Genomic DNA, 72,089 nt, shown 5'->3' with positions numbered 1-72,089 from the left:
CCAATACAGCCCATCCTGAGCAGTGATCACAGAATGAAAAAACCCTGAAAATGATCCCAGAGTGATTCTGAACAGTGAGAGAAAAAAAAATGAGCCAGCTCACCAGGCAGCTCCCACTTATGTTCTGAGCATGATGTTTATGGCATGGAATGCTCTCTTTGGCCAGTTTGGGTCAACTATACGGGCTATACTCTCCCAGCTTCCTGCACCTGCACATTAGTGAAACGTGAGAAGCTGGAAAAAGTCCTTGGTCTCTTCAGCAACAGCTTGTAACATCAGTGTATTATCAACATTGTTCATATAGCAAACCCCATAATAAATCAGAAACACTGCAGATTCTGAGAAGAAAATTAGCTCCATCCCAACTGAAAGCAGGACAACCCTCCCTCTGGATATTTAATGAAAGTCCTGTAATTCATAGTACAAAACTTAAAACTGTAATTTGGTTCATTAAATGATGAACTAGTTTCAGTAATTTCTTCAAGCAATACCTCTTCAGTCTAAGTAATCGTCATATTTCGGGGAGGAGAAATGGCAGTTTTATTATGCAGAAACACTACAGTTCTACTGATTAAAAAAAAATGTTGACTTAAAAAAGATGTCAGTACATTTTTAAAAGCGCGCAAAGTCTTCTGCTGGTTTTTTAGGTTTTTAAAATCAAAATAGCAGCCAAAATAACATCTTTTTTACTGGGACCTTGATATAAACTGGATTACTGAACTGATTTATGTTAGAAATAAGGCTGTAAAAACATTAAATAAAACTAAATAATTTGCATTTAACCAGATCAGTGTCATGGTGATGCTGTTTTTCTGACAGAAACAGCAAACCTCAGCACAAAAGCAGGAACCAACTAGAAACTGAAACTTCCTAAGAAGGCTTTCTTTCCAAAACCAGTGTTTTTGTGAAAGTAAAGCCTCTCACAGCAACTAGTTTGTGACAAATAAAATAAGATCCATTATTTGCTAAAACTGCTAAATAATGTCTGCTCAACACATGTAATCTACACACTGCCTTTCATTATGTAGGCTAAAACATTATCAGAAGTAATGATATCAGTGTGTCTGTTAAAATTCTGAACCTTGCACTGAAACATACTTCAGGGACCTCCTTGGCACATTTCCAAATTTAGTGAGTAAATTGCATAAATGGTATTTATTTTCCCACTCTTTCTTTTTTTAAAAAGCTTTTAAAGTTTATTTAAGTTTTTTTTAAGTAGTAACTTCTATGTTAAAAGCTAGAAAACAAAATATTTTCTTTCTAGTTTGTAGCCCTTTAAACTATGGAAATAAAATAATTTACCATGCTTCAGATTTATCTTCTGAGTGGAGCTGTACAAATGCACTGAATTTATTAAAGGTAGATTTATATATAATAATAAAAGTATAGGTAGACTTGTTTTCATCTATATTATATATATATATATATATATGTAGACTTGTATGTATATAATCCAAACTTGAAACTTATTTACGTTGCTCTGAAGTTATCTAAGTTTTCAAGAACTCTACCTTGGTTACTAGGAATTCTCTTCTCATTTCTTCCAGTTCATGAACTGGAGAAAAAAACCCTTTTAGATCTAAAAGCTCCATTCCAAAACAAAAAACCCAAAGCACTGTTATTTGTTGTGGGATGCTTCCTGTCTGTGCTACTAGATGAACACTGACGAGTGCTGAGGTTGGCACCCACCCAGCCACAGTGGTACCAGTACTGTTCTGCCCCCTCGGTGGCCCCACGACAGATCCCACTCCTCCCAGAGACCCCTCAGGGCTCTGCGGCATCACTTTGCACTAGGGCAAGGTGGTTTTTTTTAAACTTCTCTCCCAGAGCAAACCTAGTTGTGCAGTGAACATTGTTCAGGCTGCCAAGGGACATGTCATTGCTCACAAATGGCAGAAGGAGAAGAGCAATGCAGCTTTTCACCAAGCTTTACATGGGCAGGAGACAGAAGCAACAAAATGTTCCTGTCATGAACACCAGACAGACCAGACGATAGTATGGTGGTCTCTAGGTATGCCTGAGATCCAGGAGATTATTTCTGTAAAAAAATCAGACCACGTGTAAAACACTTAGTGTATGTAAGCACAATCAATCTAAACCTTGCTTCTTGCCAACTAGGACCATTGAGTTGCATATATAAGAGAGCTAAAATCCTCAGCACCACATGTTTCAGTTTATTTGTCCTATAAAGCTAGCTTTTGTGAATATCATGTTGCCTGCTGTGGCAGGGAAGGGAACAAAAGAAAAAAAAAAAAAGAAAACAAAAAGATTCGTATTGGTAAAGAACATGTTGCTTTATAAGCCCACAGAAAATCAAGATGAATACAGCTGGTCTTCACCTTCTTCACAGGAGCCTGTTACCAGTATTGCTCTTATTTCCTCCTGCTTTCAAAAGCATATTTGCTTTTGAAATGATAAATAAAGAGGTGAAATTTGATTGCAAGTTTACTCCACACCGTGTACTACACTTCATATCTGTGTTTCTACACATACACATATCAAGCTTTCACAGCAGAGCAGTATCTAGAGAATTTTAGTAGCTTGATCTGATTTTGTTTCATATGTGTGATTCAATTTTTTGTACAAGAACCAGCATAGTCACCTTTCCTTAAATACTTAATTACTTTTTGGCTACTGAGGCAGTTCTTAGCTCAGATTAAGATGCTATAAGAAGTATTTAATAGGACACAGCCAAAACAAAACCAAACAATTGTCTTAACAGGATAAGGAAGAAGAGTAATGTAGCTGATAGTAAACAATGGCAAATCCTTTCCACCAGTGAAGGACTACAAAGGATGTATTTTGTTTCTTTCTTTTAAATTCTTCAGTTCCCATTTAAACTCTTCCCTTCAGTCTTTCATTGTCTCAACTCCCCAACATAAGACACTAAACAGCTGACATTTCGAACTTGTTTATGCTGTGACTGTTCTTACTTGTTTATTAACATTTGCGATATTCTGTCCAGATGTCAGTGTTTTTTCTCCCTTTTATATGAACATTTAGGGACAGTTTGCACTCAGGCTTCTCTGCCTGCAGCACAGACATGATGCACCAGTACTGAAAACATGTAGTGATAGGATTTCCTGATATAAACACCACTTTACTTATTAGTAAGATGGAACAGACAAACACCCAAACAATCATTTCACAGAAGGCCGACATGACTTACTAAGAAATCAATTACAGAAATGTTGCTGACTCTCAAATGAAATGCTCTACAAAAAGCATGTTTTCCCCATTCAAATTGCAGAATATCTTCCTCAATTGAAAAATGCAGTTGATTACAAAACATCATACCCAAATCACAGTGCTATTCCTGTTGCTTCTCCACAGTTCTCTGGTATGTCACGCAAACAAAATATACAAGTTTTGCCATTATATAGACTCCTCAGCCTCCTTTCCTTTTCCCTCCAATATGTGCTGCCTCAAGGCAAGTAAGTTCTAGGTTTGTGCATTTCTTGTGCTGATACTACCAGTGTCAGCCAGGTTCGTGGATAAAACTTAGTCTTGCTAACCTGCTCTGAAAGGAGGAAACCTCATTAGGAGCTAGAAGCTGAAGATCAGTAAGATGTATTGGCTAAGTACTTGAGCGTGGATGGGCTCCGATTCATCTCTGCTAGCTTCAGCCATGTGGTAGTGCCACAAACACAGACCCATGACCCAGTCTTTCAGACTGATGGGAAAATGCAGTCACAGGCATTTTAAACATAGAATTGTTTGATGTGTATTTTATATGTCTGGTTGCAGGGAGTTACAATGACTTTATAATTTCTAATGGGAACTGAAACATCTCAAAATTATAAATTATTTACAGTATTTTTTGACCACACACTGCACAGGAACTGTGAATTTCTGGTTTTCTATTGCCTGAATACTCACTGTATGCCTGACCACAGGAGAAAAAGGCACATGGAGGTTCTAGGAACCACTGGTCCCATTTGGTTTGCAAAACCTTCTTTAAGAATTCAGTCTTAAAACAAACACTTTGAACACTCATTCGCAGTATCACCCATTACACAAATGGGTATAGGCTAAAGCTGGTGAAGCAAGTCACCTTCTTTAATCAGCTTGAGTTTTTGCTGGTAACTTCTTTATTATATTAGTATTAAAAACCTACTATATCCCATGCCAAAAAGGTAGCTGTAATCCAAATTCCATATTGATGCATACATTCCTTTAATGAAATATGTACTCTCATCTCCAAGAGCTTCTGTTGATTTCTATTATAACCTCTAGTTAAAAGAGAATGACAATTTTGAGTAAATTAGTATTTATCATTTAGACTTCTTATTCCATATTTCTGTAGGATAACTCAAGCGCTACTTACCAATAATACCACAGAGTGATCACAAGTCATTAATATGGGTCCTACAAGAACTAAATAGTATTATATGAGGAGTAATACTCAGAAGGAACATGTCACCAGGCACAATTCATAATAAAAAAGGCTTTTTTTTTTGCTATTTGGGTCTTTTTAGTGCTTTGGCAATCCCGTTCCTTCCAGATGCAGTTGATCTGGCAAAGGTAGTTCTTCTGCCAGCTGTCCCTCTATTGGATCAATTAAAAGATTCTTCCAATATGGTGGTTTATTTCCCCTGGAATTATTCTAGTAAGCTTTCAAATACTATCTCAGTCAGTGTCTTGTTATTTGTGTGCTGAGATACATGGACATTCATTTGTAACTATTAACTCAGCATTAGAATTAGTAAAAATCTTATGATATGAAAATACATAGACCACCGAGTACACTAGAAGCTGTTGCAGAGGATGTACAGTAGCTGCTTGAGATTTTCATTGTATAGAGGCCTCACCCACTGTGCCAAAACTCAATTGTTTCAACAATATAACAATTGTCCTCCCTTTATATTTCTTCTATTTACTTTCTCACTTAACTTGTTCTTCTCTTCCAGTTACCACCAATACTACCAGTACAGAGGAAAAAACATAGAAAAGGAAGGCCAAAGGAAAGGAGGGAAGGGAATTTCTAAGGCACACATATTTAACGTTAACTTTTTTATTAAGAAGTGGAGAAAACAGGTTAAAATGAAAATATTCTATAAAAGTTATTCCAAATTTTACCTTGAGCTGACATTTTTGACAGCCAGTTAAGCTTTATATGCAAGTATTAGTAGAATTTGCTGTTTCCCATGAAAGTAAATGTGTTCATCTCCTTTCCTTGAGAATGCCTCCCATAATTATCTTCCCATATGTTTTGGGTATAAAAATTTGGACATCAATGCCTCTTCATTGCAATCTCTAACAAGCCAGTATTAGGACCAAAGTCTGTTGTATTCAGTCTTACCTAGAGTTAGATACTGTCCATATCTTTCTGCAAACCATCCACTTCTCATAATAGGATAATTTACAGACTCAATTTTGGACAATGCCTTCCTAGACCAGGAGTATACTTAAGTACAAGAGTGGCATTCTGAAGCACTTCTCAGAGAATATCATCTTGACAAGAAATTGTCAAGGCATAACTCGAAAGTTGTCTTTATTTAAGCTTGTTGTGCTTATTTAAGCACAATGGTACTACAGAGTACAAAATACAGTAAATCAGTCCCTGGTTGTTAGTAATACAAGAACATAACCAAAGTAATTAGTATTCACTCTACATACATGTTTCCTATAAAAAATATTATCCTAAGAATGGAATATTTATTTTCCTGTTCAGTCAGTGGGAAGCAACAGTATATTAGGGTTTATTAAGACAAGTATTTAAAGGAAAAATGTTGCTTTTACTTTATGCTGATTTATTTACTCTACTAGCAAATCTACAGTACATGTCAAAACTAATATGATGTCTCTGCTAAATTTTGTATGTAGGGTTTTTATTACTTCTATTGCTATTAATAATAATAAGAGTAATAATTAATATAATAAATTTAAATTGCCAGCTTTTTTAAGAAAAGCTTATTTCCTTATTATTTTAAAGGAAGTATTTCCTTCATCTGAGGACAAGAATTTGTACTATAAGAATGAAGGAGAACACTTGACAAAAACTTAATAAAAATTAGGTCCCAGAAGATATTTTTTTTTTAACATAGATATTCTACATACTGACTAGTCACATCCTCAGTGTTGAAAAGAGCTGTAATGAAAAAGTCAGATATGGAGGACCTAAAACTTGCAATACACAAGTTATGTCACATTTAATTTAAAGAAAACTCCATAAGTATTTGGAATTCATGTCATGATTCTGTGTACTAGGCTGTGTTCAGGATAAGAAATATGAAATACACAGTTTAGGAGTCAAAGACAAAGCATATCACATGTCATGTTCTCCAGATATGTCTTTCTTCTGCCTGCAAATTACATGTCAATAGAAGAATTTTTGGTATTTGTCTAGAATTTATGTTTGTTGTGTGCAGCAGCTGCAATGTAGTAGACGCCCACTATCCCTACCTGGGTATAAGCACCCACTCCTTAATCATTGATCATAGAATGGTTTGGTTTGTAATAGACCTTTAAAGGTCTTCTATGTCCCCTGCCATGACCAGGGACAGCTTCCGCTAGACTAAGTCACTCAAAGCCCCGTCCAACCTGGCCTTGAACACTTCCAGGGATGGGGCTTCCACTTCTCTGGGCAACTTGTTCCAGTGCCTCACCACCTTTAAATTAAAGAATTTCTTCTTATGTCTAATCTAAACCTACTCTCTTCCAGTTTAAAGACATTATCCCTTTTCCTGTCACTACATACTCTTATCAAAAGTCTCTCCCTAGTTTTCTTGTAGGTCCCCTTTAGATACTGGAAGGCCCCTATAAGGTCTCCCTGGAGCCTTCTCTTCTCCAGGCTGAACAACCCCAGCTCTCTCAGCCTGTCCCCATAGGAGAGGTGCTCCACACTCCTAATCATCTTTGTGACCCTCTGTAGTATTTTTCAGAGGCCTTTATGTCATCAAAATGAAAAGGAAAATGCCAATTGTTCATCATTATTAGTTCTAAATAAAATCTAGGTTCAACAGGTAGATATTTTTCCATATATCAAGCTGCCACCAAGACTTTCACTGGCAAGCAATGCAAATAATAACAAGGATTATTGCTTGTTTGATAACATTGGAAACTGCTTTACAGATGACTGAAAAGGAATCTGACTTCCTAACATCTTTTGGACAGAGCAGAAATAATGATTCATAACTCTCAAATCAAATACTAAATGTGTTTTATGTCTTGGCACTGCAACATTGTCATCAGATTGTTACTTTCCATTCTGTTCATTAAGAGTTAGCACAACTCTTTGTATTATAAAAAAAAAGGACAAATTTGTATTGTGTTCCAATGTCATATGTTCAGCCCTGGCCTGATCGATGCAGCACAGTTTATTTTTTATCAGCTTTATAAACTTGTGTAACTTCTCTGCCAGGAGTTGACTGGTAGCAACAAAGGTCATTTCCAATTTAAGGGACTCTCTACAAAAATTACTAGATCAAAGCTCTCCACTTCACTTATCACAAATGGGTTTAACTTTCCTCATTGGAGAACGTAATTTTCTAATGCTCAAAATTCTAATTTCCCCTGCTCACTAACATGAATAAAATGGCCAACAAATAATATCTATATTTAAGGGAGAAGGGAAAACTTAATATGATAGATAAATGAGGTTACAATCACTCTTTCCTGATACATAGCTGAAACAATCTAAAGTATGTTCATCTAGGCATGCGGCTGTGAGACCAGCAGACTGCTTTCCCCATCCTACAGTGATCTGCAATTACATTTCATGATTTTATTTCTCAGTGGATGACAAGTCTGATTTAGGCTGAGGGGGCCAAGTGATGTGAAACGCTCTTGTTAGCTGTTCTCCTGTTGGTCTTGCTCCACTAGCCCTTCTAGCTAACACTCTCAGCTTTGTTCTGTTTTTTCCTTTATTTTGTCTCTTAGAGAAGTATAGTTCATGCTGACAACATGTCCCTTAACTCACAGGAAGGCTTTTAAATGTTTCTTCTGTCTTACGTACCTCACAAGAAAATAGATATTTTTATTTTCCTTTGGATTCTAACTTGCAAAGTATTGCCTTAAATTAGGATGACCTCTTACCCCAGGCACATTTACGCAGAGTTAGTTGATCTGGACTTCTGTACACTGTTAGAACTATGCTTCACTTTTTGATACTGCTTCACTTTTAGAAATGAAGCTCTAACTTAGAAAACAACACATGAAAAACAGTCATAGTTCAGGCATGTGAGTTTTGGGGTTTTTTCATGTGTCTCATCTTCAGCATAGGTCAATAGAACTCCTCTCCTTGCTCCTGCTCCCCTGCTTTTCAGAGCATTTCTGGAGAGTATTTGTAGGTGACTATTCACAGATGAAGCTTTTTTAAGGTTCTTTCTGGGAATACTGCAAAAGCAAATTTCAAAGGGCAGAAGAGTCCAAAAAGTAATATTGAAAAAAAGGCATGCAAAATTGGTGAAGTCACTAAAAAAGTGTCAATTTTCTCTGGCAGAAAGCTATTAATTTGTAAGCGATTACTTTCCTCACAGTTACTTAATTAACTTACTTCTCTTCTGGGATGCTGTAGACATCATAAAAAGAGAAAAATCCAATGAAATATCTCTTGCCTACATAAGATGGAAAATGTATGACTGTACGAAACACGACTGTGTTCTCATCTATCATAACATTTACTTCGAAAGGGGTGTAATATACTCTTTTTCCTACTTCTTATGGAGAAAAACAAACCTTTTTTGAACACAGAGAAAATAATACCCCTAGTCTTTGCAAATTTTAAAAGTTCATTAGCAAAAGAGAAAATAGATTGTTTTGCTTACTCATCACAAAGGTGGATCGGTCTAGGTAGATCAAGAATTTCAGCACAACCCTAGCGAAAGTGGCGTTGCTCAGCAGTTTGCCCATTACCAGCAGTACTGTGGGATAAATGTAGCAAATAAATCCAGAATGCTAATGCATAATGAAATTTATACCTAAAAGTATCTCCTATTCATCTCTTTGAAATGAAAACAATTATGTTTTTCTATCTTTATCCTTGAAGTTTTTATTTGTTCAGACTGTATGTTTCTGTAGGCAGGGGTTGTCTCTCAGTATGGATGCGTACAATAATTAGCATAATATGGATCAAGTTTATGTTTAAACTAATAGGTCTTAAAACAAAATAATAATTACTCCTTTATATAATCTTAGGAATAGATAATTCATGGTTTCTTGGGTAACATTTTTATACCATTCATAAAAATATACTCAGGAGAAGTCCTATACTTACACAGACCAAATCAGCAATTAAGATTTTCATGATGTTTTTTACTTTTTTTTTTCACTTTTAGCAAAATTAAGTTCTGTAAAAGCATGAGAACTCCTGGGTATTTGTTGATAAGATCAGACTGATTTATCAGTGTAATTATTGGTAGTTTGGGCTTAATTAGATACAGTGCATCATTTGACTTTCTGAAGAAGATATTGTGATTCCCTTTGCTGCATCATCAGAAAAATAGCAGAGAGATTTCTTTCACTTCTTTATTTCTTTTTAAGTCTCTGTGTTAAAGAAATGGGTCTTCCAAGCACCCTCACACACTCAAATCTTAAACTTTATCTCAAATAAGAATGGAGAAAAGACTAGAACTGATTCTTTTTTCCCTTTAACAGAGGATAATCTTTGTGGGAACCTGAAATTGCATAAGGTCTAAGGTTCATTTGCATTCCAGGTGTTTTCACCATTTTAAATACAAAGATTATATGTGGAATGAGTTAACATGACTGTTCAGAAGTAGTTCACTGTGACATCCAATAGATGAGCACAGTGTGAGAAATTTGTCTTTGATGCAACTGCTTTGACTTTACATTAATTACAACAAGGAGAAACATGACCCCAAAATGATTATTCACATGGATGTGCATTCATGGAGGGGAACAATGTTATCTGAATATTGCATACACTTGTTACTGTTAATGTTTTATTTGTATTCACTGTTGAAAGATTAAAATTCAGGAAGATTTTTTTAAAACAATCAGGTCTCAAAATAGAATGAATGTAATCATTTGTATTTTGCTGATAAAACCCATCTTTATTTCTTATACGTAAACCTATTATTCAGTAGCACTACAAGTTTATGCTCTTTTAACATTGCTCCCTCTTGTAATGATTGAGATGGCATATCTGAGTGCTAACACAAATATGGTGTTTCTCCAAGAAATTATCTGTGATGTGTTTTCGGGAATCAGAAATCTCTGATTTTAGAGCCACATAGACCAAAGATGGAGTTCAGTGTTGAAGGACACAAAGCCAAATATCCTCAGGATGTGGTAGGAAAATTTTCAAGGATAAAACTACAAAATTCAAAAAGAAGCTATTTTCAAGTGTATATGTTTGCAAAATAAATAGAAGTGCCTTTCCCCAGATAAAAATAGTAAAGAAAATTCCAAAACACAGTGTCTAAGTGCCCACGTTATCACACAATAACATGAAAAATGTCTGCTCATTAGAGTAATCCTAGCAAAGGCAAATAGAAGAGTGGGGTGAAAACCAAGTAAGCTAAGTCTTTTAATACTGGAAAACTTCAGCATTTCTGGAATCTGTGTAGAATCTGATCTCCTTATGCAGCCTGTAGAATTGTTAAAAGTCTAGACTACTGGTTTTTCAATTGTGCATCAGCTTGTATCAACTTTCATTAAAAATCATTTGCTCCTAGGGTAATTTGGTCCTAATAACATATGAATCACAGAAAACTGTTTTTTTCTGGATTTTTAAAAAGACTGAAATGTAGAATGGCACACCCAATTTAAGAGCTAGAAAAATGCACCATGTGATTGTTGTGAAATAACTAGTTGGCAGGCTTTTGTCAGTCTTTTTTATTTCAGTTAGTATTCTGGTTTTATTTAGCGGGGGGGGGGGGGCGGGGGGACACACTACGGTGGCAGCTTCTACAAGAAGCTGCTAGAAGTTGTTTCCCCTTTGTCCGGTGGACTCAGCCGAGCCTAGGGCGGACCCGCTACTGGCCAAGGCCGAGCCAATGGGTAGCAGAATGTTCCCTGATAACACCTCTGCCATAATGTATTCAAGAAGGGGAAAAACAGAGTAAAAAAAGAGAAGATGTGAAGAAGCAGAGCAGGAGGAGAGAGGGGCAGGCACGAGCCTCGTGGGCCTTGCAGGGCTCACTCTCTGGCCTCCCGCTGTGTGGCCCTCTGGGCCCAACTCAGCCCGGCCTGGCTGCAAGAAGTGGAGAGGAGATGAGATGTGAAGAGAACCTGAGAGGCGTCTGCCTGAGCCAGTTGTGAAGAATTTCTTGTGAGACGAATGGCTGCAGATGCCAAGGTCAGTGAAGAAGGAGGGGGAGGAGTAATGCTGCTCCCGGCAGAGATTCCCCTGCAGCCCGAGGTGCAGCCCATGGTGAGGCCGGCTGTGCCCCTGCAGCCCATGGAGGCCCATGCAGGACTAGAGATCCACCTGCAGCCCGTGGACCCCACGCCAGGGCAGGCGGATGCTTCCCCAAGTTGAGTCTGTTTTGCCTGTAACGGTAACTTTAAGGATCTCATCTCAAACCTCGAGCCTTTTTTCTTACATTATCTCTCCCTATTCTCTCAGGGGGTGGGGGGAGTGAGAGAGAGACTGCGTAGTCTGGTCCCAATCGGGGCTAAACTACAGCAGTTAGCAAACCATTTCCATTGTGAACTAAATAATTTTCTAAGATTTCTACTTTGTAGACTCTAAGAGGGACCTGCTACTGCCCAAAGCTGAGCCCATCAGCAACACTGGTGGTGCCTCCGTGGTACCGTATTTAAGAAAGAGTAAAAATGCTGTACAACAGCTGGGAGAGAGGAGTGAGAAAATGTGAGAGAAACAGCTCTGCAGACACCAAGGTCAGTGAAGAAGGAAGGGGAGAAGGTGCTCCAAGTGCCAGAGCACAGATTCCCCTGCAGCCTACGGAGAAGCACAGCGGCGCAGATTTCCACATTGCCACTCATGGAGAGCTCCACACCAGAGCAGGTGGATGTGCCCTGAAGGAAGGTACAGCCCATGCAGGAGCAGATTTTCTGGCAGAAATTGTGACCCATGAGGAGCCCACCTTGGAGCAGTCTGTTCCTGAGGGACTGCACCCTGTGGAAAGACCTGTGCTGGAGCAGTTCGTGAAGGACTGTATCCCATGCAAAGGACTCCATACTGGAACAGGGGAAGAGTGTGAGGAAGAAGGAGCAGCAGAGACAAAGTCTTAAGGACTGTCTGCAGCTCCCATTCCCTGTGCCCCTGTGCCACTTGGGTGGAAAAGGAGGAAGAGTTGGGAATGCAGTTCAGTCTAGGAAGAATGGAGAGGTGGTGAGAAGGTGTTTCTATTTTTGTTCTTATTTCTCACTATCCTTCTCTTTTACAATTAATTGACAATAAATTAAATTGATTACCCCAAGTCAAGTTTGTTTTTCCTGTGACAGTAGTTGGTGAGTGATCTCCCTGTCCTTACCTCAGCACAAGAGTTTTTCTTCATACTTTCTACCTCCTGTCCTGTTAATGGAAAGGCAGTGTCAGAGTGGCTTGGTGGGCACCTGGTAGCCAGCCAAGGTCAACCCACCACAGTAAATGAAATCTTTTGCAGTAAATGTTTTCATAATTTCAATAAGATACACAAATGTCTTCTATACTATGATCTTGATACACATTCATAGTTGATTGTTAACTTCCCAAATATTTACATGGTTCAGTTCAGGTATTTTAGCTTAACTTCAGAGATTTAATTTTGTACAAAGCTTTTATTTCAAGAACACAGCAGTATGTGTCCTAGATTAAATAATTAAGAAAAAATATCCATGGAATAGATGCATGGAGTCTATTCAAAAATGGTCAAGAAACTTCAGTTATTTACAGCTCTTCTCTTGCATACTCAAGTTCCAAAGACCCAGCTGCAAATTAGCTGCCTGATCATTGACTCTTATTTACACTCTATCACAGAGTGTAAATACTGTATTCAGTAGCATCGGCAGCTGCTTAAATTTCTGAGTTAAATAAAAAGAAGAAAATCCACACTCCTAAATGTTCCACACTTAGTGTTCCATGTGGAGAAAGCCAGCAAAGACATAAAAATCCTATTTTCCTCAACAGAAGTGTGACAGCCAGGAACAAGAGTTCAGTTTATACAGCTGTTTCATCACTCTGATTCTAATAAGGATTTACTTTTAAATATGCCTTTTTACCCCCTAACCACTCTCATACACTTAAAAGCATAGATACAGTTCTATTTCGTTCCTAGTTTAAATAGATATTCACTGCTTTGACAAGCTAACAAAATCTAGAGCATTATTTCTGGCACGTAAGCATGAAAAACCAATAATTAACATCATACAGCCAAATGCAAATACCATCAATGAGAACATAATAAACTAATTTAAAAAAAAATATATGCTTATAGGAATTAATATGGCGGTCTGTAAAAAATCAAAAATCTTGATAATGTATGATGAAAATATTTTTTGTGTTAGACATGATGAAGGGCAGACCACTCTTTGAAGCTGTTGACCTCTACTAAGACAGTAAAGAATACATCTCTGTGTATTAGTCAATATCACAGTCAAAAAGAAGACATATTAGACTTTTTGCCACAACTCAGTGATTTATTTAGAAAACTTTATTTATTTATAATGCCAAAGACATCCAGTTCAAAGAATTTTGCTGAATTACGGATTAAGTTTTTCATTGCCAGATAAATATCCAGCAGCAATGGTGAATAAGTCATCTTCCTGAAGGCTTGCACATCAGCTCTAAGCCTTAGAGTATATACTTTTTATCATAATGACAAGACTTGTGAATTCTATAGAAATTCAGCACATCCTCTGCTCTTAGGGACTAGATGTGTGCAGAATATATTTTTGAGTGTCACTTACTTTAAAGAAAAAATACTGGAATAGTAAGCTGCACTTCACATCTGCTTGCCTTCCCTCTCTGCAAAGCTCAGCTAACTCTGGTTATAGGCCCTTATTATGAGAGCAAATGAATGGTTTTTTTTCCTGGAAATCAGATAATTCAAGAGTGAATCAAAGACTAGTTACATCAGCCTGGCTTGAGTATGCTAGCTAGAGGACAAACAGCATTGAAAGCTGCCTTTTTTTTTCTTTCCCTATGTTGCTTATTGCCCTTTTTTTTTGCTGTTGGGTTTTTTTGTTTGTTTTTTTTTTATATTATTATTTTTATTTATTTTTCTTTTAGCTAGCTCACTAGCTTTCTTGAAGAAGGCTGTTATCAGGGGTTAGAAGTCTGGATTTGGATATAGTTAGTAGAATAACATAATCAGTAACAAAATTACATTGGTTTTAGCTCAAATTACAACTGCATTATGTATTAAAATTTAGTTTCAGGTATGTTCAGTCCAAAGCTGCAAAGAGCATCCCTGTGTCCCGCCCACAACCAGCATGGCTGCTCCTCAGCCGTTTGACTCTTACAGTTTGCTGTGGATATAGAATCTGGTGGATGGGAAGACATCTACATCATCTTCCTCATTCTGTCACTAGCTAATCTTTTGATGGGATCTTTAACTTTTCTCTACTTTATTTTCTTCATCTTTATAGGAATATTTTCTGCATAGCTTTTATTGTGTATTAAAAAGTGCCTATCCTTTGATTTGAATCTAAAATCTAAGAAAGCATCTCTCACACTGTGACATACTAATGCTGTTGCAATCAGTGGTATTACTTTGACTTAAAGCCTGATGAATATAAAAGAAGGTGAAGCTGTCAGGATAACCCCCGTGAACTCTACAGTGTCTTAGAAACATTGGTTTTTGGTTTTTTTTTTTGCAGATTCAAAGCATCCTGACTCTCATATGATGTACTGGCTATTTTTCTTTCTTGCTGGCAAGAAAATGGTTATTCAGGTACGACTGCCAGTAATGATGGGTAGGAATAATGACTCTGTGCATGGTGTGGAGAAACATTGCTATTATACTCAGGATGATTTAATCCATGGCCAATTCTGTATCTGTTTGTTGTATTTGAGATGCCACTGGATTCAGATTGTTAGATGACAGCCATTTTCTACTAAGAATGAAAAAACCCAAACACTCAGAACAAGTAACGTATACCCCACCAAATCTATAATTAATTTATTTTTTGAGATGCTTAAGCACCTTGCTGTGTCAGGATTTCACAATTATAAATTATTCTACAAGAAAGAAATGTGGTTGCATATTTTTGCCCTCGACAAGGAAAATCAAAGTCTTTTATCACACAGCACAGAAGGAAGAAAACTTTCCACAGAATTTTATCTCTATAGCAACAATTTCTTAGGAAATTAAAATATTAATGATCCTTAGTTAAATTGTTCATAAAGCATTTAAATAGCAAATTTTATAATTTTTGCTTCAAACACTTAGGTTGTACTAAAGAAAAAGATGGACAAGGTAATTCACGGTGACATTAAATTGTCAGCTGTGTTTGTGTATTGCATTCATTTATTAAAATAGTCATCTAACTTTGTGTAAGAATAGTCATCTTCATTTATCGAAGATTTTCTTCTTCTGAAAAATCAATGTAAAGTCAAACACATATCTTTGTCTTCCTGAAATGTGAGAAAGAATTGGCTATTGAATTATCACTCCCTAGGATTCACTGGATTTACGGTCATTCATCATTTAAATGGTCTCTGTTTGCTTACAAGTTGGCTGACTTTAATAAGAAAAGAGATAGAGGTGCACTCCAAACAATCTTGATATTTAAGGCATTGTCTTAAATCTGGTAGCTGTGAATAAAAGTCACTTCAGTCTAAGAAGGGAACTAAAACCACTTACCAGTCATGTTTTCCTCTCTTACATGATTAAAAAGGCAGAACTACTTACTGTGATAGGATTTTTTAAAGTTACAACCTTCAGGTAAATATCTTTGGAGATTTTTAAAGGTGAAAAATCTTTATTTTTTCTAAATAGCTACATCTAAATGGCCATATACCTATTAGTGCTCATATCTGAGTATTCCTGTTAGATCAATATCTACTTGGGCACAGGCACTGGTTTCTCCCTCTGCTCTTGTCTCAGAAGTCCAGGGAGACTGTAGTTCCCCTACAGAGGCATCTCAGTGCCCAGCCAGAAGCACATTGGAAAACTGCACATCAAAACCCAAGGTTCTGAGTAAGCTTGTATGCTTACACAGATATGGACATTTTGAATTACATTTTTTTTACTTCACTATGTATAGCTTACTTAAAGCACATTCTGGTTTTTACTGTCTCTCCCTCGATTTGAGCCCAGGAATCATGGTGAACAGAGATGGTATAAGACACAAAAAACTGTCTTGTAACAGAGACAGTTCAGAAAAAGACAGGACTTAAAGAGGATCCAAGGTGGATAGTAATTAATTTCATTCATTACTGAAATTCAAGATGAGGGGAAAAAAAAAACACAGAATTTTTTTTTCTTTTTAAAAAACAGTTCTTAGTAAATAGTTTTCATTTTGTGGAACACTTCAGCTGCACTTAGAAACATATTTTGGCCAATGAGATGCTGAGCTTGATGATGTTACAGCAGGACCTCTCTCAATCATCTACCACAGGTCTTGGGAATCTGGGGAGGTCCCTGCTGACTGGAAGCTAGCCAACATTATTCCAATTTACAAGGAGACCATGAGAAAAGGCCCAGAAAACTACAGACCTGTTAGTCTAACCTCAGTACCTGGAAAAACTATGGGGAAGATCATCCTGGGTGCTACTGAAAGGCATTTAAGGCATTACTTAAAGGCATTTAAAGGCCAATGCCGTCATCAGGCACAGTCAACATGGGTTCAACAAAGGGAAAGTCCTGTTTAGATGATCTAATAACCTTCTAGGATAAGGTCACCCACCTACTGGATGAAGGGAAGGTAGTGAGTGTCAGCTTTCTGGATTTTAGTAAGGCTTTTGATATTGTCACTCTCAGTATCCTTCTGGACGAGTTGTTCAGCAGCTAGATGAGCGGCTATGTGGTGCGCTGGGTGATGAACTGGCTGAATTGCAAGGCTCAGAGGGTTGCAGTGAATGGAGCTACACCTGGCTGGTAGCCAGCCACCAGCAGTGTTCCTCAGGGTTGCATTCTGGGCCAGTTCTGTTCAACGTTTCATCAATAATATAGAAGCAGGAGTTGAATGCACCATGAGTAAGTTTGCTGATGATACTAAACTGGGAGGTACTATTGATTCTCTCGAGGTTCAAGAGGCCTTGCAGAGGGGTCTAGATAGACTGGAGCATTGGGCAGTGATTAATGGGATGAAATTTAACAAGTCCAATCCCAGATTCTGCACGTGGGACAGAGTAATGCCAGACATAAGTATAAACTGGGAGAAGAGTGGCTGGAAAGCAGCCCTGCAGAGAGGGATCTGGGGGTCCTGGTTGGCACTAAGCTCAACAGGAGTCAGCAGTGTGCCCTGGCAGCCAACAGGGCGAACTGCATCAAACACAGCACAGCCAGCCTGTCAAAAGAGGGGATTATCTCACTGTATTTAGCGTTGGTGCAGCCTCACCTTGAGTACTGTTTGCAGTCCTGGGCCCCACAATTTCAAAAAGGATGTTGAGGTCCTTGAATGCATCTAGAGGAGGGCAACAAAGCTGATGGAAGGGCTGTAAGGCATGTCCTGTGAGGAACAGTTAAGGACTCTGGGTTTGTCTAGTTTGGAGAAAAGGAGGCTGAGCGGTGACCTCATTGCTCTCCATGGCTTCCTGAGGAGGGGAAGTGGAGAGGGAGGTGCTGATCTCTTCTCCCTGGAATCCAGTGACAAGATGCATGGAAATGATTCAAAGCTGCACCAGGGAGGGTTACAGTGGTCTTTAGGAATAATTTCTTTACTGAGAGGGCGGTCAAACACTGGAACAGGCTTCCTAGAGAGGTGGTCAATGCCCCATGCCTGTCAGAGTTTAAGAGGTGTTTCAACAATGTCCTTAATAACAGGCTTTAACTTCTAGTCAGCCCTGAATTGATCAAGGAGTTGGACTAGATGATCATTGTAGGTCCCTTCCAACTGAAAATATTCTAATATTCTACTATATCCTAATATTCTAACGAGGATTGTCTCAGAAACTGTAAACTGGAAGGAACTTAGCATTTTGCAGGAATAAACAGGAATATAAGATTAAATACAAGTTTAATTTCACTTGGTTTTTTTCAAGGAAATTTCAAGGAAAAGTCTTGATTGCATCTGCTGAATCTCATTTGTATTTCACCCTGTTTCCATAGTCCTAATGAACAAATTGTGAGAAGACTGAGTAGTTTTTCCCCTCAGAAAATCAATTCATTGATTAATGGGAAAAGGAAAAGAAGCAGTGGGAAACAAGCAAATAGGGGCTGACTTCAGATCATATGAGCATCATATAAACCTGACACAGGCAGATTCACTGGGATAGAATGGGGCAAAGAGCTAAAATCCTGCCTGAGGGCACTACCACATATGACACAGCAGAAGACTGTGGTTAACATGCATCTATTGCATGGCAAAATGCATGGCTCTACTGGTGCCTTTTTGTATAACTAAAAGAGAATTGCCACAGATAGTTTTCAACAGGATTTGGCTGAGAAAGAAAATTAGAAAAAATAATTTTGATAAGCTCAATGTATTTCTACGTTTTGTATTTCAAAGTAATTTTTTTTTCAAGTGTATTTAATCTAAGAAGTTAATAAAGGCCCTAACTTCACTTGACATGATATATTTATATGGATTTTTACCTTCAGTATTACAAGTTTTGAATGCCATGTGAAGGGACAACCTAGACCCCTGGGTCAAGTACAGGTTAGGAAGTGTAGTGAGCTGCAGGTAGGGTAAATGCCAACAGGCACACAAATCTGGTGTCGCTAAATCCACCTGACTTGCTTTTCAAGATCAAAGATAAAAATAAACCAGCTATTGCTCAAGTAATTGCTGGCATGTCAGGAGTGCGTGCAGTATTATAACAGGTGTTTTCCCTTCCTGTACTTGATATGTGCATCCTCAGGAGCTGATGAGAGGCTTGCTGCACATTCCTCATATGCTTTCTCCTTCACAGGCTTTCACCAGCATCACCTAAGTGGAAAAGTGGAGCTAAAGGGACAGAAGCTTCTCCTCTGCTTAGGGGCAAGTTTTGTCACATTGAGAAATCCCTGCCTTGCTAATTTCTGTTTTCAGGAATCAGGAATGGGAACCCGACACTGTAATCCCAGGTCCGTATGCATTCACTGACAACTAGAGATTCATTACCTAGCTCAACAGACAAAGAGATCCATTTCCCATCTAACACTAGGAACGAAATATCAAGCAACTAGAAAAAAGGCAGCAGGCTCTTACCATTGCTCAAGCTTTGGGGCATAGTTCAGGGACCTTGTGAGAGCACTCCAGTCACTTCCACAAAAATAACACATATTCCCAGCTGCTGAGTCCTGGTTCTCCTGAGATTCAGTGCTGGCAGGTTGGAGCATCAGTAGGCTTGTATGATAGCCTTAATTACATTTTTGGATGCAGAGTTGGCATGAAGAACAAGTCTGATGATACACTTCAGTTTAGGCTACACATTATCATTAGTATAGTAAAGAGACACCACTGCCAGTCTTTAGTAGGATACTGGGAACAACTTTTGTATTGATCCACTTTGTCAATATTCATTAAAACCAGAGGCATTAAAAGGGCACCATCAGCATATGGGCCCATATGCTTTGTTCTGTGACAGAGAGCTTAACCATTCAGCTGCTGCATGCTCTGGTACTCATCTCCATTAAATAAACAGTATTTCTAGCTTTATCATCAAGCAGTAACATCACTAATACAAAAAGGCTGCTGGCTAAAATTCCCTGTGCCAGTAACTGGATTGGTGCATATAAGATGTCAAAGTTTTCTAGTTCCAGTATGAATATATTTAGAGGCTATACAGGCAAAGGATGCTGACTGTTCCCTCTTTCAATTTTAGTATGATATGCCAATCTCTTTGAAAATCAAAAAAATAAGCAATCTGCCATAGCATGCATTGTTAAAATAGTAATAACATAATTATATCCTTAGGACATATATACAGACTGAAAATGTAATGAAGTGTGTCTGGTTTCTCTTGTAAGAAAACGGGTAGAGGGGTGAGTCTGATTAAAATGTACCACATTTTAACTCTGCCCTCTTTGTTAGGTTATTTATTGAAAAAGACATTTTTATTGTTGGAAAGAAATAATACAGAGACGGGCAATTTAGCAAGCTGCACAATTATTTCAACTGAACTACAATATGTGATTAGGGAGTGCTCACTCGTAATTAGATAATCTATGACATGCCAACAAGTCAGAAGTCTTCCAGAGTCTAGATAATTTTAATCATCACAGAAGGAATCTTGCATCTAGTACTGCAACTAACAGCACCAATTAACTTCTAGGGAAACATGATGTGGGGAAAAGTCAGATAGAGCACCTAACTGTTGTGCTGACCTGGCTTTCCTTCTCTGTCTCCATGATTACCTCAGGCTGTTTGTTGCTGATGAGAGCATGGAAGTCCTTGAACTCCACAGTGTTGTCTCTTATCAGATTTAATACTGCTTATACCATTGTCACAGCTTTAGGCTGTAGTTTAGGGAAAAAAAAAAAGTTAAAATATCTAGCTATAAACAAACTTCCTGAAAGGGAAATTCATAGAGTCTTGATAAAATCTTTTCATCTTGGTTTTGCAGTATAGATTTATCTTCTACTTATAACATCAAAGAGATAAATGAACAAAAAAGAACACTGTAGGGTCTGTAGGGTCACTAGCTTTCAGTTTTATTCATAAGTCGCTTCTGATTCCCACTGAACACAGTTGTCATATTTCAACTAATTTTTGTTAATTATGTATTTCTTACATATTGCCAGATCTGTTTTTTGTCTCACATCCATGATATGTGATATGGCTATTTCCACACCAGCTGCTATCTGAGAGCAGATTTAAAATATGAGACAAAGGAGAATGAGTCATCAGCTATATACTGAAGCTGTTATGAAAATACTAGTTTTAAAAGTAGCTAATTAGTCAGAAACAAAATATTTAGCTGGTGAAAGCCAAGAAACACTTTTAAAATTAGAAAATAATGTGAAAGAAAAGCAAAGCCAAGAGATTTGAAGAAAAGAATAGATAAAGACATAGACAAGATATCATCATTGTATCAAAGACATTAATAATAATGCTTCTTCTATACTCTCTCAAAAGATTTTATTAATGAAAATAAGACAGAACCCCATGGAAATATAAAAAAAAAGGAACATAAATTGCCTCTTCTAATGAAATAACAAGTTTTATGCATACCACTAGGTATTATGCGAAGCAGCTTTTTTTTACAATTCTGATTGTAAAATATAAAAATAAAAATCAAAAAGAGTATACAGGGAAAGATTTATCAGACTGGTAAAAAAGGAGGTAATCCGTTTTTCTGTATTTCAGTCACAGTGTCAATAGGGATCAACTCCTTGTCTACCTTGTGAGGGTCCTGCTTACCATGCTCTGATGCATCCTCCAAATGGAGCGTCGCTCCCACGTGCTTCCTGGCTTTCAGTCACTGCTTCAGTGTGTTCAAAAATGTGAAATAAATAATGCTTGAAAACACTGAAAGGTAAATATTTATACAAAAATAAATTTAAATTAAAAATATTTTAAAATGTGATAGAAAGCGAAACTGTCAAAAAGAAATAGCAAGTATCTCATTGCATAAAATTATGTAGCATGGTGAATTGGATGTTCAACTTGCAGCAAGCAAGTGAATTCAAATCTCCTGAACCAGCAGACAACACTGAGCACAGATCTATCTCAGATCATTTTCCAAAGCTGCCAGGCAAGCAAGGCCATTTTCTGGAACAGTTTTGTTTAAAATCAAACTGTGTCTGTGCATAATGTTTCGATCTGCATGAGTTATTATATTCAAGCAAAATATTGCTTCACTGAAACATTTCTGACTGTCTCTGTTGGATATTTTACATAAACTGCCCACCTCACACGTATCTATTGTAAATTTTGGTAAATATTTCTTTATGAAGTTTTTTGTTTTGTTTTGCTTTCTACCTGTATATTACTGAGTATGTAATACTCTTATGGATCTTACCTCCAATGAATTTACTATTTAATGAGTTCGCATATCTTTGCTAATGTGTATTTACAGCACTTTTATTTTAAGTTTTGTGTTAGTCAGGAATGTGGGAAATAAATCCCGTCTTCTGTGCTATACTTCACATTAATGTGCATGCTCTTTTATTGATTTATCTCTGTATAGGATATTCCTTTTGCTGTACAACCAACACATCAGCTATTTTTAAAAAATGTTTATACATTCATATGACATTGTCATAACCTTTTGACTGTCTGTCAGTCTTGCTTATGACAAAGAAATTCTGCAAATACAGTAGATTTTGTACAGAAATGGTACTTGTAGATAGATTAAACTCCTGACAGATTTAGTGAGTTTTTATTAAGTTAAAAGAAAAGTAGGAGTTACTCGAAGAATCATAGAATGGTTTGAGTTGGAAGACGTCTTAAAGATCATCTAGTTCCAACCTCCCTGTCATGGGCAAGGAAAACTTCCACTAGACCAGGTTGTTCAAAGCCCTGTCCAACCTGACCTTGAATACGTCCGGGGATGGGGGCATCCACAACTTCTCTGGGCAACCTGTTCCAGTGTCTCACCACCCTCAAAGTAAAGAATTTCTTCCTTACGTGTAATCTAAACTTACTCTCTTGCAGTTTAAAGACATCACCACTTGTCCTATCACTACATGCTTTTGTCAAAAGCCCCTCTCCTGTTTTCTTGTAGGCCCCCTATAGATACTGGAACGCCGCTATAATGTCTCCCTGGAGCCTTCTCTTCTCCAGGCTGAACAACCCCAACTCTCTCAGCCTGTCCCGATAGGAGAGGTGCTCCAGCCCTCTGATCATCTTCATGGCCTTCCTCTGGACCCTCTCCAACTGGTCCATGTCCTTCTTATGTTGGGGGCTCCAGAACTGGACACAGTACTCCAGGTGGGGTCTCACCAGGGCAGAGTAGAGGGGGAGAATCACCTCCCTCAACCTGCTGGCCACGGTCCTCTTGATGCAGCCCAGGATGCAGTTGGCTTTCTGGGCTGCAAGTGCACATTGCCGGCTCATGTTGAGCTTCTTTTCCACCAGCACTCCCAAGTTCTTCTCCTCAGGGCTGCTCTCAATCCATTCCACGCCCAGCCTGTATTTGTGCCTGGGATTGCCATGACCCAGGTGCAGGACCTTGCACTTGGCCTGGTTGAACTTCATGAGGTTGGCACGGGCCCACCTCTCCAGCCTGTCAAGGTCCCTCTGGATGGCAAGAAGCTCCTAATATATGTAGTCATGATTTGTTTTTGTAACAACCACAATCTAGGTTAACATGTTCTAAAAGCTTTAAGCCTAATAAAACATGTTAATATTTTCATTCACCAGCAAAACTCTTGCTGAACTTTGGGATGTACAAGTCATGAAGTTATGTCCTGTCTTCCACCAGGCAAAGTGTAATTTAGAATTATGTGGCTGTTGGTTCTTTTACTATAAAAAAAAAGCTAATATCTTTTGCTGATCATCTCAGCAATTTCATTTGTACCCCTTGATTTTAATGTATCCTCTTGTGTAAGTTTCACTACAATAATATTTGACAAACATACATGTTAAAGGCTATTTTTTTTCTTCCACTAGCCCTGTCAGTTAGGGAGGTTGTAACATTCCCATTTGATGTCTGTTGATATACGAGAAGTCATGCCCTTCCTAGATGGTGGGCTCAACCAACTCATGTTAAGTGCTGAGGTGTCCTACAAGAACAGAGAGGTTGATCTTTGCAAATAGCTGTTCGGTAATCTAACCTCTTCAGCAGCGCTGGCTCACAGAAGAGCCTAGTCGAAGTCCAGCTCTCACATGTGGAAGAGTTCTGTCTCTCATATCTGGAAGAGTTTAGGCATTTGACTGTAGGCTGCTCTTTCCAAGCCTGTGTGAGCCACTGACATCAACAAAGCAGCCAGGTCTACAGAAATCTGTTTTTCTAGTCTTACCCATTGCACTTATGCAGTTAGTTCTCATTCCTCTGGCCATGCTTAGTGGTTTTCATGTTATATCAATAGCATAAGGATTTTTTGTACTTACTTTAACTCAGGTACATATATGAACTATTAAAAAGTATAAGTACTTGTTTAAATATGCTGGGTTCATGCTTGAAACTTGCAGTAACAGCTGGAGTAAAATTAGGCAAAAAATACAATTAAAGGAAGACAAAATTAGGCAAAAATACAATTAAAGGAAGACAAGGTAAATTTTCATATTTAAATGTTCAGTTGTATAAAATGAAAAAATTGTAAGATAATTTTTTTCTGTCTTCTTGTTTTATGTCTTTCATAGCCTACTATGTTTGAATTCATGTCCTATTCTTTCAAAGAAAGGCTCCTCTCAAGCAACTTTAGTGCTCCTCTTAGGCACATTTAGTTGGCTAGCATGGACACAACCTTAGCGTATCTAGTGTAGGTAGGTTGGGAATGCCCCACATGTTACAGTCACCTCTCAGCAGCTCTGTAGCAATGTCAGTGAAATCTGGCCTGTGTTCAAAATTGATAATCTGAGAGGTGAACCACACTTTTCTGTAAGCAAAAGTGTTATGTTTATTTTGAACACGTACATTGATTTCTGCTCAGTGCCAGGCATCTGTAGGGACACATCAATTTTTCTTGGGCTCTTAAAATGCAAACAACAGCAGTACCTGAAAGGGAATTTCTTATTGGCTATCTTGCTTTTCCCTCTTTTAAATGAGCCATAGTCTCAAGCTTACATAGACACACCTATTGCAGTGATATGCCAAAGTTGCGTCTCTTAAAAAATAAAAAAAAAAAAAAAGCCAAGTGTGAATTAGAACTAATAGAGCTTTATGTTTCAAGCAGTGACATTTCAATGAAGAAGAAATACCCGTGTTTTATAATTTTTCTTAATCTTTTTGACCTGTGCCATTGTAAAGAAAAGGCACGCCATAACAGAATGAGCACAAAAGGTGGGGTATGGGTTACAAAGAAATACATCCTGCCTAAGTTTTGCAAGGATTTAATCACATCAAGGAATCCTGTGATACATAGCAGTAGAGATTGTAAGTTTCACAAGTATTTTACTTTGAAAGTAGAATCCAGGTACATAGCTTCACATTCTTCCCTGAAGAAATCACCCAGAGTCAGTGAGAGCACAAGAGAAAGTCCTCATCCACACTTCTTTGCATCTGATCTTTTTGTGAATTCTGCCTCACCTCATCACAAAATAAGTCCCTATGCCTTTGCTTTTAGAAAAAAAAAGCAGCACTTAACTCTCACTTGGGCTGGGGACTGTTTTAAGTAGTTTCTTCTCTGAAATGGAGGGGTCACATTTTCACATAAATAAAAAAACAAACTCAGAATGCTGCTTGCCAGCCTTGCTTACACACGCTCATTTTCAGGCTGTCTGTGCTCTGACATACCACATTTCTAGCTCCCTTTCTTCTCTTTCTTCCAAACTCTCAGCTTTTTGCTATTGAAAAAATGAGGAAGCCTGCTTGCTCCAGGACTCTCCATTCAAAGGGACTGACTTCTTTCAGCTTCACCTGTGTGCTCAAGTGCATCTTAATATTGGAATCCTCAACAGAAGTTAATGTCTGTGAGGCATTTTCTTCTCAGTGAGATGGTAAAAAAAAATTGGTAAGTCAAACATTAACCACTTCTCCTCAAACCACAGCTAGAGAAATGTGAAGTGCTGCTGAAGGGTGTTAAAGAGCACTGAGAAACATTTTGTTTGCATAAATTTCATCAGTCCCCAAAGACTTGTAAAATAGTTTTTGAAGCAGTTGTTCTTCTAAAAAGATATAAACCATAATAGACTGACCCTTTATACCGCAACTTCTTCATGTGATAGTTGGGCATAGAGCCAAGGTTTATAAGGACATTAAAGAAAAATTAATTCTACATCGTAAGAATGTTTTAATAATATTTTTTTTCATTTAACTGATAAATATTTTGTTATGTTTATCTCAGGAAAACAGTAATTAAATCTAAAGGAAAAATCACAATGTGTTTTACAAGAAACCAATTAATGAGAGTTCTTAAATGAAAAATAAGGTAGAAAACATAATTTATGACATTTTTTTCTTCTATTTTGTCCAAATGTTTTGGTTGTATAGAAACTGGCCTAAATAAAAGAAAAAAAATCACGTACAAGTATCCAGGGCTATTCTCAGATGTAATTCTATTAACATGTTTCATTATTTTGGTCCATTTAGTCTGGTTATGTTTCCAGTGGCATTTAAAAGGCAATCCTCAAATTCTCAAAGACATATCATACATTTCAAAACAACCAAATCTGCTTATCCTAAAAGTACAGAGTATCACTGATGGTCTCAAAAAAGCTGGGATTCCTGTTATTTCTATAAGATATAACTGTGTTTTTCTTTGCTGTAGGAAAATTGTAGTCATGAGTTTACTATCAAAATCCCCATAGCACTAGGATATCAAAATTATCAGAGGTAACATGGGATCAACTTAGTTGTGAACACAAAACTCAGAGAAAACAGTAGATCCTGAAAATAGTAGATGAAAATATATTTCTATAAGTATTTTCCCGAATTGCCCCATGCTTAAAAGAGTGAATACAAATGTAAAAATTCAGCACTGCTAATAGAATTTTCTTCTCTCTGTAAAGTGAAATTAAAGCATCTCAGAGAGAGAGAAGCCAAGCCACAAGGACCATACTCCAGGAAATGTAGATCTCGTTGTAAAATGTTAAAGAAAAAAATCAATTCACAAGTGCATGTGTCTTTGCTGATAAACTAGCTGGAAATTCCTCAAGCAGGTCCCTGAATTCTGTAGGACTTTGACTCTCTGTAACCTCAGGCTCTAAAAACTTTTATTCACTTAAGAATCCTCCTTGAGCTGCTCTGGACTTGTAAGAGATTAGAATTTGCTTCTAGGCAAGACAGCAAATAGAGATTTAATAAAGTGCTTTAAATTAATTTTAAGATGGCAGAAGTGTCACCTGGTGAATACCTAGACACAGCATACAGAAGTATTATTTTCAAAATTATTTTACTGCCTAAAAGTTTCATGCTTTCATTTCTCCACCAGGTTATGCAAGGTAGGGTAAGATATAAATCTCTGGGATTATATTAGCAATGACATGATGAGGAAACTGGACAACTGCCTAGAGTACTTGTAAGAAGGGTACAGTCCTTAGTCAGGAAGAGGGTAGGAGCCAAACATATTTTTAAATGGTTTGTACGTATTCCTCAAGCTGACTTCAGACTAAATTGTTTACTTGTTGCAGCACAGATAAAGAACAAAACTCAGAGGAAGCCACACTGCTTTCAGTTCTGGTCAATCTATATAACTAGCTCAGGGACATGGTGAAGCATGGTAATCTACAGCACTTCAGAAATAAATATATGTTCAAGGAATGGGGCAGCTGTTAGCTGCTGTGCTTCCCTGACCTAGGTCTGCATATCATCAGTGGAAATTACAGCACTAAGCAATGAACCTGGTGTGGAGTGGAGGGAGAACTCATAGAATCATGGAATCATGGAATACTTTGAGTTAGAAAGGACCTCTAAAGGTCATCTAGTGCAGCCACCTTGCAAGGAGCAGGGAGGTGATCATCCCCCTGTATTCGGCACTGGTGAGGCCGCACCTTGAGTATTGTGTTCAGTTTTGGGCCCCTCACTACAAGAAAGACATTGAAGCCCTGGAACGTGTCCAGAGAAGGGCAACAAAGCTGGTGAGGGGTCTGGAGCACAAGTCTTATGAGGAGCGGCCGAGAGAGTTGGGATTGTTTAGTCTGAAGAAGAGGAGGCTCAGGGGAGACCTCATTGCACTCTATAGCTTCCTGAAGGCAGGTTGTGATGAGCAGGGGTTTGGCCTCTTCTTCCAGGCAACAAGCAGGACCCGAGGAAATGGCCACAAGTTGTACCAGAGGAGGTTTAGATTGGACTTGAGGAAAAACTTTTTCTCTCAGAGAGTGGTAAGGCACTGGAACGGCCTGCCCATGGAGGTGGTGGAGTCTCCGTCCCTGGCAGTGTTCAAGAGGCGGCTTGATGAGAAGCTACAGGATATGGTTTAGTAGCTGTGGCAGCAATGGTAGTGGGAAGACGGTTGGACTAGATGATCTTATAGGTCCCATCCAACCATGTGATTCTATGATTCTATGATTCTATGATCTCCAACCAGATCAGGTTGCTCAGAGCCTCATCCAACCTGGCCTTGAATGTTTCCAGGGATGAAGCATCCACCACCTCTCTGTGCAACCTGATCCAGAGTTTCACCACCCTCACTGTAAAAAAAAAAATGTATTCCTTATACCTAATCTAAATCTACCCTCCTTTAATTTAAAACCATTACCCCTTGTCCTATCACAAGAGTCCCTGGTAAAAAGTTTGTCCCCATCTTTCTTATAAGCCCCCTTTAAATAAGAAAGATTACAATAAGGTCTCCCTGGAGCCTTCTCTTTTCCAGGCTGAACAGCCCCAGCTCTCCCAGCCTGTCCTAATAGCAGAGGTGCTCCAGCCCTCTGATCCTCTTCATGGCCCTCCTCTGGACTTGCTCCAACAGGTCCACGTCCTTCTTACGCTGGGAGCTCCGGAGCTGGATGCAGTACTCCAGGTAAGTCACCCAACTTTATCGTGCTGCCAGAGGAAAGGAGAAGAGATACTAATCTAACTTGCTTGTTTCAAAACTCTGAGACTGTGGAGGTTGCACGTTTCTGTCACTTAAAATGAAGGGTCAATTTTGCTCTTTAGAGTTCTTCTGCTTTCAATATGAGAAACTTTAAAAGAGAAAACAAATTACGCCATTACTTTTCCATTTTTAATGAGTTGTTGCCCTCTCTTATAAAATCAATATTAATTCATGAATTCTCTATTTGTCAGTAAACATTACTGAGGCGGGCATTTTAGGGTGATAGACATGGTTACAAAGTTATATACTGATGTTTTATTAATGTCTGTCAATCCAAACAAATCTCAACTTTACATCAATGAGCCTTAAGACACAGAAAAGCATGTAAGCACCACTATGTAGACTACCTTTGCTTCTGAAGAGTTTGGAAACAGCACTAAAAATTTGCATGCAGAATACCATAATGTTGCACATTGCTACTCAGGGATGAGAAGGTTGTTTATGCTAAGCACCAAAATGTCTTCTTTTTAATGTGGATTCTTCCAGTGATGCAGTTTGTTGTTTTGTTTTGTTTTGTTTTGTTTCCCAGAAGTGCAATGAAGTCACTCCTAGAAAAGTGCAGTGTAGGAGAAAGTGCTGGATGTACAGGTTAGGTTGGTTCCCTGACTTCCTACACTTTGGTGCTGACTGTCTTGCTTTGCTAGTGTCTAAGTACAAAACCAACAGCTCTGACTGTGAGTATGAAGTGCCTCAGCCATGTCTTAGCTGACATGTCTGTGTCCAATCCTGAAGGCCTTTTGTCAAATGGAAGAAGAGCTGCCTGTAGATTACCTGTCCTTTGAGCCAAGGTCCTCTCACAACTGAGCACCCAGAGGCTGGAAAACACTTGCAGAAATGATGAATCTATGAAGTAGCAGTGGACTGAAGGAGAGACAAGCAAAGAGCAGGCAGATCCAGAAAAAATATCAACTCAAAAGGATGTTGTACTAAATTTTGTCTGCAGATTCTGAGAAGTAAAAACAAGGTCCCTCATAGTACACCACAGATCTATTCCCAGCTTAGCTGCACGAGAAAATCCAGGATAATCTTCATGGAGAAATGATATCACTCAACAGGAAATGTTTTGCCAGGAAAATAGAGAAGAATACAGATGGTAGCAGTATCCGTAATAGTGCACATATTGTACAACCACATTAAAGACTCAGTCTGTATGTCTGTACTTGTTCATCATGCAAAACTTGGCTGGATACATTCCTAATTGAATCAAGATCAACTGCAGCATGAGACTTGGCTTTGAAATGTGGTCACTAGTCAGGATAACCAGTTTTGACATGAGTGAACCAAGGGACAAATGCCCAAGCACAAAACCAGGTCAGGATTGTAGAACAGGTCACACAAGTTCTACCAAGTTTCAGCAACAGTGAATGCTTTTGATATGGAAGTTACTGTTTTGGGTTTACCTCTGAATTAAATGAATTGACAGTTTATATGGTTTTGACCTATTGCTTCAGTTTCCTTTCTAATTCAGGAAGATGTCCACATCATTTCGCTCTTCATTTCCATTCTGACCAGTTTTGGTCCTGGGGATAAGCCATGTGACCCTCCCTAATAGTCATGTAAGAATTACTGTGAGGGTGCATTTTCAGGTGACATATATGGAGATATTTTGCTTGAACACAGTTTCACTTCTGTTGATAGCATTCTTGAAGGAGCCAACTGGAGCTAGAGGGAAGAAAAAAACAAAAAATGGAACTGGTATAAGCCTTGTAAGATACCTGACAGAAAAGTTGATGGGTTTGGAGTCTTTAAATTTATATAATCTCTGACAGCTGAAATAAAAAGCTTAACAGAAGGAAAAAAAAATCTTTTGTGGCTTAGTATCTACAGTGGAGATAAGAGAGATTAATACAGATATTTTTAAAAAAAGTGTTCAAGTGTTTATCTCAAACACACACATTCCACTGGTTCAACTAAATCAAGTAGCTCTGTTTCTCTATTTGGCTGCAAGAGTTTCCCAAACTTCCTACATCTTCTTTTTGTTTGCCGTTTTGTTTGAAGATCATGAACATATTGTACTGGACAGGATTAAAAACTGCACAACAAATTCAAAGTTATAAAGATAATTTGTTATCTTTTCCTCCTTATATGATGCTTATGTCACTGAATTTTCAGAAAAAAAAAAAAAAAGAAGAAAGCTTGGAAGATTAATTGGCAGTAGAACTAGCATAATAGCAAAGCAGATAGTGGAACATCAGGTCAGTGATTTTTGTTTCCTCTGAAAGCATGACCTTCACTGTCATTCTAGTTCTCACAAATGTTGGTGCTCTACAGAACAGATGATGAATAAGGATTTGTTTAGTTTGTGAAATTGATTTCGTTTCAGGTTATGATTACATCACAAATTTCCTAAAACTTAATTTTTTAATTAAAAAAAAATCAGTTTAATAACAATTTTTACTAAGCCTATAGTTGTTGTAGGCTGTGGTTATAAATGGTGAAATACTGATCAAAAGACTCCAAGGCAATTAAAGTTCTCTGTATCTTGTCTTGCAAAGCCTGCACTATATGTGAAGAATAGCATAACAAAATAAATTAAATCTTCCTGGGAAGCCTGATTTTTTTTGTCTTACGCTCAGATTGTTCACAGTCTTAGGAGTTTAGAGCTCTTATCTAGTAAACCAACAGCAAAATGACGGTATCAGGTTCAAAGAAATGAGATGTAATCTGAGTAAAATTACTCATAATCCAGTTCAATCACTTGGGAAAAGAAAATATCTACTACGTTTTTAATTAGCAAGATGACAACTATATAACTCCAAACTTTCCATGTTAGAATTGCATCCATCTTTCTTCTCAGGAAGTTTTGCTGAAGGTAGCACTACTAGGAGTCTTCTGTTACAGTGTCCACACCTGAACAATGCCCACCCCAGAGGCAGACATTCTCTAAGTAAGCAGGAGGCATTATTCCCCAGGAACATGTACATGTTGCAACAAAGGAAGACCAGCAGATCTACCTTTTATTTTTTCATGTAAAGAACAAGAAACCATTAATCACTTATAATAAAATATAGGCAAAAATACTTAGCAGACAAGCTGCAAACATAGTAGGAATAACAGAAGGATGGGAAGTCCACAGTGTATGTAAATCTGCTGCATTAAGCCTCAATTTCGTAAATATCCAGTGTCGTTTCTTGACGTCTAATGCTTACACTGGTATTCTATGTGAGTGAGCTCTACATTACTTTAATCACAGTAATTCATTGTTGAGAGAACTCACCAGAATCTGCCAAAAAAAAAAAAATATATATATATTTCCATTCATTTATTTCAGCTGTCTACATTAGCCTTTGCCTGTAATTTTTTTTTGTATGAAATTTTCCAAAAACTTTAAACATTCCTAACTAGTACTACTTTGTCCTTCCTCTTAAAAGTAAGCAAACAAAAAAGATTCTGAACCACAGGTTATTAAATCAGAAGTGCCTTTATTGATAATTTGTTATTTATTGATAATTTGTTCTGCTTTCATAGAAAATACAGAGTGAGGAACTGCATCTGATAATTTCTGAAGCAAATTCATAGCTTCTGTGTAAGACATAGCTTCCTATTTAGAAGTCATTCAATCTAAATTTAAAGATCCCACTATGTCTCTGGGTGATTCAGGGGCTGATTGCTGCAGTGATATACATTTTTTTTTTAAAATATGTCCTTGGATAAAATAGATCCAGCTCCTGAAGGTAGACTTTTACTTCCTGGAAAATGGATTTATTCTATGTATAAAACTCAGTAAACCTAGCACTAGCAGCTACTATCTTGAGGACTCAACCAGTATTTGCTTGTTTGTATCTTCACTGGTGCTAGGGGACAAGAATTCCATATTGGTCATAGGTTGCTAATGATTTGAACTTGAAGTTCCTCTAAATATCTGAGGATTTAATACTTGTATCTGCTCTAGATTAATCTTTAGTTTTCAATTCTTCCATACATTAAACAGATATTTTTACCATTACAGTCTTTCTTTTACATTCAGCTTGTCTCTTGCCTTGTAAAGATTTTGTCCTAGACATAAGAAACAATTGCTTTACTGGGAAAAGGAAAATTCATGTGCTTGCTGTGGAGGGAGAAATTCTTTCTAACAGATGCTTAAATATTGGCTAAAAGGTTAGTAATTAACCTATAAGCAAAGTGGCAAGAGTTGGTTAATGGTAAGATGAACTAGAACTAAAAACTGGTGATGTTGACCTCGTCACTAGCCTGAGTGGGTATATCGTTCTGTAGCCTGAAAAGAAGTGCCATGCAGCTAAGTAAGGCTGAATTTAGCTGATAAATTTGACCATCTATTAAAAATATAGCAAATTAAACTCTAACTTTATAAGGCCAAGAGTAAAACTTTTACTGATTTCATTGTGGCAAGGACTTTATCCAATGAGCTTGTTAGCTTTGTGTTTTTAACTTCCACGGTTAGTTTGTGTTTCATTTATTTATTTATTTATTTTCTTGTAGGCAGGCATACTTCTGCAATGGAATGTTTCTTTGAAATTTAAGATTTTCCTGATAGACTTAAGGAGCTATATGTAATTAAAGATTGGTAGAAATAGCATATATCTGTGCAGGAAGTGTTTAACACTGAACTGCTCTTTATTTTTATCTAGATTCTCTAACCATGGTGAAAAAAAAATGCAATTGCCCAGGTAAAACCAATCAACATGACAAGGTGGATTAAAAATATGAAGAAAGTGAAAAAAAAAAAGTAAATATAATAATTAAATCAAATAGGACATTCATAACTAACATACTCCAGAAATATTTTTGAAAGTTGGAGAGGACATGCAGTATAAGAGAACATAAACTATGTCAGATCTCCAAGCGAAACTTTTGCAGGAGAACAATTAAAACACTTCTTGATAATGTACCTGCGAGTTAGTCAGTCTGTCAATCAGTTTTGTGAGGGTAAGAAAATGAAAGCTGACCTAAAACAAGAACAAAATGAGCTACCTTTGAATTTTGAGGCAAATCAATGCAGAGGAAAATGGAAATGGAGCGCAGGAGAAAAAGAAACTGAGAGTTTCATCTACTTTCTAGAGAAGTACGTTAAAATAATGGGAAAATAAGCCAGATAGGTCTCTTAAAGAACATTTAACTGTTTCTCCTAGTTCTGTCTAGGATAGAGTTAACTTTCACCTGAGCTGGGAGGAGAACTGGAGCTGGTGACCCCTGTGGCTAGGGGACACAGCTGGGAGAATCATAGAATGCCTAGGGTTGGAAGGGACCTTCAAAGGTCACCTAGTTCAACCCCCCTGCAAGAAGCAGGGACATCCCCAACTAGATCATGTTGCTCAGAACCTCATTCAGCCTGGCCTTGAATGTTTCCAGGGATGGGTCATCCACCACCTCTCTGGGCAACCTGTTGCAGTGTTCTACAACTTTCATTGTAAAAAATTTTCTCCTAATATCTAACCTAAATCTACCTCCCTCTATTTTAAAACCATTACCACTCGTCCTATCACAACAGGCCCTACTGAACAGTCTCTCCCCGTCTCTTTTAGCCAACAGCTTGGGTAAGTTTACCCAAATTAGCCAAAAGGTTATTCCATACCATGTGATATCATGCCCAGTATGTAAGTGGGGAGGGTGCTGAAGGGAGCCTCCTGCTACTCAGGAAGAAGCTGGGCATCAGAATCTGCTGTGAGCTATTGTACCATAAATTACATGCTTCAGTATTTTCTGTTATTGGGTTTTGTTTGTTTGTTTTCCATCTGTGTTTTGTTGTCTTCTGTTACTCTCTTAACCTTTTTTTTTCTCAACCCATGAGTTTTACCTTATTTTCTTTACCAATTCTCTTCCCTGTCCCAGTGGAGGGTGGGGAGAGTGAGCGAGCAACTGCATAGCTTCGTCCTGAGTGGGGCTGAACTATGACACTGTTGCAGTGTATCTTCAACTCTACTATGTCATTCTCAACAAGCAAATAAAAGACTAATTACTGATGTTAAAATTTGTTTTACTCCCAAAAGCAGTGATGAACCAACCATACCATTACAGAATCACATTCTAATCTCTAAACTACCTCTTTAATTTAATCCTATTATTCCCTGTTTGATTCACAGTGAACAGGGAGCAGAGAAGTTTCTTCCTTAACACTTTGCTATGGCCTTTCATGCATTTAAAAACTGTTAGCATGTTCAGCTCTGAGTCTTCTTTTCTCTTAACAGTGCTACTTCCATGATCTTTCACCACAAGTAATTTTTTTCTAGCCTTCTGATCATTTCTGCTGCTTTCCAGCAGATTGCATCCTGATTTAGAAGTTCCCATAAAACTGAACAATGAAGTATATGTGCTTGTGCTTGGTTGTGAATTAATTCTGTGATAAAACTAGGATTTTTCCATCCCGTTCTTTCCCCATGCAACAAGTAATTGCTCCCTATTGATCTGTTCAGTTTTCAATATGCAAATCAGTGAAGCCACTATGAAACTTAAGCTACTGTAAAAACAAATTCCAAAACAACACTAGAGGTTATATTTTCTAGCTTATTCCAGCAGGTTCTGGCTGTACCTCTAATGTATCTGCAAGATTTGCAAAAGAGCTTCACCCACCACAGTTAAATCATAGCACCTATCAGAGCCAGGCAATCCTCTCAGAATTCTATATCAGCAAGCTCATTTTAGTATGCAAGAAAAGAAGAAAAAAATCCCATTCCACTTGTCCACAAGGACTTTCTTTCAGCATCACTAAGGATAGGATTTAAAAATAACAAGAGTATGATTCATCTGACCAAATGCACACACTCAAAGTAAAGATGTTTATAGGTAAGCTAGTCAGTGTAGGGTACCTTTAGTAAACCTTATGAATAAATGATTAATCTTCTTTCTATCCAGAAGCAGACTCAATTTAGGAGATTCAGAGTTAATTTAGAAGTATTTATTGGGATGACATTAAATATTTTCCAGAAGAGTCTGTATCATTTCTCTGATTATAAAGGCAGCTGAAAGTTACTTGCTGAAAAGTACATCTCCCTATTTAGCCAGATAAATCCTAGCCTCAGTGTCCATACATATACATGTTTCTGAATCTCTTATCTGGTCTCCCGAATTTCAATTTCCTTTGTTTTTTCACTCTCCAGCTGTTATAATTAACACAAACAAACAAACAAACAAGTAAAATGTCTCTCTCATAAAAAGGAGAGAGACATTTGATGGAAGTGTAAACTTGGCTCCCATCTATTTTTCTTCTGAAAATAATGAAATAAAAGTATTTTTCTAAGATTCTTTGCAGCAATGATAATATTTAACTATAATTCAAAATGCCAGCATTATTAATGCTTTATCTTCCCTATAAAAAAGATGTAAGAACACTCACATAATCCACAGTTTATTTTAATTCCTTGTTTTGATGATTTGCATAGGCAAACTGTGGAAGAGATCTTTAATTACTACTCCTTATTAAATATAATCTGTTTTAAATATATCGCTTTTTACTCAAATATATCAATGCTTAGACATACTTACAGGACTCTGTGAAATATTGAAGGCAGTCATTAAGAACAAGACCTGTCTGTATTTTTTACCAGGGTAGCTTGCTAAGCCAAAACGTCCAAATTGTATGTTAATGGCTTTGATATATTTTCAGTCATCCTTGCTGATTTTTCAGGATGAGGGAAACAATATTTTTCTTACTTAGGAACAAATCTTATCATAGCTATGTTAATTTTTCTGCTAGCAGGAGCCTCACAGTGACTACTGACTAGAAAGTCTTGCTAAGGGAATGCGTTCAAACAGTGATGTTCTCATCAAGCTGATGACAACTGCGGTTCTCGCTGTAACTGGTACCTATGTCTCTTGATTGTCTTCATATGATATTCGTAAAATGTGTTACATTTGCCCTTCCTTCCTGCCTACATTTACCTATATATATATGGGTTATATACCTTCTGATACTAAGGTTATACTTCTGCTAGTAAAATAAATAAAGACAGGATACAATCCCAAACACTGTCACACCATCATCTGTGCTCTTTGAGTTGTTATTACCATCCATGGCATATTTTTGACACCTGCAAACTAGCAATCTCCTTAGTATTAGAAAATGCCTAGTTTGTAAGTAAGATGGATTCAGAATTCCAAATAGAAGAGGGAGGATAAAATAATTTACTAGTGTGGATAAAATTTGTATTGTATCAGATGGTCTTGGTCCAGAGGACAGTTACCTGTTCATTTTATGTAGTCTCAGAAATGTAACTGGAAATGTCATCCTTTTCAAAAGGGAGTATTTCTAGGACACTTTCCTTTAAAGAACTGCATTCTGTGTGTGTGTTTAGAATAGTTTAGGGGTTTTCACAAGAACTAGAGGAGAAACAGTTTTACCAGCTGAAAGAAAAAAAAAAATCCATATTACTATTCCCAGATCAAATTTACAATGCACAACTGAAATAAATTTAGAAGAGTCAAACATGAAGGAAAGAAAATCAGAAAAGTTTTCATGTGGCGAACATGAAGTTGTTACTTTCTTGTTGTTTCCTGAGCTTTCACTACTGAAAATATTAATGGTAATGAAGTTGGAAAGACTCTTCAATAGATCCCTGGGCATGTGTATTAGGGATGTACCAAACAGAGACTAATATGCCATATCTCTGCCGCATGCTGCTGTTGCCAGGAAAAACAAGCCGTAGGTCTTCAGTGACTTTGTCTGATGGAAGAAGGGCTGAAGGCAGGTGAGCAGCAGGGTGCAGAAACTGTCCCTAGGGCCCAAATATGTCAACAACTCTCTAATTCTTTTTTTTTTTTTTTTCCAGAAAACAAACAAACCCCACCTCAGCCCTCAACTGAGATCAGGTGTGATAATGTGTTTCTGGGTGGCTCAAGTGAAAAAAAGTTGATCAGGGTCAACAATTTAGTGGCTCTTTTCATACTGACACTGGGGTCCCCACATACACAAATTGTGAGTGGATCTGCTGGCTGGTAGAGTATAGCTCATCATTCAGCACATTAATAGGTATGTTGTGATTAATAGGTATGTTGTGCTTATATCGTCCAAATCAGACATATCTTTAAACATACTATGAACCCTCGTGTGGTGACTGTAGTTAGATGTAAGTATGAAACAATGTACTAATGCCTGCCATATAATAAATCAACTAAAACCTGATCACAGCAAAATAAAATTTGAAAGGAAAGGACATGACATAGACTTACTATCACCTCTCATAGCGTTAGCACAATGTATCATTTAGCTACTGGAAATGTCAACCGTACTGCCCTTTCTCCTATTCCATCCAAGCATATATTGACATCTCAGTAACAGATGTTGAGAGAATCAACAGTGTAAGAGCAGCCGATGAGATATTTTTTCCAGTTTCTTTTTAGTAAATGTTATTTAATGCATTTTTCACATATCTATGAAAAACACTTTCTGTTTATACTAAGTTCGTCATAGCCTTGTTTGTAGAAAAAGACATAAGATCTAGGAGGAGTGTGACTATATGCAGTGGACCAGATTGCAAAGGAACAGACATATCTACAAACAGAATTAAAATCTAGCAAATTAAATAAAAAATCACAACTCTGATTATAAATGAAGCAAGCAATACTAGTTTATATATTTCACAGAAGACCTTAACAACAAGCATGTTGTTACTACATCACAAATATGCTACACATTACTTCCACAGAAATGTTTTATACACTCATCACCTGCAAGACAGCCGTCCATAACCAGAACTTCTAAGCATATAAGTAAGAAATCTCAGGGAAGAAAGACATTCAGTGTATTTTAAAAAGTCATTACCATGAAATTTGTTTACCTAACTAGCATATACTCTTAGGTCTGCTTATTTGCTCATGCTATCCCTACCATTTCAAAATTATAGATTCAGAGTAAGTCTACAGCAAACAGAGTACTTGCATTATTATAAAGATAATGAACAATCATAATACAAAATAGATGACCCTAAAACAAGACCTGAAATAATAAATCTTCTTTTAGCTAAAATTCGTTGAATTAGGGGAGCTTGGAATAATCTTTACAAAGTTAATATGGGAACTGATGCATGGAAATAATTCTCTCATTTGCTTGACATTGTTAGTTTAACTCACAGGGAAAGAAATGCAAGTTTTAGCAGTCTCAGGATAATCTTGATTTCATATAAAGCCATGTCAGCCAGTAATGTGACTCCAGAGGCACTGAAATTTTTTTTATATATATTAGAAGCCCATTCTGTTGATTTCTTATGAAAACAAATTTCGCAAAAATAGCTGAAGCTGATTTGAAAACTCATATAGAGAGTGTACTGTGTTTAAGACAACTAAGAAAGTTAGTGAATGAAAGTTCCTTTTCTTCGTATTTTTTGATGAAGAGTCCTGAAATGTCTAAAGAGCAACATTCCTTCCTTTTTGTTTTTTTTTCTGCTTTAGTGAGCTCATTTAATGAAACAAGGAAGCAATACATTGTCTCTGATGTGAGTATGCCTCCACAGTGCCATTGATTTTTACATATCTTTGTTAACTGCCTCTGGAGAGACTCTATGTTTTTGCCATGTTATATTCCAACAGATGAGATCTGGTAACAGAGAATTCAGATATCCAGGAAATTTTGAGAGCAACTTCTGTAAGGTTTATCCCAAACTTCCATAGGTCAGAAGTACTTTTAAACCTGTTGGTAGTGTTCCAGATTTCACATGTTGTCCAAGTTGTTAGATGTCCTTTTTCAGTTTTTGGTTCATTTGTTTGAAACTGAAAGAGATCAACATCAAATGCAGTGAAAATTCTCTGCATTTCAAAACTCTACTGAATTCAAGTGTGGTTTTGTACTGAAAAGAGCTTTATGATATATGGATGTATGCCAGGGCATGTAACTAGGAACTATTCTTCTATTTGCAGAACTGAGGGTTGTAGAAAATTTTCATTACCATCATTATTATATTCTGGAAAACCATTTAGGTTGGCTGGATGCCTGCAGAGGGACTCAAGGTCAGCTCAGAAACCTTGATAATTCACAGAAGAGAAGCTGGAAGAAGCTCTAGTAGGAAATACCCTCACTTCAACCTCCACAAACCAAATAGCTTCTATAAACTTCATGAGACATTTTAGAGGCAAATGCTGTCCTCCATTGCATCCACAGGTGCTAGCAAATGATGATTCAAGAAACATATTCATATCATAACAAGACAGGACTGAAACAGAAATCCTGCCTTGTCATTATAGTCCTTGCTCACATTGCTCACATCAGTAGCAGTTTCCTCGTACTCCTTTCCTACCTGTCCTTTCCCACCACACTCCCCACATCAGAATGATGTTCTGAGCCTTACTAGCTTTCAACTTAAATTTTTCTGTGGCTAGCAATGTATACTAGTTTTTTATTTAGCTTATGGGTTTTTTTTTTAGCCTTTGAATTTTTCCACTTGAAAGTATTTATGAACAGTAAGCATTTGATTTCTTGTTGTCATTTTCCTAACTAAACAAGTCAAACCCTTGTAGCTGGTTCTTAGTATGAGAAAAGTCTGTTCCTCAGTGTGTTGGGTTTGTGTAGCTGGGGGGTTACGCTGGCAGCTCCTGCAAGAAGCTGCTGGAAGTTTCCCCTCTGTCTGGTGGACCTGACTGGCTCTAGGGCGGACCTGCCGCTGGCCAGGGCCAAGCCAACTGGCAACAGTGATAATGCCTCTGTGATAACATATTTAAGAGCAGGAAAATAAAAGAGAAGCACAGGCAGAAATGGGAAGGTGTGAGCGTTTCGGGCTTTGTGGCCCTTGTGGCCGATATGGGGGTTGAACCATACGGTGATTGAACCATCCTCTGCTATCAGGGCCTCCCGCTGTGGTCTCTCACCGGTTGGCTGATTAGGCCTGGCCTGGCCCGGCCCAGCCAAGAGGAAAGAGAGGATAAGAGCCATCTTAATAGCCATGGTTTTCTCCTTGTGTAACAACCCGATGCGAAAAAATCCAATATAAAAAACTAGGTAAAATAAAGTTTTAAAATAATAATATTAAAATTACTTGCATTTGAGATGCTGTAGCCTTATTAATGCACTATTCAAAACAGATTTGCTGTTTTAAATAAAAATTATTCACATATTTGTGTTCACAATTCAACATTATGTATGATACTCTTGTGAGATAAAAAAGAACAACTTCCCTTTTTCTTTTTTTTTTTTTTTGGCTGATGGTATATTTCTACATAATTTTCCTAAAGGAAATGCACTGCAAAATGTACCCATAGGTAATTTTATTTCTTTAGGCACATTTGCAAATTTGCAAAGTTATGCAATATTGGTAAAATAGAATTGTTTAGTCCTTAGAAATTTTCTGCTGGCCAGATCAGAAGTTCTGGTATAGCAGTTCAGGACTGTAGGAAGCAGACATCAGACAGATACCTTCGTAAAAATATTGGAAGATATTAATGTAAAATGTAAGACATTTTATTTTGTATAGGAAAGTGGAAGCTCCATTCAATGACTTGGCACAATAAACATCAATTTGTTATTACTTTATGTCCTGGTTCTGGCCAGGATAGAGTTAATATTTACCTGAGCTGGGTGGAGAACTGAAGCTGGTAGCCCCTATGGCTGGGATAGTTAACTAATTAGCTAACAGCTGGGGTTAATTTACCCAAATTAGCCAAAGGGCTATTCCATCCCATCTGACATCATGCTCAGTATATAAGTGAGGAGGGTGCTGAAGGGAGGCTCTCCTAGTTGGAAGAGACTGGATGTAGAGATCTGTTGTGAGCTATTATACTGTATTTGTGTTCCATCACTCTATTGTTTTCTTGTCATTACTGTTAAATTTACTTTTTGTTTAATCTCAACCTGCGTGTTTGGTTTTTTTTTTGTTTGTCAAATCTCCTCCTATTCTCTCGGAGAGTGGGGGGAGTGAGAGAGAGACTGCGTAGTCTGGTCCCCGTTGGGGCTGAACTACGACAGTTATTTTGGCGCCCAACGTGGGGCACGAAGGGTTGAGATAATAACAGATCTGACTTTCTTTATTGCTTGAAACAAATTTGTTTATACGTGCTTGTTGTATTGGTTGTCAGTTATTGGTCATGATGTTGCAGTGGTTGGTTATGTTGTTGTATTGTCTACGCTCCTATATGTACTATGTGTTCCCAGTGGTGGTGTTTATCACCTCAGGGAAAATGATGAGAATTATCCTTCTGTTATACTATGCCATATACATCTATGACATGGTGACATCAATGGCCTTAGAGATAAATTGGTATTCCTATGTGGACAGCTTCCCGAATTCTTTCACTTCCAGGGTAGTTAAGCCACTTTTTGAGAACTTTAAAGATCTGGGGGATATTCAAGCCACTATGATGTTGTTGTTATGTATTTTGAATGTGTGCCAAGTCTTGTCTAGAGCTGCAAACCCACTTTTTGGGAATCTCCTCCCGAGATTTACCCTAAGGCAAGATACTAATACGTGGCATGGTGTGAGGGAGAACAAACTGACCTGCAATGTAGGTACTCAAACCCCAGCAACAGGCACTGCAGCTGAATCAGAGGGTGAACCTGTGCTAGTTTCAGTTGCCCCTGTATCCAAGAAGACTTGGAAGCGGAAGTCAGCTCGTTTAGTGAGGGAAGAAGAAGCCCCTTTTAGGACGGAGCAGGAGGAAGAAGAGGAAGGTTTATTTGCTACATGCCTAGGAAGAACTCGGCAGGCAGGCTCTTCCTCAGGGGAAGAACTCCTAAAGGAGACAGTGAGCACCAGATTTCTATCCCTGAGCGAGCTGCGAGACATGCGAAAAGATTTTAGCCGTCATCCTGGGGAGCACATTATCAGCTGGCTGCTGCGGTGCTGGGATAATGGGGCCAATAGCTTGGAATTAGAAGGCAGAGAAGCTAGGCAACTGGGATCCATTTCTAGAGAAGCAAGCATTGACAAAGCAGTTGGAAAAGGGACACAAGCCCTCAGCCTCTGGAGGCGACTCCTGTCAGGTGTGAAGGAGAGGTATCCTTTCAAGGAGGATATAATGTGTCATCCAGGCAAGTGGGCTACCATGGAGAAGGGTATCCAGTACCTGAGGGAATTAGCTGTGCTGGAGATTATTTATGATGACCTGGACAATGATCAGTTACCTAAGGATCCAGATGAAGTCAGGTGCACACGACAAATGTGGCGGAAGTTTGTTCGAAGTGCACCATCATCATATGCCAACTCATTGGCAGTTATGACCTGGAAAGATGGAGAGGAAGAAACAGTGGATGAACTGGCTGGCCGACTCCGGCAGTACGAGGAAAGCCTGTCTTCCTCCCTAAGGGCCTGTGTCTCGGCTGTGGAGAAACTATCCCAGGAGTTCCAGCAATTCAAAGCAGATATGTCCCATTCCCCACCGGTACGGGCCAATATTTCAGCTATTAGGAGTAAACGTTTCCCTGCTCAAGAGAGATGGTTTACGCGGCGAGGTACCCTGTGGTTTACCTTGCGTGACCAAGGAGAGGACATGAGGGAGTGGGATGGGAAGCCTACCTCTGCCCTAGAGGCGCGGGTACGTGAGTTGCGTGGAAAAACCATTGCAAATAGAAGTTCTCCCCGGAAAATTGTTGCACCAGTCTCCAATAGGGAGCGTAGAAGGAATAGCTTTAGCTCTGACCCTCTTGAAGGGACCTCTCATGCATATTTAAAAGAAATGAATAATGAATACTGTGGCCAGGATTAGAGAGGCCCTGCCTCCAGCCAGGTGGAGGAGAGGGATAACAGAGTTTATTGGACTGTGTGGATCCGATGGCCTGGCACGTCAGACCCACAAGAGTACAAAGCTCTAGTGGATACTGGTGCACAATGTACCTTGATGCCATCAAGATATAATGGGGCAGAACCCATTTGTATTTCTGGAGTGACAGGAGGATCCCAACAGCTATCTGTATTGGAGGCTGAAGTGAGCCTGACAGGGAATGAGTGGCAAAAGCACCCCATAGTGACTGGCCCAGATGCTCCATGCATTCTTGGTATAGATTACCTCAGAAGGGGATATTTCAAGGACCCAAAAGGGTATCGGTGGGCTTTTGGTGTAGGTGCTTTAGAGATGGAGGAAATTATACAGTTGTCCACCTTGCCTGGTCTGTCAGAGGATCCTTCTGTTGTGGGGTTGCTGAAGGTTGAAGAACAACAGGTGCCAATTGCTACCACAACTGTGCACCGGCGGCAGTATCGCACCAACCGAGACTCCCTGATCCCCATCCATAAGCTGATTCATCAGCTGGAGAGCCAGGGAGTGATCAGCAAGTCCCACTCACCTTTTAACAGTCCCATATGGCCAGTGAGAAAATCAAGTGGAGAGTGGAGGTTAACAGTGGACTATCGTGGCCTGAATGAGGTAACACCACCACTCAGTGCTGCTGTGCCAGACATGTTAGAACTTCAGTATGAACTGGAATCCAAGGCAGCCAAGTGGTATGCCACCATTGATATTGCCAACGCGTTCTTTTCAATCCCATTGGCACCAGAATGCAGGCCGCAGTTTGCTTTCACTTGGAGGGGCGTCCAGTACACTTGGAATCGACTGCCCCAGGGGTGGAAACACAGCCCCACCATCTGCCATGGGCTGATCCAGACTGCACTGGAAAAGGGTGGCGCTCCAGAGCACCTGCAGTACATTGATGACATCATCGTATGGGGCAACACAGCAGCAGAAGCTTTTCAAAAAGGGGAGAAAATAATTAAAATCCTCCTGAAAGCTGGGCTTGCCATAAAACGATGTAAGGTGAAAGGACCTGCAAGAGAGATACAGTTTTTGGGGATAAAATGGCAAGATGGGCGTCGTCAGATTCCAATAGATATAGTCAACAAAATAACAGCTATGGCTGCACCGACTGACAAAAAGGAAACGCAAGCTTTCCTGGGCGTTGTGGGTTTCTGGAGGATGCATATTCCAAATTATAGTATGATTGTAAGCCCTCTGTATAAAGTCACCCGAAAGAAGAATGATTTTAAATGGGGCCCTGAACAACAGCAGGCTTTTGAACAAATTAAACAAGAAATTGTTCACGCGGTGGCTCTCGGGCCAGTCCGGACAGGGCAAGAGGTAAGAAATGTGCTCTACTCCGCAGCTGGGGAGAATGGCCCTACCTGGAGTCTCTGGCAGAAAGCACCATGGGAAACTCGTGGTCGACCCCTTGGCTTTTGGAGCCGGGGATATAAAGGATCTGAGGCCTGCTATACTCCAACCGAAAAAGAAATCCTGTCGGCATACGAAGGAGTTCGAGCTGCTTCAGAAGTGATTGGTACTGAAGCACAGCTCATCCTGGCACCCCGACTGCCAGTGCTGGGCTGGATGTTCAAAGGAAGGGTCCCCTCTGCGCATCATGCAACGGATGCTACATGGAGCAAGTGGGTTGCACTACTTACACAGCGGGCCCGAATAGGAAACCCCAATCGCCCAGGCATATTAGAAGTAATTACAGACTGGCCAGAAGGCAAAGATTTTGGAAAGCCACCAGAGGAAGAGGTAACGCGTGCTGAAGAGGCCCCACCATATAACAACCTCCCAGAAAATGAGAAGCGGTATGCCCTATTTACTGATGGGTCCTGTCGTATTGTAGGAAAACATCGGAAGTGGAAAGCTGCTGTGTGGAGTCCTACACGACGAGTTGCAGAAGCCACTGAAGGCCAAGGTGAATCGAGTCAGTTTGCGGAGGTGAAGGCCATCCAGCTGGCTTTAGACATTGCTGAACGGGAAAAATGGCCTGTGCTCTATCTCTACACTGACTCATGGATGGTGGCAAACGCTCTGTGGGGATGGTTAAAGCAATGGAAGCAGAGCAACTGGCAGCGTCGGGGCAAACCTATCTGGGCTGCCACTCTGTGGCAAGATATTGCTGCCCGGTTAGAGCATCTGGTTGTAAAAGTACGTCACGTAGATGCCCACGTACCCAAGAGTCGGGCCACTGAAGAACATCAAAACAACCAGCAAGTGGATCAAGCTGCTAAAATTGAAGTGGCTCAGGTGGATCTGGACTGGCAGCATAAGGGTGAACTATTTTTAGCTCGGTGGGCCCATGATACCTCAGGCCATCAGGGGAGAGATGCAACATACAAATGGGCTCGTGATCGAGGGGTGGATTTAACCATGGACACTATTGCACAGGTTATCCTTGAATGTGAAATATGTGCTGCAATCAAACAAGCCAAGCGGTTAAAGCCTCTGTGGTATGGAGGACGATGGCTGAAGTATAAATATGGAGAGGCCTGGCAAATTGATTACATTACACTCCCACAAACTCGCCAAGGCAAGCGCTATGTACTTACAATGGTGGAAGCAACCACTGGATGGCTGGAAACATATCCTGTACCCCATGCCACTGCCCGAAACACCATCCTGGGCCTTGAGAAACAAGTCTTATGGCGACATGGCACTCCAGAAAGAATTGAATCAGACAATGGTACCCACTTCCGAAACAATCTCATAGATACCTGGGCCAGAGAGCATGGCATCGAGTGGGTATACCACATCCCCTATCACGCACCAGCCTCTGGAAAAATTGAAAGGTATAATGGGCTGCTGAAAACAACTCTGAAAGCAATGGGTGGTGGAACCTTCAAAAATTGGGATAAACATTTAGCAAAAGCCACTTGGCTAGTCAACACTCGGGGGTCCACCAATCGAGCTGGCCCTGCCCAATCTGAACTTCTACATACTGTAGAAGGGGATAAAGTCCCTGTGGTGCATGTAAGGAATATACTGGGGAAGACAGTCTGGGTCATTTCTCCCTTGGGCAAAGGCAAACCCATGCATGGGATTGCTTTTGCTCAAGGACCTGGGTGTACTTGGTGGGTAATGCAGGAGGATGGGAAAGTCCGATGTGTACCTCAAGGAGATCTAATTTTAGGTGAAAAGAGCCAATAATTTGAAGTGCTTGATGTCGGTTACTATACAGTACTGTATGTCATTATCTAGCTATTATGTGTCCCTCCTTGCTTCTTCCTGCTCCACGCCCTGAGATACTTATGTTGTGTCAAAAGTATTATAGTAAAATCGTTTATACCAACAAAGAATGAACTTTAATAAAATAGGAAAAATTGCAGCAGTGATGCAACCAGAACTGGCTCTTGCTACTAGCACCTGCCAACAGATCTTCAGTCTCCGGACTATGAACTTGCTAAGTCACTTGCACCAGACAGACTACCTGAGGAAACACTGTGTCATCTGTCCTATGCTGAGAGCCTGTTATGACAGATGGAGCCCAAAGTTATGGACTGGATAAACTCAACAGACCTTTTGAAAGGATGGACCATGGACTAAGAGAGTTACATCTGTGTGTCTGCATACAAGTAGATAAAAGGAAGAAAAATTTGATGATTAATTGGAAAGTGTAGAATCTGGGCATGATGTAGATGGTATGGAATAAGGGGTGGATAATGTCCTGGTTCTGGCCAGGATAGAGTTAATATTTACCTGAGCTGGGTGGAGAACTGAAGCTGGTAGCCCCTATGGCTGGGATAGTTAACTAATTAGCTAACAGCTGGGGTTAATTTACCCAAATTAGCCAAAGGGCTATTCCATCCCATCTGACATCATGCTCAGTATATAAGTGAGGAGGGTGCTGAAGGGAGGCTCTCCTAGTTGGAAGAGACTGGATGTAGAGATCTGTTGTGAGCTATTATACTGTATTTGTGTTCCATCACTCTATTGTTTTCTTGTCATTACTGTTAAATTTACTTTTTGTTTAATCTCAACCCGCGTGTTTGGTTTTTTTTTTGTTTGTCAAATCTCCTCCTATTCTCTCGGAGAGTGGGGGGAGTGAGAGAGAGACTGCGTAGTCTGGTCCCCGTTGGGGCTGAACTACGACACTTTATTACGACAATCCATAAGATTTGGCATGAAATCTGGTAACAAATTCATTTTGCTCTATGGATAAATAAAGTTGAGATTTTGCAGTAAATCTTATGGCAGCTCTGTAACTTGGCATTTACTGCACATCCTTGCCTTGATTTAGCATTTCTACCCGCATAATATTTCTTTTTCCAAATACTTGCCTATCTCCCATTTTAAAACAACTTATATTACTGGCTTCTTTTATTGCTTTTGGTAGTTCATTGCACATATAATATTGTCATAGTTGCAACACTGTATTTAAGGTTCTGTCAGGATTTTTATGCTACAGTCCTGTTTTACTTGTTTTATACTGTAGTACACAGTTGAAGGATTAAACTGAAAATAGAGATGAACAAAAATGTATGGATTGTACAACACATTTCTAAGCTCATAAAAAGGACCCTGCACTTGAAAAACTGAGCTTTATTAATCAAAATAGAATAGTCACTTAACCTAGGAAGAATGTGACCTTTGCCTGAAAAATCTTTGCCCCTTTGTTTTGTTGACATTTTGTATAGTGTCAGCAAACTCAGATAGGCCTAATATTGAGGTATACGTATTGCAAGTTAGAGTCTAGGATTGGTTTAACAGTAAAAAAAATAATTTTGTGAGTTGTTCAATATAAAAATGGCATCATTTAAACATTAGTGTTGTAAAACCATAAAGAAAAAAAACGGAATATTTTTGCATATTTTTTTGTGATGACATGTTAATATAAAGAATCAAGAAAAAATTGCATACAACAGAATTAGTTTAACTAGATTTCTTCACAGCTGAATCAAAATCTAAGATGTCAATAGAAAGGGTTTTGTTTCCAGAGGTAATATAAACAATTAAATCACAACATTCTTATCTGGACTACTGGATAATCATTAGGAAGATACTGCTACAAAACAAGAGAAAAAAGGTACCACTGTCACATGATTTGAAAACAATTTCAAAAGAATCTTCTCTTTCACTGTTTACTAGTTTGTTAAGTGGAATGAACTGTATTTTTTTATCACCTTGGCATCAGTAGCATGCATGAAACAGTAATACAAATAACAACTGAATTACATTATTTAATTAGGAATAAAAAATGTATGTCAATATGGGGAGAGGGAAACATCAAAAGACATTTTTCCACAAAGATACATAGTAAATATGCTCATAAGCACATTATTAATAACAGGTTGTCTTATTTTTAAAAAATCATTTATTATCAATATAAATTGAAATAGTGTTAATACAACCTTTCTTTTCACTTTCTCCAACCTCTGCCTTTTGTTCCCTTTTTTTAACTCCAGAATAAAAGTCTAATTTCTATAACTTTTGACTAAATGAGATTGCTGTGTGCTTGTATCATTTTATTTGCTAGTGATTTTTCCATTGTTCTTTCACTTCTGCAGACATCCTTTGCCAAACCATTTTCTGTAATACGTCTCATTGCAAAATAATTTCTCATTTTAATTTAAAGTGAAAATATTTTTTCAAAGCAATTTTCCACGGCACATTATGAAGCATCTTATCTCTACTCCCATTTCCCCTTTATGTTGGTCTTTTATAACTATACAAAAAAAATTTCCTTACTTCAGTACTCTTTGTCTTCACTAGGCTTCTAGATTATTTTAAAGCAAAGAGGTACTAGTTAATAAATTATAAATGCTAGTTAGTAATGATAAATGCTCGTGCTTCCAAAGTTACCCTGATATTTACTTGTAGAGATTTTAGGCATTACAGGCAGAACCAAATTAAGAATATGATCTCAAGACCAGTGATCAAAACATTCTTAATGTCACCAATACATAAACTTTGCTTTGTTTTGAGCTTACTGAGTGAAAACTATAATACGGTAAGTCTGCAAGACAGTACAGAATAATACTAAAAATGTAGACATTTGATAGATTCCGCATGGTTTTGGACCTTTTTTTTTTTTTGTTTCTTCTTTTGTTTCTTCTTCTGCTTGACAGATCTTGATTTTATGAAATAGCAGCATTTGTCTAGGAAGATGCATATGGAATGAGCAACTGTAATAAGAAGACAAATAAAAGCTTAACTAAACCCCAGCTTTCTATAAGAGGTTCTCAAACTGTATGGTAGACTTTCAAAGAGAGGAAAGAGACACCAGGGAAGAGAAGCAGAAGTCCCACTGGATTTATCTTAGAATATTTTCTTCTGCACTCTGCCCTTTCCTCCTTTCCCCTCAAGAGGTTTCATGCCTCTGTGGCAGCCATGTGAAGAGTACAGCTTGTGCTACAAGCTGAATTTGGTAGTCAGCAGAAAATACAGAAAAACTTGAGTCCAAGTCTGAAGATGCAAGGAATATAAACTTATATATAAATATGTAATTTATAATTATATATTATATAAAATATGAAAATAGCAGGCAATTTTACACACAGGGACTGAGGGAGCTGGTGTATAACAGACTGAGGCAAGTGGAGACTAGAGGTATGTGCACTTATCAGAGAAGTAAAGTGGGAATGGAAAAAAAAACCCACAAATCTGTAGCTTTTTGCAGTGACAGAAGAGAAGGGCTGATGCAAAAATGTCAATCATCACAGCTCTAATTTGTATCAGTATAAATCCTATTTTTAGAGTTGCTTTGAAGAGTAACAGCCAGTTGCGTCACTGAATGTTTTCTTTGATGTTCAAGGAACTTTATTTTCAGCCTCTGTATTCTTAAAGGGGTTAGAAACATCAAGACTACAATATCAAAAAGAAAAAGGAATTCTATTGTGCCTCCAGTTCCTTCAAAGGAAGGACTCGGGGAAATTAGAGACAGAATAAGAGGTTTTTTATTTGGTATTTGTTTGGTTGGTTTTGGTTTTGTTTCAGGTTTTTTTTTTCTAATAAAATGCACGATTCCAGTTTCGATAACCCAAATGACAACATATTCTTGCCCTGAACTGAGGCAGTAAAGCTGAGATCTAACTCAAGGTAACAGGATTTTATAACTGTGCTAGTTGAGGACAAGAACTAATTCAATTTTTTGGTTTTTGTTTTGCTTGACATGAATATGAACTCTCAAGGGAATTAGTATTATAGCCTTAAGTACACTGAAATGGCTATTACTCTGCTTTATATTATTTGTTTCCTATTTACTATCAATAATATATGAACTGTATGTATAAACCCAGACATGCATTGCAATAGGAAATAGTTCCTTGAGTGTCCTTCCATTAAATTTACACTCGTTTGTCTTTCATGAAGGTACGTAAACAAAGATTTTTTCACATTTCCTAATTTTAATCAATCATTCTGCATAAATGCATTCCTTAAGCCTATGAAGGTATAGGTTTCTTGTGACAGGTCTAGTTTCTAACTCCTTGGTACCTGTCTCATTGCTGAGTCGTGTAGTGAGCAAGTTAACCACCTGTATGTGACTCTCATACCTTTTTGGCCATTTTCTGGTACATAGAATGGTTGAGCATTTCTGTGTGTATGTAGTGCCTCCATCTCCCTATTTCCTGCCTGACACCTAGAGCAGTACCCCTTTCTCATCATGCTTCCACCAGTACACCAGCCATTTCAGAGCCAGTTTTGAATGGTCTAGTGAACCACGTCAGCAAGCTCAGGGACCAGAGTTTGTGTCTGCAGCCAGCCAGTTACTGGTCTTGAACTAAGAGTTCACTCATTCAGTGAAAAATTATGAAGCATTGGACTTTCATGGCACTGCAATCTTTGAATATGTTAATCTCAAAGCCACTCCATTAATCTTTCCATTTCAGCAGGCAAACAGGAATTACACCTACGTAATTCCAGCTATATGTGTTTATATGTGTCTAAGAATAGCAAATAATAACATGGTTTTACCTCATCAGTTTTGAAAGCCAGCAACTGGGTGCTAATATTTTTACTTTCAAAATCTGTACATCATGAAACAAAAGCAAGGAAATTTGAGAGATAAGGTAATGCACCATGGACAATGGGTAAGAAGAACTCCACCAACCAAACAACCAATTCTAACTTTCTAGGCTTCAGTTCCAGGGTCAAACTGAGAATTAAAAATGTAGATCTACATAAGAGATAAATGCTCAATCTAGTGTACCAATCCTCTTTCTATAGTCCTTACACTTCATAATCATTTAAACTTTTAAAATTAATTTTACAAATACTCAAAAAGCTGTTTCTTTCCTTTAGCAGTATCACTAACACTAAGATTACCACAGGCACTCCAGCTGGCAAGTTCCCAAGACAAAATTCTCCAAGAAATTAATTCTCATTTAGCTTAAGTTGACTTCAAAGGGGTTCTGCAAATTACCTGGAAGCTGTGTGGCCTTAAATTTCTGAAATAGGTCCTTCCCTGTGAAACTTAATTAATGTAACAGCTTCTAAAGTAGGCCTATATTTGCTGTGCTTTAGAGGCATATTTAATCAGTAGATGAAGTTGAAATCACTTCCTTTAGCTGAATTTAAGAGCTGGTAAACATTAGAGCTGTACAAATAATATGCTTTTGGTTTGGTGGCTTATATCGGGTTTGCGCGTCAAGGTTTTGGTAGCAGAGGGGGCTACAGGGGTGGCTTCTGTGACAAGCTTCTAGAAGGCTACCCTATTTCACATAAAGCCAATGTCAACTGGCTCCAAGACAGACCCACCGCTGGCAAAGGCCAAGTCAGTCGGTGATGAGTGGCGCCACTCTGATAACATATTTAAGAAGGGAAAAGACTGCTGCGCAAGAGCAGCCAGAGGAGAGGAGTGAGAATATGTGAGAGGAACAACCACGCAGACGCCAAGGTCAGTGAAGAAGGACAGGGAACAGTAATGCTGCTCCTAGCAGAGATTCCCCTGCAGCCCTTGGTGCAGCCCATCGTGAAGCAGGTTGTCCCTCTGCAGCCCATGGAGGCCCATGGAGGAGCAGAAATCTACCTGCAGCCCATGGAGGATGCCACACTGGGGCAGGTGGATGTCTGAAGGAGCCTATGGAGAGAAGAGCCCACGCTGGAGTAGACCATTCCTGAAGGACTACACCTTGTGGAAAGGACACATCGACAGGACACAGGCTGGAGCAGTTTGTGAAGCACTGCAGCCCGTGGCAAGAATCCACACTGGAGAAGTTCATAGAGGACTATTTCCCATGGGAGTGACCCCACACTGGAGGAGGGGAAGAGAGTGAGGAGGAAGGGGCAACATAAACAACATGTGATGAACTGACCGCAACCTCCATTCCATGTCCCTCTGCACCACTCACAGAGACGAGGTAGGAAAATTGGGAGTGAACTTGAGCCTGGGAAGAAGGGAGGGTAAGGTGTTTCTAAGATTTAGTTTTATTTCTCATTATCCTACTCTGATTTGATTGGTAAGAAATTAAATTAATTTTTCCCAAGTTGCATTTGTTTTGCCCATGATGGTAATTAATGAGTGTTCTCTCTCTCTGCATGACCCATGAGCATTTCATCACATTTTTTCTCCCCCTGTCCAGTTCAGGAGGCGGAGTGATAGAGTGGCCTTGTGAGCACCTGGCTTCCAGTCAAGGTCAACCCACCACTTGACTAAAACAGGAAAACAAACACAAGCTATTTTCAACAATTAAAAAATAGTTACAAATTTAATTGTATTAAAAATATGTCGTTTAGTTTTGTCTTAAGTATTTGACTCATATCCAGGTAAAGGTTAAAAATTAAAACGTTTTCAAGATGTTTTTGGAAGGTGAATGCAAAAGAAGCATCTCTCATAATCTCATCATCTCAAAAGAAACATCTCTCAAAAAAATTTTCTGATTTTCACAAATAGTGAAGTTATTTGAAGAATTCAAGTATAGAAGAATTCTAAGTATACAATTGTTTGTGTCAGTATTGTTTCCATCATATCACTAATAAAAGAAAAAAAAATCCACCACATAGCTGAGGATGCGTGAAAAAAAATAGTAATAGTAAATTATGGACTTGGTCTGGTTGGCTTTTGTTTTTTTTTCATTTTTATGCTTATTTCAAAAATCTAGACTATATTACTGATAGCAAAATATCCAAGAAGTAAGCAGAAGTGCCAAAACACTGTCAAAAGATAGTCTAACTTTGTCATTTGATACTTCTGAAAAACAATTTCTGTTTCTGGCAACATACCAAAATTAACTGAGTTGCCCAGAGGAAGGAGACTACCCTGTTTTAAATATTACATTATATATGCTGGCGAAAAATTTACTATGTTTTCATACATTTAATTCTGGCAAACAAACTATGAGAAAACTCATGGTTTGCATGTGATTATTTATTATTATTAGATAGTTTTTTTTTTTTAAATATTTTAAAAGTTTTACAATGAGGGTTGTAGAACACTGGAACACTGGAACAACTTAGGTTGCCCAGAGAGGTGGTGGATGCCCCATCCCTGGAAACATTCAAGGCCAGGTTGGATGAGGCCCTGAGCAACCTGATCTGATTGGAGATGTCCCTGCTGCTTGCAGGTATTTGTTATTTTACGTTACTGTAAAAAAGCTAGAAAGATTGAAAAGGAAAGATTCAGGTGGGAATGAAAAAATGGGAAATACAATTGAGACACAACTTGAACCAGAGGTGATCTTTACATAACTTAAGATTAAATGGATCTTAGTGTTTTGTTTTGCTTGACCTAATTCTGAAACATAGCATAATTTATGTATACTTGCTAAAAGTTTAACCATAATGTAGAGGGGTTTTTTTGTTTTTTATTTTCATCCAGGCAAAAAATCGATTTAGCTAGTTCCTATGAAAATTTGTTTACAATATCTACACTTATATTGAGGTACTGAAGCCCTCCAGTTTTATTTCATGCACTAGAGGGAAGAGTTGTAAACATACTTTAGTATGTTGAATGATCTGAATTAATTCCAAGGATATGACATATTTATTTTCATCTTACTAGAAGGGACAAGCTCATTTAGGTAAACATCTCATTGATAAAAGTGTCCTAGAATAACACATAATGAAATACAACCTATTAAGATAATGTGCTCCACCATTTGGAGCTCAGAGCATGATCGTTTAGAGTATTCTGATTCAGAGGCTGATTATATTCAGACTAGATATTGTGGACTGTATTTTTCTCTATTTATTTAGGCTGTTTTGCATGATTAACCATCTCAAGCTAAAATTATTCAGGCTATGCAGCTCTTCGAGTCAGCCACAGCTGACAATATTTTCTTTATTTACAGCATGAAAAAGTTAGGTGACAAAAGTGTCTCCTGAGATATTTGAGGGCAGTTTATCCCTTCATGGCAATGGGAATTGTAAACACGAGCTCAAGGTCAGAAAATAGACACAACTGCATAGTGCTGAATGCAGGCCTGCATATGCATTTTACTTTATAGTATAAGGTAAACATAGTCTAATTCTGTCTTACGAAATGCTCACAGTGGCAGCCTTAGTACAGTTCTAAATAAGAAGAGAGGCAAAAATTACTGGAAAGCAACCTTTCCAGTCTTACTACAATTCTCTTGTCAAAAGATTGCTCAGGCACAAAGTCTATTTAATTGTTAGTAGGAAAAGAGAAAATAGCAACATCCTGACTGTTAATGGCAATGTACAAAACAAGGAAAAATAATAATGTACTGATTGCTAAGAAAAGCCTGAAAAGTTTCCTAACAGAGATAACTGGAGCATGTGCAGAAAACTGTGAGCTTTCATAATCTCTTCCATACTAAATCTCACTTTACATTTCCATCTTAAGATCATAATGCCACCCTTCATGTCCCGTGCCAGCCAGGCTGCAGACGTCAGCTTTACGAACTTCCTGTGTGGCCTTATCTGATGCACTACAATGCCTACAGCTGTCACTCACACATCATTGCAAGACACCAGTGCTTTTGATGTGACTCAAAACTGGGGAGGAGAGGAGCGAGTATTCTGCTTTCCCCCCTCCAATTGTTGCAAATAAGGCTTTCATTGACTATTGAAATTCTGTCAGATAAACTAAGAAAAGCTGAGAAAATTATTTTCTTCTATAAATGTTAGTGATCACTCAGCTTTACATAAATCAATTCTCAAGTCTGATGCATCTGTTTTGACCTCTACTCCAAACTCATTAAGCTTGCTTGGGTTCCTCTTTCAGATCTAAAGAAATACTTTTTATTCTCGAAAGTATTCCTCTTCTATTGTATCAGCTGGTTTTACAAAAGGTATTTTACTTTTCAACAATCCTTTCATTACTTAATTTTCTCCTTTAAAGGAATGTTGGTTTACAAAGAATTTCTTAGTAAACCTCTGCAAAAGCTCTACAGAGGACAGGATGAGGTCTTAAGGAACTTGAGGCTCTTGAAAGAAAGCAAGAAGATTAGTATCCAAAGTCTGCAGCATGGAAATGGACTGAGTCTGATCTCAGAGACACTGATGTGACTGATGTGACACTGAACAACAAGCTGAGGAAAAAAAAAAAAAGATTTGGTTGTTGACCTGTATAGCAAAAGAGTAGGGGGAAAAAAAAAAAAGCAAATTGTTTAGACTTAAAAACTTTTCTTAGCTGGAGGAAAACCCAAAAATGGCTGTTGGCATTTTTCCCCAAACAGAAAAAAAAAGTCATAGCAGAATAGTCAGCAGATTGTTAAAATCTGTCCAAGATACAAATGTATTTACTTTGCTTCATAATTATAGGCAGAAGTATCTGAGGCATGAAAGACAATTTATGATAGGTGTACAGCTTGTGTCAAGTAGCGGGAGTTACTCAGAGGACTTTTTTGAAGCCAGGGTTACTTCAAAATAGATGACCTGAGAAGATCTGGAGAAAACAGGGAAATCAAGGTCTACTATCTTAAGGAGACTTTTTTGAAGGCTATATTTGGCAAGAATGCTGATGAATAAATAAATTTATGCATTGTGTCAACTACATTCAACTGCATTAAATTCTTGAAATTAGTTCTTAGAGAATCTGCTGACAAGGAACACTGTAAGGACACAGCAAATCAAAATGAAATAAATTTCTAATGTCAGAGAGGAAAATTACAACATGCAGAGCTGACAAAAACCAAGTACTACACTAACAACACTAACAATAAAATATGCTATTAGTTGTTCAGTATAAATGTAGTGGAGATTACAGAGAAAGAACCAGATTTTGACTTGTGTTGATTTGAAATGAGAATTGGGTGCCTAAACTAGTTTCGTATTCTGGCCTGTGTTGTTTAATGATCATATGATGGTGTTCTGGTTTTGTTTAGTAAGGGGGGGCCTAAGGTGGTAGCTTCTGTAGGAAACAACTAGAAGTTGCTCCCCTTTGTTTAGTAGACTCGGCCGGGCCTAGGGCAGACCCACTGCTGGCCAAGGCCAAGCCAATTGGTAGCAGAATGTCCTGTGATAACGCCTCTGCGATAACGTATTTAAGAAGGGGAAAACAGGAAAAAAAAAGAAGAGACGATGTGAAGCAGCTGAGCAGGGGCAGAGAGGGGGAGGTGTGAGCCTTGTGGGCCTTGCAGGCCTCACCCTCTGGCCTCCCGCCGGGCAGCAGACTGGGCTCAACTTGGCCTGGCCCGGCTGCAAGAAGTGGAGAGGAGATGAGAAGTGAATAAGATGTAAAAAGGATCCTGAGAGGCGTCTGCCAGCCTGTTGTGAGGAACGGCTGCAGACGCCAAGGTCAATGAAGAAGGAGGGGGAGGAGTAATGCTGCTCCTGGCAGAGATTCCCCTGCAGCCTGTGGTGATGACCATGGTGGAGCAGGTTGTCCCCCTGCAGCCCATGGAGGTCCATGGAGGGGCAGACATCCACCTGCAGCCTGTGGAGGACCCCTTACTGAAGCAGGTGGAGGCCTGAAGGAGGCTGTGGCCCGTGGAGGGCCCGCTGGGGCAGCTGTTCTGGAGGGACTGCACCCCATGGAAGAGATGACCCACGCCGGAGCAGTTACATGAAGGCCTGTGGCCCGTGGGAGGGATCCCACAAATGAGCAGGGGAGGAATGCAAGGAGTTCTTCCCCCGACGATGAAGCAGTGGCATGAAACAATGCATGATGAACCAACCGCAACCCCCATTCCCTCTTCCCCTCGGTGCCGCTCAGGGCAGGGGAGGGTAGTAGAGATAATGTTGAGCCCAGGAAGAGGGAGGGGTGGGGGGAGGTTATCTTGTTGCTTGTCTCATTCTCCTACTAGTTTTAGAAATAAATGAGTATTTTTCCCGAAGTCGAGTCTGTTTTGCCCGTGACGGTAACTTTAAGGATTTCTCCCCATCCTTCTCTCAAACCTCGAGCCGTTTTTCCTTATATCATCTCCCCCTATTCTCTCGGCGGGTGGGGGGAGCGGGAGAGAGACTGCGTAGTCTGGTCCCGATCGGGGCTGAACTACAACAGATGGCAACAACAGAAGGAATATACAGAGAATACAGTATACAGTAAATTTGAAGATTGATCTCTATTTCAGGGACTCAGTATAGCACATTTCTTAGTTTAGTGGCATAGTCATTAACTGTAGACAAAAAGAATCCTAGAACTGTAATGTTTGATCTTGCAAACCAAAATAGAATGCATAACTGATAAAAATATCTGCATTTTTTAAACAAATAAATTTATTTTGGTGAGCTGTTCATTTTGTAATTTCAGCTGATGTATAATGTGTTTTTCAGTAGCCAGCTTGTAACTTTTTCTTTGTGTGAAACATATTTTTCATGTCATCTGTCCTTTCAAAAATTTATTTTCATTAAACCCAAAACATTTTCCTATTATAAAAATATATATCATTTAACACTTGTAAAATTCTCTTAAATAAATAAATAGACTTTAAAAAAAATATTTCATAACAGAAGTTTGAGGACAGAAAATATTTTTGACACCTTCAAAATCTTCACTCTGCTTATAGTTGTAGCTATTCACTGAATTTGAACTGTCATCATTTCAATCTCTCCAAAATATTGTTTCTCAGCAATCTCATTTTGAAAACTCTATTCTTCATCACAGACTGTAATACTTACTTGTTTAACAAACCTTCCTTAACATAAGGCAAGTGAAAATCACTTAAACTGTCATTCTACATTTTATGGAACCATACCAATCAGTTCAGAGACAGATGAAATGACCAGTGTACCCAGTCACAAGCTTACAATGAACTACAATTTTTGCTACATAATTCTGACCTTCTCTTTTGTGTTCTGTTTTCCACTAACTTTTATTTTTCTGTCTTTTCTTACTGCCAGTAAGAGTCTTTTCTGTAAAGTCTGCCTCATGTCTCTAGGTTTCTTTTTATGAGGTCGTGTAAAGGACCAATCTTCCAGCTGTGGAGGAGCTTCCAGCTTCCTCTTTATGTTTTGCACAGTTACCGTTGGTTTAGAGCCTTTGATGGTTAACATTTTATGCATTGTAGGTTAGCTATACAGTTTATCTCCTTTAACGTTGGTAGCTCCTGATATTATAATTATCTCTTGTTTTTCATATGCATTTGCAAATTGCCTGTGCTACTTCTAAAGTTAGAAAACATTGTATTAAATTAAACAATTTCCAAAGTCACAAGTCCACATTTAACACTCTTTTCCTGGTGAAGGCCTAACAAAAAAAAAAGAGAAAGTAAATGCCACTTGGTGGAGTCTGTGACCTTTTTTGTTGGGAATACAGCTGTCTGATTTGATAATGTCTTGGTCGTACACTCGGGTTACCATGTAGAAAACAAATTACCTGTGCATGGTATAAGATAATACATATGCAGAAAAGATACAATGATGGGCTCTATATTAGCTCTTTTCACTCAGAAAATAGATTTGAGACTCACCATGGAGAGTACTCTGACAAGATAAGCACAGTATGTATCACTGGTAAAACGACCAATAAAATGAGGATTTTTCAGGGCGAATAGAGAAGAAAATACATGATCTTGTTGTTACGCTAGTGTGAAATCTGTGGTACACTAGAAAATAACAGTAGTTAGAATAATAAAAGATAAAGAGTAATTTTTGTAGAAAAATGGCATAAACATAGTGTAACTCTTCAACACAACACACTTCAATATAGTGTCACTCTTGAAACACAGACGACTGAGGTATGTTATAAGCAGTAGAGGTCTGAAAATTAGAAAGAGTATAAAGTTGTGAGGAGAAGAATCACATTCACTGTTTCTTACAATGCAGGCAAGCTAGTAAAGTTATGAGGAATTAGCGATGTGCTGATTTGGTGTCATTCGAATTGACCTAGCAGGCTTATTGTGGCTGACGATAGCAGGTTTAAGCAACATGAAATACATTTTCGAGTCATAACTACAAACAACTTGTGTACAATGCTGCCGGGGACAAATTGTGACAAGGTTTACAAGTGCAATTGCACAGATTCAGAGACAACCATTTGGAGTAATGATTATTGTATGATTATAAGACCCAATGGCAACCTGCCGCTCAAAAAGTCTCCATGTCACTGCTAGCTAGAAACTGATAAGTTACAGAAATGTGTACTTCCCCATCTTCCCAAGAAGGTTCTGCTCACTGCTCTCAGACATAACCTCCTGAAGTAGAGGCACCTTCGGCTTCATCCAAGCTGGTGATTCTTATGACAATACTTTCCTAGTAGATAAAGTCCAGCAGTAAGGTGTTAAGCCAATGGTTGCAAAATGTTATTGATACTGTGATTTTTTTTCTCTTTTCCACTCATGCTAATTCTAGTAGGGTTCTACAACCCTTTGGATTGTATTTTTTAAAAAATAAGCACAAAATAAATGGAACATTTTGTGGTTTTCTTCATGATTAGATAATGAGCAAAAGAAACAGAAAAAAAAAACCACTTGCTTAAAGGAAAAATGCACTAAAAACATCAGTTAGTGCATTGATATAATCTATACACTACTACACTACTGAGTTATATATTTTCTAGATTTATTGTAGAAATATATGTGTTTTCATTGTTCTCATTGATAAGATGATTGATTTTTTTGACTGTTCCTCATCACAGAGTCAGAAATTTCTGTCCTGAAGGGACAAAACTGATAATTTGCATGATCAATCTCTACATAACACAGAGCAGAAAACAGCTTTCACTTTTTTCCATCAAGTCTGTGACTTTTGTTTATGCTATAGTCATTACTCTAGAAAGAAGGAGAAATTTTGGCTCATTACATGCCTCAAACTGCTGTGCTGCTAAATCAATTTTATTTGTTATTTCAGTTGTGCTGAAACCTATGTGTCACTTCACATCATATGTTTTGCAAAGCACTTCATCACTGATCTGTGAAAATGATTGTGCCTGTCAGCTTACCAACCAGATCCAGCAGCATATATGATGACTATGTTCAGCAAAGCTTGCTTCTAATTTATATTTGTGACAGATCTGGGTTACGTCTGTCATCTTAGACTCTGTATTGCATGTCACATGGTTTCATCAAAACCAAGACCATTTTAGTTGCAGATGCTAGCATATAGCATGCAAAGCTACACTCCTTTGTTTTGTGAAGCCAACAGGAGTTTAAATTGTGACCCATGCAGTGGGAATCTGATTTGGTCTTAGAAGAAAATGTAGTCACTGAGATCTCTGAAAAGCTCAGCTCACAGCGTTCTTAGCTCAGTAAACTCTTCTTCTGAAATATCATCTTCTCCTCTGTTGCATTAGTACATTGCATCAGCCATCTGAAGAATGACTTTTTTAGAATTTATTTTCTTTTAAAAATCTGAATAGCATATTCAGCCCCAGATAGCAGTGTGGCTAGCATAGTATTCAATAGCTGTGAAAGCAGAGTCTGTCCATCTCTACACATCGATAACCACAAACTGAGGGAAATGTGGGGATGTTGCATTTTATTTCCATGTTCTTTTCAAAGTGTTACATCAGAGAAACAAGACTTCAGGCAATTGTGAGCTAGACACCACTCCTTTTTTTTCTCTGAAGACTCTTTTGCATTCTCATCTGATGGAAAACTGACTGGTGGAATAAATTTCCCACACTTTCCTAGGCTGTTTTCTCATGAGAAAGGAAGCATTGTTTACACCATTTTTCTCCAGTGCAACTGCAGCCATGGAGCAGTTTTTGAGCTATGCTGCAGTTGATAGCTGAGGGAATTTCTCTGTGCAAAGCCCAGCCAGTAGGAGTTGGACAGAAAGAAGGATGTTCCCTTCTGTGTTAGTGTAGAATTGCTGAAAATAAAAATTACCAAAGAATAGCTGACATTTAGAAAGAGCAAAAAAAAAGAGCAAATAACTTTATATATAGAAGTGTTTTGGCTGTGGTTTCCCTTCCTCTAGACAAACCACATAATATGACTTCTTAAGTCTACGTCTGCAGATTTTTAGGGTACTTAATGTAATATCAATGAACTTGCATGAGAAAGTGACCTTCTGTGATGGATACTGCAACCTAGCAGTCCAGAACTCCAGAGATACAGAAGTCCCCCGCATGGTTATGGCCGCTCTCTATATAGGTGCACAAGGAGCATGCACAGACACACAAAGACATGGTTACACATGCATGTGTGCGCACACACACATGGAGTTAATGAAAATCAGAACAAAAGAGCTTCAACTTATTTCAGAAAATTATGTCCATTTTTGACAGTGACTGTCCATCTTTCATGAGAACAGCAGGCCCTTTGCAGGGGCCCTTTGCAGGCATTCTTTGTTCACGCACTGAGATCTGATCCAAAACCTGTGAAACGACACTTAACACAATGCTGTGCCCTTGCGCATTTCGCCTGTTCCAGGCACCTTGCTATGCTGTTGCCAGTGCATTGTCACATGGCTTCTGGCTTGGATCTGTCTCCTGTGAGACTGGTTCGTAACACAGTATGATGAGCACAGATTCACTCACAAAAGAAAATGTAGGCACATAGTCAGAAAACTTCAGACTTAGTCTTAAGAGTAATGTTTTCATGTGGTCTTTAGAAGTATAAATTCCTCTTTTTTTTAGGAGGTAATGAGGCTCTTATGCACTTAAGAAATATCACGAATGATGTTAAAGTTACTCAGAGTAAGAACTCAAAAGAAACACAAGTTCTACCTCCCATCACATTCAAAATAAGATTTAACCCTTATGTTTCGTAGGACTTAATGGAATACTTGTCAAAGTTCTACCTTAGTCTTTGGGGCTGGTGAGATTTGACCTTGAACATTTTGTCTCCCTATATTGCTGTTTTCCACCCATTTAATTAATAAATTACAAATCTGTAGGAATCTGGTATCTGTGCATTCTGTATCAGGCATTCATGATGGCTTGTTGTGTTTGATCACAATGTAGACTAAAGTAGAACACATTAGCATTCCGTAATTAATCCTCACAAAAACAAAACAAAAAAAAAGCAGAAAACAACAAAACAAAACAACAAAACAAACAAAACCCCAGAGCATGCTTAGTTGTATATTCTGAAAAGAAATCGTATTTTAAATATAAGGTTTCATTAAGACAGCAGGTGTAAATCCCGATTGCTTCTCTGCAGCTGCCTGTTTTATCTGTGATTACAATGTCTTTTTAACCTAGTGTGTATAAACTATGCATTTTCTTCAAGTTTAAGATTGAGTTTGAACAGTGGTTTAGCCTAAATAATAAGAGGTTATCTTAATTACTGGTATGTCTGAATCATCTAACATAGGTGCAGTAGGAGTATGCAGAACAACACATCCTGTGCTCGTATTTCCTGATTGTGTACTACTCGTTACAAACTCCTAGAGACAAGGCCAAGGAAAGAAAGTATTCACTTCATTCACTCCACTGGTATATCCAAATGAACAAATATTTTTTGAGGTGTGATTGATATTTTAATATATAGTAGCTTTTGATAATTTAAGTACTTCCACGTATTTATAGTCTCTCAATTTCCTTTTTACGTGCTCACTTACAAAAACATTTTTTTCTTCTGTTCTCATAGTACACTGAAAGAGCTAGTCACTGATAAGAACACTGAATGGAATATTGAACAGAGTAGGGAATTCATCTTTCAGCCCTCTGTACCTCTTCTGTGGTTGAGACACTAATTTTTAACAGAAGTGAATAAGTTTAAGTCTTGCCACTAGAGAAGTTAAGCTAAAATTCCTATAACAATTGTAATTCTTTTTTCCATCCTAGCTAAATTTCCCAAGGGAGTTTGCAACTGCCATAATAAGCATTTAACAAACAGCTTGGCATTGTATTTAATGACTGAATTTATTAAGTCCCTCCACCTGGATGCACTGCCGGTTGGGACTACCTCTACGCTGCTAAAGTGAACAACACCAGGCACTTACGCAATTCGGCTGGATTTTTAACACGACCCCTGGCAAGATATGGGTCTGTGTCAATGAGCATTCACCTGGGAACAACTCAGGAATTAGTAAGGATTAATATGGATGTGACCACCCTGTTTTGGAAGGTTTATGGATGCAAGCCATAGTTTGCCAGCTGGCCTCAAAGCCAGAAAGTTATCCATTGCAGATTTTCGTTGCTAATATTTACACAAACAACGCAATTGAATATTTCCAGGACTACTCACCAAGTCCTTGTCATTACTGTGCCTTTTTGTATGGGACCTAGAAATTACTGCTTTCTATTTCAAACATTTTAAGACATATACCCAGCTTGGTACATGGCACAGTCCACTCATGGTTTATTCACAGGACTGTAGCTGGAAAGGTTTTTTTTCTCTTCAGGTGTTTTGCAGAGGAAGATAATGGCTAGAGCCAGACAGGGTCTTTTATGTAGAATGGTACAGATAAGGCAGACAAGAGACCACAGAAGAGTGTTGTGCCTTACACGTAGTGCATTGGGGGTGCAGCAGAGACAACCTAGAGATACTGGAATGTCCACAAGTTCAGATAGGATATGATCTCAGTGGAGATTTTTTTTAATAGGTGGAAAGCAAAATATAAAAATGGCCATCCAGTGCAATAACCCTCATTGTCATTATTACAGTTTCTGAAAAAATATTTTGAGAGCTCCAAGGTTACAGAACAGATATGTATTTTAAAATTAGGTGATCCATTCTGTGTTTCATAGCAGAGCCTGTTTTCACATCCTGAATCTGCATAGAGCAATTACACTGGAGCTAACTGTGAACATACCTTGGCTGGGAGTATGAGGTATTTTTTACCCTGATTTAGAAAAAACAACAATTTAAAAACCTTTCCTTCACTATATCCTAATCTGATAAAGCAAAGTTAGTTTTAAAAGAAACATTTATAATTTAAAGTATCAATTATTTTTACAGATTGCTAGAACATATTCTGTCTCAAACTGACATTTTTGTTTATGCAATGTTTTAGTTAAGTTGAAATAAGTTTTGGTTTTTTCTGATCTAACAATAAGAATGTACATGAGAGAGATAACACATGATGAGTGTTCTAGAACAACATTTAATAGACAGCAAAGCAGTGTGCAAGGGAGAATAGCTTATGTTGGATCCTGCAAACTTATGGGTCAAGTTCATCCCTGACACAGTGCCACTGAAGTCCGTGGCATTACATCCAGGTTAGATACAGCCTTTAATGTCTTCGTTTGAGTGATTTATTAACCTACTCCAATTCCATCCTTGGTTATGTGATTATTCACTGAGATTGCAGTAATTAAGGCTGACAAAAAGCCGTAAGTGTAGTGGAGTGGATCAACCTAACCAATGAATGCATTGTTAAAATGATTACGAAGAGCCGTGTAATCAGACAGACATTTTACACAGTTGCCTGGATTGGAGTAATATGCTACCAAAAAGAGATAAGACTCCCAGAGTATAGTTGAGCAGCGTGGTCTATTGGCCTCAGTAGGCAGAGAGAAGGCAGAGATTCCCAAGCACAGCTTCTAGCTGTGGGTTCTCAGATTTGCCACAAGTTGCCACCGGCGCTGTGCCACTTGATGCTGGACCACAGAATGACTGGGGTTTTGGGACTGCACTGACAGAAACTGAGTACTGGGGAGAAGTCCGCTGTTTCAGAGTGACAGGGTATCTGTGACCTTGCTACAGCAGCCTGCGAGGGAGGGGCTGGCTGCTTTCAACAGAGAAAGTGTAAGTCTCCATCTTCTTAGGTGCTTGGTTTGTCAGGCACTTTCTGAAAGATGATTAGGATAACCCTTTCTCACAGTTACAATATTTTGGGAAGCACAAATTTTAGAGGAACCATATCATTAGAGTAACCTATATTTTTTTAGACTCTGAACATAAACTCACAATTTTTCAGCTAGAGATGGTGTTCTTTCTGTAGCTGAATGTCTACTTTCTCGACATAGTTGTAAACTCAACTAGTTGTAAACTAACATGCACAAAATTTCAATCCAGGAAGAGGGATGTTGGAGTGAGCTTTACAAGTAGTAGTGCCTTTGACAGTTTGCTAACACTGAGTACTAACAGAAATAAGGATACAGTGCAACGAGCTTTGACTGGCAGTCAGAGTACTTAGGCACATTGGTCCACGCCAAATCTCAGTCAAGTGCATTTTTCTTACTATTGTGCCTCACATGTCTAGCTTAACTGTACTACAATCACTTGTCAGATTTTGGTTCCAAAGCATAAACATGCCACTCACTCTAAGTAACAAATGTTCAAATGCAGTTACCAAATTTTTTTTTCAGAGATGCCCTAACTCAAATAACATAGGGGAAGAATCAATTCAATTGTTAAATTTATTCCAGAACAGAAAACAAATCTTAATATTTTTAAGCTGCCTTTGCAGCACCGAATTTTCTACCTGGCAGTCTGCTTGTACTGAGCTTTTTGTATAAACCAACAGTATGGGGTAGATACATGCACAAAATAGTAATGAGAATAATAGCCCTTAAATTGCAATTTAGATGGCAAATGGTTCCACACATCTACAGATATTGTGGCACCATAACAATCCAAATTCAAAGTTACCAATGACAGTCATCATCACCTGCATTTGACTTGAAATAAGTCCCTAGAATTAACAACCAGAGAATAGCTGTTCAAGTTATTGGATTCATGAGTCTAAACCCATGTAGTTCTCAGGATCATGAGCATAGTTAGGAAGCCTTTGGATCTCATCATGTTATATTACATGAGGAAGTGATAGTCCTTCTCCATTCATTGCTAAAAGAACTGTGAGTTGTTTCTCAAGATGGTACTAACCATGATGCTTGTGGAAATGACTTGTGAAACTGATCTTAATCATTCACAGAAAGCTCAGTTAGGATTAACCCTCGGTTATCATATGATTTGTATTTGCTCTTGGTTATCAGAAATATAAAATCACTTGATACAAGCTATTTTTTTAATAAAACTACTATTAAATATATAACAATAAATTGAAAAATTTAGTTTGAAAGAAATGATGTGTGCAAATATGGGCAAGAGTAGCTGTGCTTTAAATCAAGTGCTACATTGTCTAAAAACCAGAAACATCTTAAATATTTTTTGATTGACCTACAATGTCATTCCAGATTAGTAAATGTAAAACCAGCATTTTAATAACATTTTACCCTTGATAACAAGGCCTTATCTAATGTTGGCTTTATGGATCTAATTTGAAAAGAAGAATTTCATTAACATTTAGGCTCATTGAACTCATAAAGAAATGCATTAAGTTTTGACAAATATTCAAATTTTTCTAAACAACTTATCTTGTTCTCTTGTTGATTACTATCTATCTGATTATAAAAAGCATAGAATGGAAGCTGGGGAAAACTAGAGAGAAGTAATTGTCATTTATTATTCTTACACAACATATTTCATTTCCTAGTTACTTTAAAATATTTTCAAGCAACTGTGTCTTAAATAACTAGGGTTTTCCAAAAATTTAATAGTCTTGGCAAAATAATACATTTCACTCCTTTCTAAGAATGCTATTAAGGTTGAAAAGTGATTATATATTCAGGAAATTCCAGAATTAAAATTGCCTGAGGAGCTCAGAAGCAATTCCCCGGTGCATTTTCATTATGTCACAATTACCTGACAAAGTATTATTTTTCTGAAAGGGTCTGTTTTTTTTGTTCTTGCTGGTTAGTGAGTGGTATCTTTTTTCTTACATCATAGTGCTCTCTGAAGACAGAATCATTTTCTTCCTTATAAACTTATTAGTGGCATTTATCATCCTTGTGACCTTATGCTTACAGGTGTGAAAATATTTGACATCCTTAACATTTTGTGAAATTATAAGGTTCTATAGCTTCATTTTATGGAAAAAGATCAGATGTGCAGATTGTAGACAGTCTGTTGTGTTCTGAGTGCCCAAAAGGTGGCAAGTGAAGATATGTTCTCCTTTCCTTCTCCTTCCTTCCAGACATTTCCATCATACATTTAAAGTTGGAGATATGAATGTATGGTAATTTTGCAGTTCAGATTACGGGGGAGTCGTGTAACATGGTCCCTGAAAATGGGCAGCACTGCATTAGTAAACGTGTGACATACTTGATTTAAGTGATATTCCCAGCTCGGGAGCTGAACTAAGGAACTACGGGCAATCTGTTGGCAAAACATCCACTGGCTTTTGTCAAAGTAAGCTCCTTTCTTTCCTTGTCATTCCTTCCTCATGCACATTTCACATTTTACAACTAAAGTAAGACTTTAGCACAAACAGCCTTTTTGATGACATAACTTAGTTGCTCTCCGTACAGATCTGCATTGTACAATAGATGAAGCTAACAGTGTCTCGCTATGTGTTTTGATAGCCGTCACATGATATATATGGAAGGAGAGGTGAATTAAGACTATACAATAAATCTATATCTCATTCTTTTCAGTCAGGAATTTGAGGATCACTACCAGTCTGCAGAAGGGATCAAGGTGAGGTAGATGCAGTCTTTTATTTCTATTCTGCCTCCTGTTTCAACTCTTTCTGTTTCTCTCTTTCCATAATTTTTGGTCCCACTCCTTTATGTTTTCTGGTACTCTCTCCTCACCTTTGGTCACTGTTGGTTTCTAGTTTTTCCTTGGAACAACTCCTCAGACATTTAATTTCGATTGCCTGGTCTAGAAATTTTTTTTTTAATGCTCAGGTCTCTCCATACACTGGCATTTGCAGTTCCTCTCCCTGCATGGTAGATTCAGTTCCCTTCCTTTTCCTTCATATCTGAACAATTTCTCCCCATATTTTGTTGCCCAGCTCTTTCACACAGCTCTCTTCGCTCTCATTCATTCCACCTTCAATTATACTTCCTGAATTATCTCCTAACTTCAATGTCCAGCTGCTCCTATCACTCTATTCTTTTCCTAGGATCTGTCATGAAACTTGAATTGATTCTATGTTCATACATTTTTTTTCCCTTGGCATTGATTACTAACCTTCTTGTCCACTCAGTCCAAAATTCCAGACCTTTTCTCACAGTGTTTCTGTAATTCTGATCCAGTTATTATTCTGCTCAGAGTTAGAAGCAGACAGGTTTTCAAAAGAATATTTAAATCCTGTGCAGTTCCTACGAGGTATTCAATGACAAGATAAGAGAAAAAGCTCCCTGATGTACATGTACACAGAAACGCAGGCACTATGACATTCCAGATTCTGTACTTCTAACTTTGGGCATGCAGCTCTAAAAGAAAAAGTCACCAACATGTTTTAACACAATGATAAAACAAAGTATTTTTTCCTTACTCTTGTTCAGAGAACCTGTTGAACTGTTTTGGCTGGTATTTTCCATGAGTATTGCACCATAGGCAGCAACTCAGTGTAGAAACTGCTTTTTATACATTTGCAAAATCTTAAGAAAATGTAGAAATTCTACTAGGCCCTCTAAAATACTGTAATGTATTTTCAGAATTTTGTGCTGTCAGCAGAATTTACTGTATCACATGTAATCAAACCCTTACTGATCTTCCTTCTCCAACCATATTTATGTTGATAACTTCTGTAGACTCTTGAATTTTGTGTTCTCAAATTTGTGTGTTGCTTCTGGCTTTCTTTTTCTTTCTCTTTTTCTTTCTCTTTTTCTTCTTCTCTTTCTTTTTCTTCCTCTCTTTCTTTTTCTTTTTCTTCTTTTTCTTTTTCTTTTTCTTTTTCTTTTTCTTTTTCTTTGTCTTTTTCTTTTTCTTTGTCTTTTTCTTTTTCTTTTTCTTTTTCTTTGTCTTTTTCCTTTTCTTTTTCTTTTTCTTTTTCTTTTTCTTTGTCTTTGTCTTTTTCCTTTTCTTTTTCTTTTTCTTTTTCTTTTTCTTTTTCTTTTTCTTTTTCTTTTTCTTTTTCTTTTTCTTTTTCTTTTTCCTTTTGTTTTTCCTTTTCTTCTCTTTTTCTTTCTCTTTTTCTTTCTCTTTTTCTTTTCCTTTATTTTCCTCGATGACAAATCACCTAAATATTCTTCCATTTCCTCTATAACTTTTAAGTGAAATTGATATTCAAGCATTTGTAAAGCAGAATATGTGATTGAAAAGTAATATTAATTTAAAGCTGTTTTTTACAAGGCCTAGGAGGTTATGTAGCAAATTAGTATAGTACTCTATGGAATGGTAAAGGACAGGAAATGCATTAATCCCACAGAAAAGATGAAAACTACCTCTGTTAAGGGAACAGATGGCTAATCAGAATATTCCTACTTTATAGACAAACATAGTATTGCTGCAAAATCTCCAGTAGCTCAAAATTCACTAAGAAGTTGAGCAACACACCTGCACAAGGGTTAGAAGGAAAATAGAATGGAAAGAAAAAATTCTAAAATTTTCCACCAAAGAAAAATAATTAAAATACTTTGTTTTAAAGACATCAGAGAAATGTATGAAGGAAGCAACAAGACTGGATTTCTTGGCAGCCATCATGTGTATGCTGCTTTATAATGACAAAAAAACTTAAGGAGCCGTTTTTTACTTCAATGGCTACACAAGCCATTGAAATTCCAATTATAGTTCGTTCTGAAACTAAAATAAAATCTGAAAATATTTTCAGTTTAGATAATGTCCAAACCTTTAGTATAGTGTATTAATGTAAAAAAAAAAAAAATCTTTTTCATTCAGTTTGGAACATTTTGCTTTATTTAGTCTTCACATTAAAAAAAAAAGAAGAATTTTTAAAATGTCTCAATGGGTGTCTTAAGGGGTAAAATGCAACCAGTTCTGCTGAAAATACCAATATTTTCCTTAAGATAGACTTTTTTCCTTCTGTGTATTTTTTTTCTATGAATGTTCTTCTGGCAGGAGGGCAATTTCTATTTACCTTTCACTTTAAAGTGTGTCACTTAGAAATATTACCAAGTCTCATGATACACAATTTCTCTGTAAGAGACTTTTATTAATAATAATAAAAAAAAAATCATACAATGTTGTCACTCCTGTTAAATAACAGAAGAAATCTGTTATGAGACACACAGAAAGGCAACTTTTTGTTCAGTGGGAAAGCAAGTGGCCTGGTGTATTGGAACTGCCTTTCTGTGGGAATTAACTTTCTGAATATCTAAATCTGGCTTACCTTGCTCTCTTTCATTGCTGTGAGCTGGAAGTTAATAATTTACTCTAGACCATTAGCCACTACAAGACTTCAGCTACTTTGTAGCTATGTGCTTAACTGAGTTCGTGGTGGAAGAGCGTTGTGGGTTAACCTCAGCAGGCAGCTAAGGAGAGAAAAGGGGAAAACTGAGAAAACTGATGGGTTGAAATAAAGGCAGGTTAATAGGTAAAGCAAAAGCTACGTGCTCAAGGAAAGCAAAATAAGGAATTAATTGACTACTTTCCATCTGCAGGCAAGTGTTCTGCCATCTCCAGGAAAGCTGGACTTCATCACACATAGTGGTTACTGGGAAAGACAAATGCCATAACTCTGAACGTCCCCCATTTCCTCCTTCTTCCCCTAGATTTTGTTGCTGAGTATGATGTCATATGAGATGGGATATCCCTTTGGTCAAATGGGGTCAACTCCAAACTAGTTGTGCACCCTCAGCCTGCTCACTAGCGGGGCGGCGTGAAAAGCAGAAAATGCTTTGATACTGTGTAAGCACTGGTCAGCAAAACATAAAACATCCATGTGTTTTCAGCACTGTTTTCATCACAGATCCAAAACATAGCACCATACAAGCCACTGTAATGAAAAATTAAATCTATCTCAGCCAAAACCAGCTCAGACAACAAGTAGGTGGTGTTGAGCAGAAATGTATATGTACCACAGAAACTCAGGCTAAACTCTAATCAGTATCTGGCTCATCACTGAAAAAGAAGAGAAACATTTCCATCTAGAATTACCAGGTTCGGTTACCTGGGCCATGCTGAGGGTATTATGCAGCCAAAACAAATACTGACTGTTCAAGATAAAGAATAGCTGTATCTTGATCTTATGTGCACATCTAAACCAGGTCCATCTGGAAAGTTATTTTTGGCATAACATATTTGAGCAGTGGTGAGTGGGCAGAAAAGTCCTATTTCAGTCTAAAATGATGATAAGCCTCAGGCTGTGAGCAAGAGGGATGGGAAGCAGTAAGAGAGTGTGTCAGAATTTGGGACTGTTTTTAAAGATTAGAAACTCAGGGTTACTTTATCAATAATTGAGATCAATTTACAACAAAAACTATTAATTGAAAAAGTCCCCTGTGAATGTTACATTCCTTGTTTTCTTCACTTTCCAGGAGCTGATCTACAAGTCCAACGTGATGACAGCCTGCATGAGGTTTGGGTGGAGGATCAAGACAAGCAAGCAGTGGAGATCATGGATGAGCTATGGTCCAGCACAGAAAGCCTGACCTTGGCTTCATGGTCTGCTACAGCTGTCATACCTCAGTTTCCAAGGAAAAGAGCTCAGACAAGGTCTAGATGTGGAATTCAGAGTTAAGCTTCCCAAATCAAAAGCTGCAGCATTTTTTGCCTAAACCTAGATGCCTTGGGAGCCTGTGGATCTCATATTATTGTTCTATAGATTAATTTGGGGCAAGCCTGGAACAGCAACCTGTGAGTCCATTGTGTCAGGAGACCAGGCTTTCCTGTATCCATTACACCTTGAGGAGATCTTTGCATTCAAGGGCTGTCACTGACTCAAACACAGAGGATATCCTAGGCCATGCTCCAGTTTTGCTCTGCACAGTCACTTCTGTACTGCAAAGCAGAGGGGAGCATCTGGCCTCTG

The sequence above is a fragment of the Chlamydotis macqueenii genome, chromosome Z (genome assembly GCF_036417535.1).
Source record: "Chlamydotis macqueenii isolate bChlMac1 chromosome Z, bChlMac1.mat, whole genome shotgun sequence".
Lineage (NCBI taxonomy): Eukaryota > Metazoa > Chordata > Aves > Otidiformes > Otididae > Chlamydotis > Chlamydotis macqueenii.
This window is presented reverse-complemented; position numbering follows the sequence as displayed.